The 72,089-nt window shown below is 36.8% G+C and overlaps 2 protein-coding genes across 4 annotated transcripts in view; both read left to right on the plus strand.

Moving 5' to 3' along the window:
• Window positions 1-4,282: 4,282 nt before the first annotated feature.
• Window positions 4,283-44,623, plus strand: rp1l1b (rp1 like 1b). The gene is made up of 5 exons (XM_067382915.1): window positions 4,283-4,348; window positions 17,640-17,801; window positions 21,238-21,771; window positions 30,656-30,833; window positions 32,333-44,623. The coding sequence occupies exons 1-5, from the start codon at window positions 4,283-4,285 to the stop codon at window positions 43,633-43,635; spliced, it is 12,243 nt and encodes a 4,080-aa protein (XP_067239016.1). The 3' UTR covers window positions 43,636-44,623.
• Window positions 44,624-62,431: 17,808 nt separating this feature from the next.
• The window catches only part of blk (BLK proto-oncogene, Src family tyrosine kinase), a 15,345-nt gene continuing 5,687 nt past the window's right edge, over window positions 62,432-72,089 (plus strand). The window contains exons 1-12 of one of the 3 annotated variants that reach the window (XM_067384866.1): window positions 62,432-62,640; window positions 63,291-63,332; window positions 63,496-63,581; window positions 63,672-63,765; window positions 63,944-63,980; window positions 64,232-64,325; window positions 64,648-64,746; window positions 65,933-66,036; window positions 67,621-67,770; window positions 68,110-68,262; window positions 69,961-70,140; window positions 70,229-70,305. In XM_067384866.1, coding sequence (XP_067240967.1) covers window positions 63,673-63,765; window positions 63,944-63,980; window positions 64,232-64,325; window positions 64,648-64,746; window positions 65,933-66,036; window positions 67,621-67,770; window positions 68,110-68,262; window positions 69,961-70,140; window positions 70,229-70,305 — 987 coding nt within the window. In that variant the 5' untranslated portion in view covers window positions 62,432-62,640; window positions 63,291-63,332; window positions 63,496-63,581; window position 63,672. The remainder of the gene's footprint in view (window positions 62,641-63,290; window positions 63,333-63,495; window positions 63,582-63,671; window positions 63,766-63,943; window positions 63,981-64,231; window positions 64,326-64,647; window positions 64,747-65,932; window positions 66,037-67,620; window positions 67,771-68,109; window positions 68,263-69,960; window positions 70,141-70,228; window positions 70,306-72,089) is intronic. The other 2 variants (XM_067384868.1, XM_067384865.1) reach the window with 2 other exon arrangements.

The following is a 72,089-nucleotide window of genomic DNA, read 5'->3' on the forward strand; positions in this document are numbered from 1 at the left end:
AAGACATAATAGGCCCTTTTAGGTGAGTGTGTTTATTTTTTCAGCTAAAAAAAAGCGATAACATTTAGTTTCGCGATCCGCTACACGTTGGATAAAGTAGCTTTACATTTCAGCATATTATCTAGTATTTTAATTATATTTCACTAGACACATTACCATCAGTAAAAATAAATGTAGGTGTTTAGATGGGTGCTGTTATCAGCATGATATCCTATAATTTAATTATTTCACCGGACACAATAACTGCATTACAAATAAGAGGTGTTCTTAAATGCAGTGACCATGAACAAGTAAAAAGCCTTTAGTTTTTTCACCAACGCTTCTCATAAACACCACAGCCCATTGTGGAGACTGCTGACTTTCAGGAAACCAGGGCAAACAATCAACTCATCTGCTACAATCTTTTCCTGTGTGAAACTTGAATAATTCTCCATGCAACATACTAAGAATACACTGCACTCAATGTCACCCACAGATTGGCCTCTATTTCCATGTTCCTTAAATAGGCCAGAGTGTTGGCTAGCTCAATACAGTGCCTGAGAATTACATTAATGTGCAGAATGTTTTTGTTATGTGTAAAATGAGGTCATGCATTCTTTATTCAATTTAAAAATGAGAACAAACAACTTCTAACTTCAACAATTTCACGTTTGAATCTGCATCTGTGTCACTACAAATTTATGCCTCAAAGGTGTGGTTTAAGTTTTAAAAAATTTCCCCTTTTTAATGGGTTCTTGTTTTTTCTCTCTGATTGCTCCCTGGATCAGCTCCATTCTCAGGTCAGTTCTGTGGAACGTGGATGTCAGGTAGTCTCAACTGTTTCCTGTTTCCCCAGCAGTGACGTCACATCGCTGGGCAAATATGCAAGAGAGAAGTCCAGCACGCGCCATCTTCCTTACAGCGGGTATGTGATGGTGTGACGGCCTCGCTGAGCACATCTGGGTAAAGTATTAAGTGTCCTGAGGGAGTGGAGGTCATGCATATTGACGCCCCTGTCGGAGACACACTGGCTCGAGCTCTGACCATAAGCCCGACTGGGTGTGTGGACAAAACCAACCTGATAACGTCAGCCCATATGCTAAAATGAGTTAGACGGCACATACTGTACACTGTAAATGGCGAGGGTTTTTAAGATTCAACAATAGAATACTGTGATTTTTTATTTGAAACTAATGCAAGCAGATGCATTAAATTGTTCTGGGCAAAATGCATCTTCATTTATTTATGGCAGTATAGCACTCATACAGTAACAGTAATGAGATGACTGTAATGCAGACACAGATAATCATTGAGATTCTACAGCACAGTTAATTTCCTGCTATTGTTTACTGTGAAGTCACACTATACAGTCAAGTTAAATCGCATTAAATTATAGTACTACTGTAAAAATACTGCGAGTATGGCAACTAGACTATACTATAAACCCACACTACACAATTTTTATTTTTTTTGCATTGTTGGGCTGGTCTGGAGCTTTGTTTCATGATAAAATATAGCACTTTTGGGCATCCCCGCAAGAACAAGATGTGTGGTGCAGAATGAACAATATAATGACTTTTAATAAACAACAAGAACGATAATCACTACACACGTTAAACATAACTTTAATGCACACTGAGGATGGCAATCAAAGAGACAGGGAATAGGTGTGCACTAATTAGAAACCATGGAAACAAACTAAAACAAAACCGTAACAAAACAAGACATGAACGTGACAATATCATAGGAGAGACATCACAATGTAAAAATACTTCATGGATGTCTATGTCTGCTTCAGAGTAAAAAAGAAAACAGGTAAATATGAGATATATGTAAAACATATAAATATATAGTATATTATATTCAAATATTAATAATATATTTTCTCCATATAGTGGACTTCACTGGGGTTCAACGGGTTGAAGGTCCAAATGTCAGTTTCAGTGCAGCTTCAAAGAGCTCTACATGATCCCAGACGAGGAATAAGAGTCTGATCTAGTGAAACAATCAATCATTTTATAAAATAAAATAAAATTGATATACTTTTTAACTACAAATGCTCATCTTGCACTGTTCTGTGATGTGCCACGCATTACGTAATCACGTTGGAAAGGTCAAGTACCATGGTAGGGCAAAAAACTCCATTTTCTCCTCCAACTTCAAAATTGTCAGACATTGTTGTTTTACCCTTTTTTTGTAAAGGTCATTGACTTATTTAGACTTGCATGTTTGCTTTATAAACACTGGATCGGTACTTCCGCCTACGTCACGCGTGACCTTTCCAACATGATTACATAATGCGTGGCGCATCACAGAGCAGTGCAAGACGAGCATTTGTGGTTAAAAAGTATATAATGTTTATTTTATTTTATAAAATGACAGATGGTTTCTCTAGATAAGACTCTTATTCCTCGTCTGGGATCATGTAGAGCTCTTTGAAGCTGCACTGAAACTGGTTGAACCCCAGTGAAGTCCACTATATGGAGAAAAATCCTGGAATGTTTTCCTCAAAAACCTTCATTTTGACTGCAGAAAGAAAGACATAAACATCTTAGATGACATGGGGGTGAGTAAATTATCAGGAAATTTTAATTCTGGAGTCAACTAATCCTTTAAGGCATAGTTATGAAAAATAAAGTCGTAATTGTGAGATATAGTCACAATTATGAGACATATTTGAAACTGTGAGATATAAAGTAAAAATAGTTTGATATAACTGCTGCTTTCACTCAAAAAAAAAAAAAAATGATGCTTTAAACTAACTCAATTCAATTATGGACAGTGGTTCCACACAACCAACAGTTTCTAATAACATTAAAGGTTTATTTTTAATTCATGCAAAATACTGGTGTTGTGACAACACAACTGACTGAGGAAGAATCTATGTAAAATAGTTTTGTCCAACAAACTCAATTCAATCATGGACAGTGGTTCCACATGACTGAAACGAGTACAACCCAATAGAATCAACCATGTTCATCTTACTAGAATCAATGCTGTTCATTTAAGTTGAATGAATGGTTTTAGTTTAACTTAAATAAATGGTTTTCAGTCCTGTGATTTTCATAACTTCACCACAATGTTAACCCGCAAAACCACTAACATACCAGAAACTTTTAAATACAAACATAATAGAACATTAAACATTAAAAAGTCATTTTCTCATCTTGCTAAAAAATGCTTAAAATCACACTTTATTTCAACAGTTACTCTCCCAATTCAGCCCTTTTGCAAAGCATGATGGGAATTGAAAGACCTGTTTGATTGGTCAGTTGCTGTTGTGAGATATAAAGTCAATTACGAGATATAAATTAATACACTCAAAAAAAAAATTGTTGAATGAACATGATTTAATCATATGCATCAAGTAAACTTGGATTGCTTTGAATATTTTATATGAACATAATATACATTTGTAGTTTAAACATTATCTTATTATGTCAGTGTAACTTATTTGCAACTAGTTGAATCAAAATGTTTTTATTGTGTTTCTGTGGTAATGCACATTAATTTAACAAAACTTGCCTTGTTACACCAAATAGATTATGTCTTGCTCATGTATGGCTATGGTAACTATCTTTTTGTTTCAATTAAATTTTAATTTAAATTGATTTATACAAATAATGATGTTCTAAGTTGATCATAGATCCATTGCCACTAATAAAGCTATAGCTTGCTGTCAAATAAGTCACAATTATGAGAAATTAAGTTACATTTTGAAGCCCAAACCATCCTCCTGAATTCAAATCAACGGTTGATGTCCCATACAACTTTTCTGAAAACAACTGTAAAGTTATAGGATGAACAATGACAGTGACCCTGTGATTTTTGAGAACTATTGTCGTATGACAACAGTTTATACCTAATCTATATCACTGCAAGCCTTCCAAACAGATCAGGACTCTGTGTCTGTCAATATGGTCACTGCACATACCAGCGTGTGGATTGAGAAGAATAATAACCTGCTTACTATTCATATTTGGCATCCATTACTGGTGGCTGGGGATTATAGGTCTAGCTGTTCTCCTGCATTCCTGCTCATTGTAGTAGAACAACAGACTCGGCAAGCAGATGTGGTGCAGGCGTGGTGCAAGGCCAGCTAAAGAATGGACCAGACCCGGCCCAGGGCCCTGTGCCATGTGGTGGAGCCAGCGCATGGATACAGATGGGAACCCCTGGAAAACTTGAGGGATGCAGCAAGCGGCCAACGGCCACCCACCTGTACCTGCGTGTGAATACGCCAGCCCTGTCGAGTCCAGCACCTGTTTACCGCAGATACTGAAAGGTGCCATTAACTGAGAAAATGAGGCTGGAGTTCCACTGCCAACCATGGGAGAGGGAATACAGCTCCTCATTTTCCTTCTCCGAGGTAAGCGATTCCAATATCAACATTTATGCCTTGTCTCCTCCCGCTCAGCATTGTCAGGATACTTTCGCCATGCATACTAATTGTGAAATGTAATGTTTTAAATATGAAACAAACGCACCTCTATGTCACAGAAATATTTCCCAAGTCATTAAACTGTTCGAAAAGGTGAAACTTATTCTCACCTAGGCTGTGTTTATTTGTTCAATAATACAGTAAAACAGGAATATTGTGAAAATATTATTACAAAGTGTTTTCTATTTTATTTTAAAATGTAATTTATTGATGTTATGGTGAGGCTGAATCGTTACTCCAGTCTTCAGTGTCACATGATCCTTCAGAAATCATTGCTGATTTACTGCTCAAGAAACATTTATTCTTGTTATCAAAGTTGTGCTGCTTAATATTTTTATGAAAACCGTGATAAATTTTTTCATTAATTGATAGAAAGTTGAAAAGTTTTTATTTTACACAGATAATTTGTAGCATTATAAATGTTTTTTACTGTAACTTTTGATCTATTTAATACATTTTCCAGACTTTTAGAAAAAAATTCAAAACAATTTGACCTTGGAAGTACTTCTTAACTTTTTGTATAAAAATAAAAATCTAAATATCAAAATTAAAGATTTTAACATCAATAACACTAATGACAAAACAATTAAGGTACAAGCATTCTTTTTAAATTGTTTATATTATTAATATAAATGTCATATGATGTAGTGTATCAAGTGCCAAGTGACTTAATATTTTTACCGGCAATGAAACTGTTTTTGCAAAAACAGGCCATTATAAAAGCCAGAATTACAAAATTCAGAATTGTCTATTCTAATTTCATTACTACAGCTAAACCTATAGCCTAAATAATATAAATTAAAATATTAAAGACAAATAAACAGTCAGTAATTAAATAAAAACAAATAATCAAATTACAAACAAAAGCACAAATAAATACAATATAACAAAGATACACATGAAATAGTATTTTCAGGTACAGAAATTTAGTAAAGTAAGAAAATGTAAAATAACACTGCAGTCTTCACTGTATAGATTAAACTTCCATAATTAATCCTTCATAAAGTTACAAAAGTTATTCAGTCAAGAGCAGTGAGTGATTTTTCTTTTTGTTGTTCGATTAACATTAAAAACACAGACAGCAGCAGGAATATTAGGCTGCTGTCACTTTAAGAGCGAATGCACAGATCTAATATACTGATACTGTCACACATGCATTTACTTTCTCAACTGTTTACATTCACTTAAAATAAATCTGATTATATTTACTTGGATACTCTGTATATTTTTTTTTTTACATATTTTTGTGTGAATTTGTCTGCTTAAGTGCAAGAATACGTGAAAGAGAGCTCAGTTTAGTATTCGCACTAACAAAATGAGCGCCCTTTTGCGTCTTCTTGCACCTGAATATTTCAATTGTCAAGGCTTAAACTGGCCTGTCAACTGTCCCAAGCATCGTTCACATTCATGCATTGTTAGAATTCATAAAAATGTTACAGACGAGTGACACCGTTTCATATACTCGCCAACACAGATTTCTACTCGCATATGGCGATTGGCGAGTGTTAATTTTAGATCCTGAGTGTACCAAATGAAGGGGTCAAGTGGTTTTTCATGAATTTGACAAATTTAAATTATTTTTTTAAATGTGCAAAACGATATAAATTCAAACTATTTCATATCATTTGAAAAACTGTTGTGTTATAAAATTAAAGGGATAGTTCACCCAAAAATGAAAATGTGATGTTTATCTGCTTACCCCCAGGGCATCCAAGATGAAGGTGACTTTGTTTCTTCAGTCGAACACAAATGATGATTTTTAACTCCACCCGTTGCCGTCTGTTAGTCAAATAATGCGTGTCAATGGGAACTTCGTCTATAAGAGTCAAAAAAACACGACAGGCAAATCCAAATTAAACCCTGCGGCTCATGACGACACATTGATGTCCTAAGACACGAAACGATCGGTTTGTCCGAGAAACTGAACAGTATTTATATCATTTTTTACCTCTAATAAACCACACTATGTCCAACGGCATCCGGTGCGTGAGCATTTGTGCAAGCGCCGGAAGTGATCTCTCGCGTATATACGTCACTCATTGTTTACACAGTGCACAAACATTGTAGGTACGACGGCTAATCAAAATGGTACTTACTTGCACTTATCCGGATTGTTCAAACTGACTTAAAACTAAAAGATTACGTTCTCTCGCGCGAACTCATTCGGGAGTGGTGACTTTCCACGTATTCCCAACTTCTGAGCCTGCTCACCTGAAGTTATGGTTGATTGCTCTTCGGCTGGAAATATTAGCACACTCATTAACGTACTAAAGTTGTTGAGGGTCTGCAGCGATCATTTTTCCCCTGATGATTTTACATCACAGGAGAGGATCACGTACAACTTTAACCATCCGCTGTGCCTATGGTTTTTCCACATCCAACTGAGGTATGTGAACAAGATCTTTGTATGTGTCCTTTTTATTTGTAAAGCTGCCCTTAGGAAAAGTAACAAAATAAAATGAAGTTTTGATGTAATAAAACCATGTTTTTTAGTAGTTAACTTCCATTTGTTTAACAACTGTTGTACTACAGGCACCATGTTTAAACCATGCCAGAGCGCATACACACCTCACGCACCGGATGCTCAACACAGTTGGACATAGTGGTGTTTTAGAGGTAAAAAATGATATAAATACTGTTCGGTTTCTCGCACAAACCGATCGTTTCGTGTCTTAGGACATCAATGTGTCGTCACGAGCCGCAGGGTTTAATTTGGATTTGTCTGTGCATGTTTTTTTTACTCTTATTGATAGAGTTCCTATTGACACGCATTATACAGCTGCAACGGTTGGAGTTAAAAATCATCATTTGTGTTCTACTGAAGAAACAAAGTCATCTACATCTTGGATGCGCTGGGGGTAAGCAGATAAACATCACATTTTCATTTTTGGGTGAACTATCCCTTTAAGCATTTTAAATCTTTTTATGACTAAAAAGTCAAAGCACAGGTTCGTCACTGCACTGTAACCCATAATGCATCCTGAGAAAACACAAAGCTATAAGAATAGTTTCAGCAGTTTACATGACATCTGTGCCAGGATCTTCCACACCTGTGACCCACAATCCCCATAAGGATCTGACATGTACTGTAGGTGTAATCAGTGTCCCAGAGTCAGATATATAGTCAGATCTTGATTCTGTGAACATCCTACCAGGGTCAGCGTGAGTAGGCTGCAAACTCTACAGGCTTGTTTTTGTAAAGCACAGGAGCTCCCAGGAGTGTCATAACTCTTAACCCCAATGTGGAGGAGGATGTTCCTATTGTGCTTCCTAATTGCAATGTGGATCTTTCATTTAGTCTGTGTAAAAAGTCACGTCATTTCCTGTCCTGCCGCTGGCAGGAGTTTTGGTGACAGCCCAACACTCTGGAATTTTTTGTTCCAATGATCTATGACCTATATGAACCGCAAAAACGCATTAAGCCGTTTATTTAATATTGGTATGAATGATGAAATACAAAAGAGCAACACTCAAGGTTTCTCAGTCTCTGAGAATGAAATGTCAGCATTGCTTCTGTGTTTGTAAATATTTATTAGGTTTGACAGCTCATAGAGAGACAAAAAGAAACCTCTCGAGGAGTTTAGCACAGCATGATGCTTGTGATCAATCATAGCCGACCACTAACATCTTGTTTGAAGTCCCTAACTATTGTGTCTATGTTTACTCAACCAATTTCCTGAAAGCACAGTAATGATTATGATGAGAGATGTTATAATCCGTTTCGTCCTGTTACGTCTGCCGCAGACTTTATACCTGCTTTCTAGACAAATCACATGAGCAAGAAAGTGCTCAGCTCAAGCGTTTTGCCTGTGACGACAATAAAAGCACATAGCACCTCTGAACCCTCCTGCATAACAACAGCTATACCAAAAACCATTGCGTTTATCCTCAAATATGTTGTTCTGACAAAAGAGAATTTCCGATGCCTTGATCCCATGTGTTTACAGTGTGACAACAGGGGGAGGATCAGTAGCAGCTGACCTTGGCCACCGCACAAAGTCATATCATTTCCCCTCATGTGCGCAAACATTTTAGAGTGATGTTGTTTATGAGTTTGCAAGGCATCTTTTCCTGGTGGATAGTCAGATCTGTTTCCTTAAGACTTCACTTCAAATGAAAATCATGGAAATGAGTCATAGTGCCCTTAAAGCGGGACAGTTGTCTTGACAGGTGCATAACAGGATGTTCGCTAAAGTGATCATATGCTAGAAGCAAAGATGCTGATTTTATAGATATGTTCAGGGCTTGACATTATCACCAGCCAAACGCGGGTGTATTTCAGCAGTGGCGTGTAACGCAGTCAGTGAATTTTATATACAATTTTCAATTGTAGTCTTTTAAAAAGGCCTCTAAAATAATAAACTAAGTGCATTTTTTGACACATATCAGTACTAAAATATCTGAAACACTTCCAATACTCATTTTCCTCAGAATAGACACACAATACCAGCTGCTCTTTCTCTCTCTCTCATCTCTCTGATAGCGAGTCGACACACAAACCCTCCTCCTCTCACTCACTCGTTTCATTTGCTCCAGATGAATATTGTTGGTGTTACAGGGCTTGAATTTCAGCATCAGATTGTGCATATTGCACATAATTTTACTCATTGCTGCAGATTTTGTTCTCACACCCATATTGTGCCACATAAAGTCGCCTCTCAGTCCTAAATTGAGTTCTTTTTCACCACTTAAACAGTCAAATACACACAAAATAATGTCAAAATGCCGGTCTTGGTGAGTATTCACGTAAACACAGTCAGTTTGTTTTAAGTGAACATAAACAGTTGAGAAAGAAAACGCATGTGTAACAGTATAATGGATCTGTGCGTCAGGTCTTAAAGTGACAGCAGCCTAATAAACCTGCTGCCAAATTATGAGATAATATAAAAAATATCTAAATGGCACGATGTATCGATGTCAAGATTGTGGTCAGTGATGCTGTGTGGCTAGGAACTTTGGAAAACCACAAAAGTTCATGTCAAGCCCTGGATAAATAATAATAATAATATAACAGATCAGTGGTTAAATCCCTTTTAGCGCGTTGGATGATTGACAGGTGAGTAGGCAGTCCGTTGAAGTTGTCCAGGACACGTGACGATAGCGTTTACACTGTTTCTAACTCAACGAAAACAAACCAGACACTGGTAAAACAGCTATAATAATATATTTAAATATTGCTTGCAAACTTTTGAACGGCGGTCAGTTGAGAAAGATGATTTTGCCGCTGTCATAAGATGTAGTTTCAACATGTGCCAGCAGGGGCAAACTAGGCAATGCTAACCAGCAAAATTTTGAGCCCTTGTTGGTGTAAATGATGTCAAAGAGTCATGTGACATGTTAATACATGTACTGCAGGTAAAGATGTGCTCTTAAGCAGGTCGGTGTGAATGCAACCTTGCATATGTGTCAGAATTAATTCAGCTGCTTATTAATGCAAGAGAGGTTGATTATGGAAAAACAGTGAAATTAGCATTTGATAAAGTGTCTCATGTTCACACAGCCTTTTTTTTGTGATGCTCACATTTCTCTTTGCCCTCCTCCTCCTTTTTTTTCTCTTGCTTTTCATCTTTGTCTCTCTCTTGTTTTCTTTTAAAAACACACCAACTATTGTTGTACCTTATGAGATGTATTGCTTTTTCTTTCAGAATATAAGTTTAGGATATCAGATTTTCAGTTGGCAAACATATTACAGATATATATTAAATTAATATAAGTTATGGTATGATGCATTGACTAAATGACTATACAAATTTGTGTAAATTGCATTTAGAAGGTTTTGGATGTGTGTGTTAAATGTACAGTGATGGGAGGGGTCAGTTTGGGTTTATTGTGGTGTTTGTTTGGATTGATGCCCCTAGTGGCTGATATTGCTTCAGTAAGTACTGTATTACAAATGTGTTTTAAAGGGCATTTACAGTTTATAATTTTTTTCAGGGGGTCTTCTAAAATTTTACATGATTTAATGTTAAAAAAAACATTATTACTTTTTTTTATAATTTTTTTTTTTTTATAATAATTTACATGGTTTTAGCACCTGTTTTTTTCTCTCTGTCTGAATGCTTTGTTTTAGTTTTTTCTTCCTGTCCTTATATTACTACATTTGTCTGTATCCTGCAGATGGGCATCATGCAGATGAGGTGATGTTACTACGTCACAGGAATAATGGCAGGACTACAAACCGGGGATTTCAGGCAAGTGTTTTCTGTTGGAGAGATTCACCTTTGGCATAGACATTGTGTTTTATTACTTTGCAGAGTGTTTAGATGCACAAGCAGCTGTGTTACACACTAGATTTAAGGTTTGAAGGGTCAAATCAAAAAAGCATAAGATCCCCTTTAATGCACGTCACTTTTGGCGCACACTGATTATACAGTTGTGGCCAGAATTATTAGACCCCTTCATAAATATGATCAAAGATGACTCTAAAAATAAATCTGCATTGTTTATCCTTTTGATCTTTAATTTATAAAATTAGCAAAAATCTAACCTTTCATTGAAGGAAAAGAATTGAAAGTGGGGAGGAAATAACATTAAGAAATAAATGTTTTTCTCCAAAACACGTTGCCCACAATTATTAGCACCCTTTTATTCAATTCTTTTTGCAACCTCCTTTTGCCAAGATAACAGCTCTGAGTCGTCTTCTATAACGCCTGATGAGTTTGGAGAACACCTGAGGAGAGATCAGAGACAATTCCTCCATACAGAATCTCTCCAGATCCTTCAGATTCCAGCTCCATGCTGGTGCTTCTTCTCTTCAGTTCACTCCACTCATTTTCTTCAGGGTTCAGGTCAAGAGACTGGCACGGTCATGGCAGAAGCTTCATTTTGTGCTCAGTGTCACATTTTTGTGCTGGTTTTGATGTTTGTTTTGGATCATTGTCCCGACGGATGATCCAACCACAGCCCATTATAAGATTTCTAGCAAAAGCTAGAAGTCAGGTCAGGTTTTGATTTTTTTATCTGTTGGTATTTGGTAGACTCCATGATACCATGTATCTGAACAAGATGTCCAGGACCTCCAGCACAAAAACAGGCCCACAACATTAAAGATCCAGCAGTTTATTTGACCGTGGGCATGGGGCACTTTTTATCCATGTGTGCACCAAACCCATCTGGTGGGTTTGCTGCCAAAAAGCTCTTATTTTAGTTTCATCTGACCATAGAAGCTTGTCCCGTTTGAAGTTCCAGTCTTGTCTGAAAACTGAATATGCTGGAGATTGTTTCTGGATGAGAGCAGAGGATTTTTCTTGAAAACCTCCCGAACAGCTTGTGGGGATGTAGGTGCTTTTGATACATTTTTTTAGGCTTTCTGAGATTCAAGACTCAACTAATCTCTGCAATTCTCCAGCTGTGATCCTTAGAGAGTCTTTAGCCACTCAAACTCTCCTCCTCACTTTACATTAGGACGATTTAGACACACGTCCTCTTCCAGGCAGATTTGTAACATCTTTAGTTGATAGGAACTTCTCAATTATTGCCCTGATGGTGGAAATGGGGATTTTCAATGCTTCAGCTATTTTCTTACAGCCACTTTCTATTTTGTGAAGCTCAACAATCTTTTGCTGCATATCAGAACTATATTCTTTGTTTTTTCTCATTGTGATGAACGATTAAGGGAATTTGGCCTTTGTGTTTCCTCATGTTTATACTCCTGTGGAACAGGAAGTCATGGCTGGCCAATTTCATGTTCATGATCACCCTGGTGAGCTAAAATTTTTTAAATATGAATAGCAATATACTTCAGAGATATTTTACTCATAAAAAATTCTAGGGGTGCTAATAATTGTGGGCAACGTGTTTTGGAGAAAAACATTTATTTCTTATAGTTCAATTCTTTTCCTTCAATGAAAGGTTAGATTTTTGCTAATTTTATGATTTAAAGATCAAAGGGATAAACAATGCAGATTTATTTTTAGAGTCATCTTTGATCATATTTATGAAGGAGTCTAATAATTCTGGCCACAACTGTATGGAAAGAACTGTAAAAATTATACAGAAAAAAGTGTTTAGTTAAAATGAAATGATAGTGACAGATCTTTTCTCCCGTATTGTGATGAGAAGTGTGTCGTTTCATCAAAAAATAATGTTGTATTTTGATAAGTTTGAGGTCAAAAAAAGAAAAAGAGAAACATAGGCCTACATTGATGAATCGTTCAAAATAAAATTAATAACATGCATTAAAAAAAACGACTTTTGTGCTGTCATGTGTTATTGCATACACAAAAAAAAAAAGTAAAAAAATGAGTTCATCCAAAAATTTAAATTCTGTCTTCATTTACTTACCAAATTTTAAAGATTGTGACTGACGGATGGTTGCTCCTTTCAATGCAATATCAAAACAGCATCAAAAATTATACAAATCATAAAAGTAGTCTGAATAATTTGCTGATAATAAATGTTTTTTGAGCATTAAATCAGCATATTAGAATGATTTCTGAAGGATCATGTGACACTGAAGACTGGTGTAATGATGCTGAAAATTCAGCTTTGATCATATAAATAAATAAATAAATTAAAATTTAAAATACATTCAATATTCATATTTTCATATTTTAAATTGTAATAATATTTCACAATATTTCTGTTTTTACTGTATGTTTGATTACATAAATGCAGCCTTGGTGAGCTTTTACTTTCAAAAACATTCAAAATTGTAATGTTTCCAAACTTTTTGGTACTATATACACTTGCATATTTTTTTTCTTGCATACGTTTTCTGAAGCCATACTACATATCTGAAATTTATTTTGTAATTACAGTAATCTGTGTTTGCTTTAAGAATTTCATATTGTCTTTCAAGAATAGCATTTTACTCATAAATAAAAAATAAATAAAAAATAAAAATTAAGTCATATATACAAGGTGTAGTCTAAAACACAGCTTGAACAGCTGCAGCTTGAATCAAAGCAGGTTCTGCAGTAATCAGGCCTGACATGTCAGTGCAGGAGGCCGGAGTTAAGCCGAGGTGTCAGAACTCACGTGTGAGCCGGAAAGAAGAAGAAATGCCAATGAGCATTTTATTATCACGGCTAGATTCAGTTACGGCATAGTACCCTCATATACAGTATTCTTGTTCAGAAGATAATGACTTTTTAACAACCATAATATTTTGTTGAATAACAACTGATTGTTTATATTAGTTTCCATCTTTTCTATCCAGAAATCACGAAAGGATATTTAGGTTTCCTTGGAATTCTTGCAGTGCTTTGCAGTCTGGCTCCACGGTTTTAAAACATCTTTAGGGAGGTTCCTTAACTCAGGAAAGACCCAGAGGGAGGAGGCAGGGGTGTGAACTCTACAGGGGTCTTACGGCACATGACTCAGGAGAAAAACAATCTCATGTCCCTACTCACCCATCCGCTCCGCCAAGCTTCTTATGACACACTGACAGATGGCAAGACACACTTGAGTTGCTGCATTCGCAGGAAGGCTCTCTTGGATGAATAAGCATTTTATCCTTGCAATTTCCAGAAAGTATGTGGTAACAGGGGTTTGGGATAGGCTATCTTTACAAGGTGCTGTTTCTGATAAGAGTGACTAGCGAGTACTTAACTTTTTTGTGTGTTTACTCCATCATTCAGCAGAAAGCTGTTTCCTAATGCTTTGGATATACTGATTCCCAAAAGTCGTATAGCCTGAGTTCAGGATATATATAAGCATACAAGCAACCATCGAAGTATTTTTACTTAGAGAGAAAAGTTGAGTCACACATTTTTATAAAATTTGTCTTGATTCAACCATCATTGATGGTTAAATCTCATGCCAGTTGGCTTTGACTCAGCACAGCTCAACAGATTTTGAGTCAGATTCTTGACTGGATGTACAGTAGATGATCAATTGAATTTGCATTGCTGGCAGAGCCTCATGAAAATAATTCTGGTTTGGATCAGAACTGATGCCGGAGGACTGCGATGTGATATGCATTGTTCTAATTACTGCTAAATAAGAGCCATTAATCCATTTGCATCTGGGCCACCCATCAAGTTAATTGGATCATCTTAGATACCCTCCTGAGCTCTGTTCTTAGTGATGAGGTACTGTAGATGTCACTTGCAAGACTCACTTACATGATATGATTTTTTTATGCAAAGAGCATAGTAATCTAGCTTGCTGACAGTGAGATGTACCAGAGTTTATATGCACTCTACCTGTCACAACAGGAAACCAGCAGGAAAGACAGGAAATGATGAACTAAAATCAGTCCATCAAAACTAAACTGAAACTAAAACTGAATGTGACATTACTGTTCAAAAGTTTGGGGCCTGAAAGAAATGAAAACTTTTATTCAGCAAGGATGCATTAAATTTATCAAACTGACAATACAATACAATACTTCAAATAAATACTGTTCTTTTGAACTTTCTATTAACTACAGAAAAAATACATCACAGTATCCCCCAAAAATACTGAGAAATTAATTAAGCCTTTTTTTTTTTTAAGATTTACACATTTCAAATTGATTTAAAGGGATAGTTCACCCAAAAATGAAAATTTGATGTTTATCTGCTTACCCCCAGTGCATCCAAGATGTAGGTGACTTTGTTTCTTCAGTCGAACGCAAATTATGATTTTTAACTGCAACCGTTGCCGTCTGTCAGTCAAATCATTGCAGTGGATGGGAACTTCAACTATAAAAGTAAATAAAACTTGCTTAGACAAATCCAAATTAAAACCTGCGGCTCGTGACGACACATTAATGTCCTAAGAGACAAAACGATCGGTTTGTGTGAGAAACCGAACGTTATTTATATCATTTTTACCTCTAATACACCACTATGTCCAACTTCATTCAGCTTCCTGTTAGTGAGGTCAAAAAACGCGTTCTGAAGAAGGAAGTGATGTCTCGCCCATATACTTGAATGAGCGCGAGACATCACTGCCGCTGTCAGAGCGCGATCAGACCTCACTAGCCGGAAGCTGAACGAAGTTGGACATAGTGGTGTATTAGAGGTAAAAAATTATATAAATAATGTTCGGTTTCTCAAACAAACCGATCGTTTCGTGTCTTAGGACATCAATGTGCCGTCACGAGCTGCAGGGTTTAATTTGGATTTGTCTATGGAAGTTTTTTCGACTCTTATTGTTCAAGTTCCCAATCACTGCTATTATTTGACTGACAGACGGCAACGGTTGCAGTTAAAAATCATAATTTGCGTTCGACTGAAGAAAAAAAGTCATCTACATCTTGGATGCACTGGGGGTAAGCAAATAAACATCAAATTTTCATTTTTGGGTGAACTATCCCTTTAATAAACCTTACATATTATTCATATTATGAATTAAGAATTTTAAATGAGTAAAAAAACTAGAGCTTAATAAAACATTTTGTATACATTTTAATGGAACATGGGAATTGACCATTTAGTTTATGCGATTCGTATTCATAAATTTAAACATTTACATTTTTTTAATTTATGAAGATCTAGTTTTGTTTTTACTTATTTAAAATTCCTAATTCGTAATATATAAGGATTATTCAGTTTAATTTGTTGGAATTTTACTATTAATTGAAATGCTTAAATCTTAAACAAGCTAAAAAAAAATAGTGTGTAGAATGATTTCTGAAGGATCATGTGACTGAAGACTGGAGTTGCCATCAAAGGAATAAAACAGTTATTTAATTTAAATTGTAATTTTTGAACAGTTGTGTAAGTTATTACCCAGTATTAGAGACTTTTTAATTTATCGATATCGATTGATGTTAGATATTTAATTGTTCATCTTCATGTCCCCTATTTAGAATACCTTAGATTACCATTCATACTTAAAAAAAATAGCATCAACTTTCAATAAGAGCCATTTATCAGTTATGAGCAAATAATTATCAGCTTATCCTTTGTCTAAAAAGTTAATATTAGGGGTGTAACGGTACACAAACATGACGGTTCGTTGCATACCTCGTTATTGAAGTCACGGTTCGGTACAGCGGGGGTTGCTATTAAGATTTTAGATATGTGCAATTTAGATTTTTTTTAGTGTTAATTATTATAAGGCAGGTTTTGCATTAACTTCCAAATCTAATTATAAAATTATTTTTCAATTATTTTTCTACTCCAATTCATTTTTGAAATATGATCATTTACACAGTTAATGTCATAACTTGTTTTCATGCCAAATGTATTTAAACATATTAAATAATTAAGATTCATTAAATATAATGAATATATAAGCTAATATAGTGTATATATTTAGTGAAATGCCCCTCTAGAGTTCATTATCTAGTGAAATAACATGCTGTGGACACTGAATGACTTGCCTGAGGTAAATGTAATGCTATGTGAGTTTTTATTCTCAAGCTGTTTTATTGATGTCTTTCCATGGTTAAGCCACCGGTTGAGAGAATACATTTAAACATATATATGCATAAATCTGTTCTTCTTCTTCTGTGCTTTTTCCTGTTGTGGCAGTTAGCAAACCGCGTTGCATTACCTAGCGCGCCCCCTCCTGGATTGGAGTGTGGATCACCTGTGATTGACTGTATGCACTGAACAAATACATTGTGATGACCCTGAATCTCTTTCTGATCCTTTTGGGCTGAGTGTGGGAGTTTTTGATTAGAGTTCCTTGTTTTAATTGATAATTAGTTGGAGTATATGTTGTGTATTATTTGGGGTAGGCACTCTCTGTGGGAAGGTTTCTCTCAGGAGTGACTCTTGCAATATGTAAGAACTTGTTGACTCATGTAGTTAAAGATTTAGTTGTAATTATAATCATTATTTCTTTATTTTCTCTAGACTTCTGTTTATTATCATTACTGATTGTTGTTGTATTAGCTTAATTCATTAAAACAATTTGCATTGATTAGACTTTGTTGTCTGATCACTCTTTTACGTTGTGACTTTAAACGAGCGGGTCTTAACATAAAATTGGGGGCTCGTCCGGGATTTGAACCCATTACACTCCTAGTTAATATATATTTAATTAACAACTAAATGGATTACATGATGTCTTCTGAACTGGAAGACTCCCACCTTCAACAGAACCTCCGTGTATGACACACTAAGGCTGCTTAAGCTTTATTTATGTGTTCAGTGGATCCTGCAAATATGTAACCATGTCCTAAATCAACTATCAGTGTCCTCAAGAGTCTTTTACTTACAATGTGCTAAGTTTGTCTGTTCTTTTATGCAATAGCCAAGTTCTAGTCATGTGTCCAAAGCCTCAGCAGATTTGGATGCAGTCTCAGGGTGATTAAGAAGGCTTTCCGTTCTATCCTTAGCTTCCCAAGGACCGATTAGCAGATAGGCCCCCGGTGGGACAGGCGCTACTCAGCTGGCAGTTCACAGCAGCTCCTGCTCCTCCTCAGCTCGAGTGTGGAAACTCAGAGGATGCTTTGCTGAGCTCTTGGTTTCTCAACATTGTGATCATGGTTCTTATGATGGTGAGTGTTTTGCAGTGCTTCGTAAGGGACGGTTGAAGACTTTCCCAGTTCATTTGGATCGCAGTTAGTTGAGGATGTAATGCTTTCACACTCGTCACCTTGACCTTATTGGTTTAGAAAATCTTTATGGGGAAAGTAAAGAATCTCTACCATTTCTGTGCTTCAGTCTGTGTTTTTGATGGACTTGGTGTTCAATAGGTGATTACAAGAATATCAAAACAGGTGCATTATATAGTAGTGAAGAATGAGGAGCACCGGTGCAGTTATCTAGGATGCATTATAGGATTGTGCCAGTCAGAATTCAAAGCTTTTGCCTGCATTTGCAGAGATCTGTGCGTATATACGTCCTTAACTCAAGTTTGTTTAACATCTTTTTCATATGGTGTTTTGAGCTTACAGATCATCTGCAGCATCACTGGAATTTACTTGTTTTGGGTAACATAATTGACATCATATGATTTATATTATTTGTTTACATTCTCTTTCCTTCAAATGTTCTCATCAAAAGCAGATATTGGAACAGACCTCTGGGCAATTTTATTTGCACATCTTTTTTTTCCAGAAAGATAGATGCAGATTCAGTTTTCCTGGATCCACAGTTTGAGTCATTAAACCTTGAGGTGAAATCAGATGTGTCAGTGATACTTTAAATGTCACCTATTAAGTTTTTTTTTGTGCTATACTGTGATTGGTCATTACCCAGCAAACAATAGCTGTCATTTCACCGTCTTGGTTAACTATTGACCCGATATAGTCTGGCTATGACTAATCAACAAGCCGAAATTACCTTGAATTTGGTTTCATTTTTGTGTTTCAGATGTATGATATCCCATCATGTAAGCAAAGTCAACAGTGATTACAAGGTGTTTGGTTTCATTTCTTAATTTCCTTATTCATTACATTTCTCAGACAGCCTAAATTTTGCCTTGTTTTAGATGTCAGAAATGCAAAATTGCTTGCCATTTTCTACTATATATACATATGCAATTTTTTCTCCACTGTGTCCAGCAGAGTCAACAACTGTTCAAAAGTTTGTGGTCAATCATGTCTTTTTTAAAGAAGTCACCAGTGCTGCATTTATTCTACCAAAATACAATAGTCTGAAATATTATAATAATTTAAAATAACTGCTTTCTATTTTAATACAATGTAATTTTTAAAATGTAATTTATTTCTGTGATCAAAGCTGAATTTTCAGCATTATTACTCCAGTCTTCAGTGTCACATGATCCTTCAGAAATCATTCTGATATGCTGATTTGCTGCTCAAGAAACATTTCCTATTATCATTGATGATATTTTGTGACATTATAAATGTCTTTACTGTCACTTTTGATCAATTTAATGCATCATTGCCGAATTAAATGATTGAAGTTTTTCAAACTTTTAAGCGGTAGTGTATATTACAGATTATTACGTGCTTCTGTAAGACTTAAAGAGTCTGGTTTGGTCCTGTTATGCAGTAAAACTCAGGCTGTATCAGTTCCCTGTTATTGTTCTGATAGTGTAAGTGGAAAAAGAGAGCTGGAACTGAGGATTTGTGCCCCCTTTTTTCCCCAATTTATTTCCAGAGAAAACATGTATATGTGGATCAGAATATAAAGCAGTGTATTCACTGATCTGACATGCTGTTAGGAAATCCAAATTGTGTTAATAGTTTTGTGTTAGATTTTACTGATTTAGAGTTCTACCTTTTCTTTGAACAAATCGACATGCCTGTCCATTTCTCGCTTTCCATCTTTGCTTTCTTAAATCACATAGCTTGCTAATTTTTAATTTTCACATTTGTGCTTGAATCAAAAATAACAATAGGCTTCTACTGCAGCTTCATCCTGTCACATGTTGCTTCCACTTTTTCCCTGCACTTGTAGATAAGCTCTTTAGTCTAATTCAGGCGAAGTCTGCTCTTTTTATCCCTGCTTAGTCTCTGATATCTGTCCATCATTTGTGTGTCTTGAGCTCAGTAATGCTCCCTCAGCTGTGGAGTGTGCCAGGCTCAAATGTGCTGTCATGATGTGCCAGTGGGATTCCTGCAGATGTACCGGTTTAGGGTCACATGTTAAATCTGGATATTTTTTTTAGCTTTGGTTCAACATCAACACCACACATACTTTCAGTTTCAGTAGTTGCTTGTGTAAAGAAACTTGATTCTGTAAGAAAGTGACTGAGAAAAGATTTTAATGATCTGGATCTGGAGATTCTGGTAGAAAAGGTGGGAGAAAGGTAGGTTAAGATATAAATAATTCAAATTTAAATGTAAAGTATCAGTTGGTAATCTAAAAAAACACTCTCATGACAATATAAATGCTTAGTGTTGTGTTTGGATCACTTAGCAGAGAATTTTTAAATCCTGTTAAGAACAGGATCGAGTTGAAAGCATTCAGTCTTTTTGTTTAAGCTTCTGAGTTTATCCTCTTGTTTAAGCTTGTTAGTTTAAACTAGTTTGCAATGATATTAAATTCTATGTTTCTTATAGTCTGCAATGTGTGCATTCAAGTGCAAGCATACAGTGTGTACCATATATATATATATATATATATATATATATATATATATATATATATATATATATATATATATATATATATATATATATATATATATATACAGTACCGGTCAAAGGTTTATTTTTAATGTTTTTGAAAGAAGTCTCTTCTGTACACCAAGCCTGCATTTATTTGATCAAAAATACAGAAAAAAAACAGTAATATTGTGAAATATTATAACAATTTAAAATAAGGGCTTTCTATTTTAATATCTTTTAAATGATAATTTATTTATGTGATGCAAAGCTGATTTTTTTTAAGCAGCCATTCCAGTCTTCAGTGTCACATGATCCTTCAGAAATCATTCTAATACGCTGATATGATGCACTATTTTTGCATTACAAATTATAATTTTAGCCTAAAATTTGAGTGATAATTGAATAAAATTCTCATGATTTTCACAAAGTATTAAAGCACAGGTTTGTGTCAAACCTTATGATCATGTGATCTTTAATGGAAGCAAGAACATCTTATTTTTGACAAGTTTGCATAGCTATTAAGGAAATCACATAGAAATAGTGCAGAATCTTACATATTTGTTTTTCATTTAACATCATAACATTTGTTATTTACATTTTTTTAAATAATAAAACTGGAAAACTGCCCCTTTCCAGGTTTAAATTCCAGAAACTGCCCACATTCTTACAAAAGTATGTTTCATTGCAATTTGCTTTATAGACCCAAACAATTCAATTGCATTTATGCCTAAAGTTCTCTAATATCAATTGTTGTCATAATGAGCTTGACACAAACTGACTTGAAATCCTCTGTTGGTGATGATATCCCGTGCATGTGTTTTTGTCTTTTTCAGAGCGGAAGGAGAGGATGAGTGAGTGTGGTAGCTCTGCTATGTTCTCCTGTGGTTCCTTTATCCTCTGATTCAACCTCCAGTCATCCGACATCTGCCACAGGCCTTTGGATGAAGTTAAAATGGCCTCCCACAAGCAAAGCTTTCAATGCTTTGACACCCTCACGGACGACCCGTCTCTCAAGCCCACTTTCCCTCATGGCCACTGCTCCTCAACATCCTTCAGAGGCTCCTCCGGCTCGACTAGACTGGAACCACTGGAGGATCGTGGATGTTATCTGTGTGCCGATCATCAGCAGGCCAAGACGATGGCCTCGGAGGCCCCGGGAGCTTACTCCAACCCGTGGTATCATTTTCAGACGCATCCGCACGCTCGGCAGTGTACAAACAGGAGGCCCATTAGAGCTGAGGAAGCTCCTGGACAGAGTGAAGATCACCACCACCACCATCACAGACACTCCAGGAAGATTGTGCTTGTGAAGAACAGCGACCCGTCTGTGCGGAGGACCATCGTGCTGCACCGCAGGAGCCTGCACAGTCTGGCGCTCTTCATGGACGAGGTCTCTGAGCTCATGCACTGTCTCATCAGGAAGCTCTACACACTGCAAGGCCACAAGGTGAGTCCCTTCTGGAAATAATATAACAAACTTTCAAAAGTTCGGGGTCAGTAGATTTTGCAAGGTTGCATTAAATTGATCAAGAGTGACATAAAGACATTTATAATGTTGAAAAGGTTTATATTTCAAATAAATGCTGTGGTTTTGAACCTTCTATTTAGCAAAGAATTCTGAAAATAAAAATGTATCATGGTTTCCACAAAAGGCAGCACAACTGTTTCAACATTGATAATAATCAGAAATGTTTCTTGAGCAGCAAATCATCATGATTTCTGAAGGATCATGTGACACTGAAGACTGATGCTGAAAATTCAGCTTTGATCACAGGAATAAAGTACACTTTACTATATATTCAAATTTTAATAATATTTCACAATATTACTGTTTTGATCAAATAAACTCAGCATTGGTGAGCAGAAGAAACTTCATTAAAATCTTACAGACCCCAAACTTTTGAACAGTACTGATGTTTATAATGTAAGTAATCAACAACATTTTAAACACAAAATATTTCACTTATAAATCAAAATCACCTATGTGGGAATTATACTCACATCCAGTATTAGCAGTTTTATACTGCTGTACTGTAGATTTCAGGAAACAAATATATTATTACATTTAATATTATTAACTTAAAGGATTAGTTCAGTTCAGAATGAAATTTTCCTGATAATTCACTCACCTCCATGTCATCTAAGATGTTTGTGTCTTTCTTTCTTCAGTTGAAAAGAAATGAAGGTTTTTGAGGAAAACATTCCAGGATTTTTCTCCATATAGTGGACTTCACTGGGGTTCAACAGGTTGAAGGTCCAAATGTCAGTTTCAGTGCAGCTTCAAAGAGCTCTACATGATCCCAGACGAGGAATAAGAGTCTTATCTAGAGAAACCATCACTAATTTTCTAAAAAAAAAAAAAAAATATATTATATACTTTTTACACAAATGCTCGTCTTGCACTGCTCCGAGATGCTCCATGCATTACGTAATCAAGTTGGAAAGGTCATGTGTGATGTAGGCAGAAGTAACACAGTAGGGCGAAAAAATCATTTTCTACTCCATCCTCAAAATCATCCGACATTGTTGCTTTTTTTTTTTTAAGGTCATTTGACTTAGTCTTTGCACGTTCGCTTTGTAAACACTGGATCGGTACTTCCGCCTACGTCACACGTGATCTTTCCGACATGATTACGTAATGCGTGGCGCATCTCAGAGCAGTGCAAGATGACCATTTGTGGTTAAAAAGTATATAAATTAGATTTTTTTTTTTTGAAAATGGCTGATGGTTTCTCTAGATTAGACTCTTATCCCTCGTCTGGGATCATGTAGAGCTCTTTGAAGCTGCACTGAAACTGACATTTGGACCTTCAACCTGTTGAACCCCAGTGAAGTCCACTATATGGAGAAAAATCCTGGAATGTTTTACTTAGAAACCTTCATTTCTTTTCGACTGAAGAAAGAAAGACATGAACATCTTGGATGACACGAGGGTGAGTAAATGATCAGGAAAATTGAATTCTGAACTGAACCAATGTAAATGAGTTAAATGTATGTCTGTAGGGCCTATTGTATAAAACCTTCAAACTTCTAGACTTTTCAAGAGTTTTCTGAAAAACAGCAAACTTCTTTAAGCATTCAGACAAGACTTTGTCAAGCTTTGGCTTTTCTTTTGAAGTCAAATGTAACGAGGTTAGTAGATATGGGAAGAAGGAGGCGGGAACCGGCGAACATTCAACCAAACTTTAATATAAAATAAACAAACAAAACGAAAGTAATGCCGGCAGACCCTCGCGGACGTCTGCCGGCCACACAAACATAACAAAACATAAAATAAAGTCCAGGCCTGGTCCTCTCTCGTCTTTCATTGTAGTCGCTCCTCCTTTTATGCCTCCGGAGCTCCTCCGTGAGAGACTCGAGGCCGGCACGCCTCGCAGGTGACGCTCATTATCACTCGCGTCACCGGCCTCACGCCGTTCCCTCACGGCTCTCGCCCGCCCTGCTCGTCACATACCCCCAACGCCCCTCGCAGGCCGGGGGGTACCTCCGAGACTGCGCTCTCCTCCCCCGCGGGGCCTGTCTCGGCGGCCGCAGCACCTGGGGGTAAGGACAGACGAGACGAGAGAAAGGAGACGGAAGCAAGGGGAGCGACAGGACGAGAGAGGGGAGAGAGGAAAAAGAAAAAAAAAAATTCTTGGTCCGGTTCCCCGACACACTGCCGCTTGGTCCTCAGCCTGCCGAGAGGCTCTTCTTCGCGGTGCCATGCGGTGGCACTGGACGCTCGGTGGACGGCCCGATCCTCGACCGCCTCCTGGCGGCCGGCGATGGCTCCTCCGACTGAGGGCAGCCGGCAGCGAGTCCCCCGTTCCCTGCTCCTCCCCTTTATGGCGGACGGCAGCAGGCTCCGGCCCACGGCGAACGGCGGCGACTCCTCCGCTCCCTCTTGGACGGCAGCCACCCCACCTCGTCCCAGGGGCACGGCCTCGAGCTCTCCGTCCCACCTTTCACTGGGCTCCAGTACCACCGCTTCGGGCAGCCTCTCGCGGTCTTCACTCCCGCGCTGCCCGAACTCCGCAGCACCGCGATCCCCCTCAGCAGCGAGGGCTCTCCGACAGCATGTCCCTCCTTCCTCCCGGGTTTCGGCACCAATGTGACGAGGTTAGTAGATATGGGAAGAAGGAGGCGGGAACCGGCGAACATTCAACCAAACTTTAATATAAAATAAACAAACAAAACGAAAGTAATGCCGGCAGACCCTCGCGGACGTCTGCCGGCCACACAAACATAACAAAACATAAAATAAAGTCCAGGCCTGGTCCTCTCTCGTCTTTCATTGTAGTCGCTCCTCCTTTTATGCCTCCGGAGCTCCTCCGTGAGAGACTCGAGGCCGGCACGCCTCGCAGGTGACGCTCATTATCACTCGCGTCACCGGCCTCACGCCGTTCCCTCACGGCTCTCGCCCGCCCTGCTCGTCACATCAAAATTTACACTTATTGCAGTTATATAAATTATTGTCTTGTTTGTAAGCTCAATTCAAATTCACTTCATTCTCAGATCAGTTCTGAGGGGTATGCAGACCTTTAATTCACTTTCTAGTTCAGGTCAATTCAATGGTGTGTTGCACATTGTGCAGATCATTTGCTTTTACATTTTCATGTCATTTCCCTTGCACATAAAAACACAATTAGATTAACATACTTTTAAGGGAGGAAGTTAAAAAGTGTAGTTATGTTTTATTTCACATAGAACAGCAAAATAAAATCCATGTCCATGAAGCCCCTGCTTACATTTATCAGGTTTGCTTATTAGTTGTGTAATGAGAGTTGTAGTGTTAATTATAGCACACAATTATGTGAGATGATAAAATGCCTCATATTGTAAATAAAGTACATGTAGCTATTTACATTTAATGCAAATTGACCTAAATGATGTAAGATCAGCTGTTAGTTTGCAGGAGAAGCAAATGTGCTAAGGACACAGAGGCCTCTAGTGGTGGAAACTGGAACATTTCTATCAAGCTCTGATACAAATATTAACAGGCTCTGGAGCAGATAAGCTAGCAAATGTTTTATCAATCTTCAAGCTCCCATTTTAGTTAAACACAGGTTTACAGGAAGCTAAGTATGTGAGCGACGCCACATCTGACAACTGGAAAGTCCCAAAGGTGTGGGACCTCTGATTTTAGGCTCTTAAATTTGATTTTTGTGCATAAGTTATTCAAGTCCACCAAAGAAAGTGACACCTCCACAGATTGAGTTGTGTGATTTATGAAGTGCTCATAATGCTGAGAACAAGATTAGTTGAGCAGATCAGTCAGCGTAGAGTTCATTTTAGTCACTATCACTCCCACTTGCGCTTAAGGGCAAATGCCACAGACCACGGAAGAGGAAAAAATAAAGAATTACAGTCTGCAGGTGGTTTGGGTAGATAAGAAGTGGACAGGGTGGCCCGGGCAGTGGAAGAAATAGCCCCTCTGGGACTGAGCTATGGCAACCCTGATAAAAGGTGAGAGGCTAGGAGTTTATACAGCCCCGAAAGCAACCAGAGGCTGTCCCATCAAATCAAGACATGTCTCTCTCTGTTCGCACGCAACGGTACGGGACGGTATGCCACGGCGCTAATGGTGGCATCATGCGCAGAGAAAGTGCTGTTCCTTTAAAAGGGGAACACTTCTTGGCTTGGAGTTCACAGAATGTCTGGAGTCGATCCAGGCATTTCCTGCCCATCAGAGCTGGACTCGCGGGTCGCTGCTGACTCTGGTCAGCGCTGCTGGTCCTCTGTGGGTCTAGAGCAGGCACATCCTATTAGCACTGCCACAGGCATGTACTTCCCATAGAAAACATGCTGTAAAATGGCACACACCCCTCCACAGGGGCCTGACTGATACATGGACAACATTACGAATGGCATCGAGACAATGCCAGAAATAGCTCGACAAGCAATGGAGTAAAGGTTTATCTGTCACCGTCTGAGAGTTGAACATGTAAGAGAACGAGAACAGAATCCAGCAGGACCGTTGGGTGTTTTGGTAGATATAAAGTTTTGCGCTTAAACGGATAGTTCACCCAAAAATGAAAATGAACCTATGATTTACTCGCACTCAAGCCAACCCTCAGTGTATATGACTATCTTCTTTCAGCCAGACACAATCAGAGTTATATTAAAAAATATTCTGGCTCTTTATAATAGGAATGAATGAGGCTCAAGATTTTGAAGTCCAAAAAAGTGCATCCATCCATCATAAAAGTAATCCATAAGACTCCAGGGGGGTAATAAAGGCCTTCTGAAGTGAAGCAATGTTTTTGTTTTGTTTTTGTAAGAAAAATATCCATATTTATACTTTTAGGGCTATCATAAATAACGCGTTAATTTTGATTAATTAATCTGAGAAAAATAACACGCTTAAAAAAAATAACGCAGATTAATCCATTCCGTATTGACCTTTGAACCTGGAGCCGTTCTCGTGCGCGCAAGCTCTTTCAAAGTAAGCACCGTCTCTCTCTACCTCACACATAATAATCTAAATCAACTGACATGATGCTAAAAGTTCGTAAGACCGAATCCATGTTTCACGAGGCGCATTCGGAGAATGTTTTTCCTGAATAACTGTTGGGTGTGATTAAAGCTCAAAAGAACGTCACCTCATCTTCTCTGACAGGTGTCCTGCATGTGCAGCTGACATAAACCACACTTTCAGTAAACAAAAAGACAATCCTATCCAGTGGTGAAGTGTTTTCTGTGTTGACAAATCTTTTGCGATGTCCTAATAACAGTCGCAATTCGCACGCAACGCATCAACGTCCGCTAACGTCCGATTCACGACCTAATGACTCATTTGAACAGATTCATTTTAATGAATCATGACAACAACTGATCTGTCCACACGGTCTATAATGAATCATTTACTCGAACAACTCTGAAATGAGAACATAAGTGTGCTTACCCCATTTAGCAAGAGTGGTTAGTAAAATTAGCCTTAATAATCCACATTATTTTCAGGTTATTTAAATGTCAATGTGTAGTACATTATGCCTACCTATAAAATCAGTTAGTTTAGACTGTAGTGAGGTGAAACCAGAACAAAGAAAGTTGTTGTTAGCTAGGTGCATGCAATTGTATATGGTAGAAAATTATATTATTAGTTCATATAAAATGCTACTTTTTAATACTTTTCAGGTTTAGCAAAAAAAACATCTTCTCTTACAAAGCTATAAAACCACTTTTTTTTTCTTTTTTTTTTGCAAAAAGGGTAAGAAAGAATTACAGTGAGAGTGACGGGTGCTTTATTGTCAGTATCGGGCTCGCAGATCACGTGGGTAGGGCACTTTTTACTGTTTGTGTGGATGACCATGTCTGTCACCACCGAAGACCATTTTTGACCCAGGAAAAACACTGCATTGATTCATTTGAATTGAAATATTTAATACTTTCACAGCAAAAATTATGCGATTAATTTAGATTAATTAATCACAGAGTATGTAATTAATTAGACTGAAATTTTTAATCGATTGACAGCCCTAATAACTTTATAAACTAAAATAACTGGCAACTGTTCGCAAGTCTAGTTCTGGCAGAAGAGTGACCGATGACCCGACGTATTGACGAATGCGGAAACACAGAGGGTAGAGCAAAACAACAGAATTAGAAGTCTAAAATGAGAATTTTTAAAGAAAAATGTGGGAGGAACTTAAGTTTTTTGCCCAGCCCTATTTGTTTGAACCGCAAGATGCATCTGCTCTCACCTAAACTTACGCTACATCCTACGCCATACGCCAGAACTCGACTCCCTCATGAACGCGCGGAAGCTAGTTATTTTAGTTTATAAAGTTACGGATATGGATATTTTTCTTACAAAAACCCATTGCTTCACTTCAGAAGGCCTTTATTAACTCTATGGATTACTTTTATGAGGAATGGATGCACTTTTTTGGGCTTCAAAATCTTGATTACTATTCACTCCCATTATAAAGCTTAGAAGATTTTTTAATATAACTCTGATTGTGTTTGACTGAGAGAAGAAAATCATATGCACCTAGGATGGTTTGAAGGTGAGTAAATTTTCATTTTTGGGTGAACTATCCCTTTAAGTTGCTGGACAAGACAAATGCAAAAACATCACTGGCTTATTTTAGTATACTGTTTGGGTTCCAGATTGCAAACAAAATGATTTTAATAATTATAATTATTTAAAATGTCATTTACAATCTTGTCTCTATCAATGAAAACTGTATGTGTCAATATGTAGTTTCATCAGATATGTCTTATGGAGTGACATTAGTTCTAAAAACATCTTTACAGTAAGGGACAATGTTTCCTGTCATGTAAATGACTCTGATGAGGTGATTCTTTTGGTGTTTTAGTCAAAAACATTCACAAATCAGTGGTTTGAATCTGACTCTGTGACTAAGGCTGCAGACAATCGATCAGATGAGGGTGTCTCTGGAGACAAGAAGTGAAGCTAAAATTGTATTCGGACATTCACGTTTCATACTTTCCTACCTTAGGAGGCATCCTCCGAAGGGAGCATTTTTAAGCTTTTGGATGCAGCCTGAGTCAGAATTAGTGACTCACTGAATAGTGAATCATTTATGTTAGATTCCAAATGAACCAGCAACAATTACTAGTAATACAAAATATTCTCAACACTTTTTTTCAAACAGGCAGTAATATTCTTACACTCTAAAAAATGCTGGGTTAAAAACAACCCAGGGTTGAAAATGGACAAACCCAGCAATTGGGTTGTTTTGACCCAGCTGTTGGGTTAAATGTTTGCCCAACTGGCTTGGTAGTTTTATTTAACTCAATTATTATTTAAAAATTAAAGTATTGCTTGCTTAAAATGAACCCAAAGTATGTTGGAAATTAATATTTATTAATATGTTTAATGAATAATAATTAAACAAACATTTATTAAATTTCTTATTAATAAATGTTCACTTTTTTATTATTATTGTTGCCTCTAGTAATTATGTGTCTGATTTTTAATTTCCAACATATTTTGGATTCATTTTAAGACAGTCATATAGTCATTTTTAAACAACAGTTGAGTTAAATCAAACTACCCAGCATGTTGAGCAAACATTTAACCCAATTGCTGGGTTTGTCCATTTTCAGCCCACCATTTTCTAGAGTGAACAAAACATAACAAGACATTTACTTTGCACAAATACGGTCAGCATCACTAAAGTGATCATCAAATTGATGATAACTGATGGCTATCTTTCTTGAACTGGATATACACATTTGCATTCTGCATACAGACTGTTTGTAACATAACAGAATTACATAAATTATTATTTGTTTGTTTTTATTCTTTATTTTTTGTGTACCATTTAAGATTGCATTCTCTTGATTGCCTTCTCATCTTTGATGCGCTGTTTTTAAACATCTTTGAATAAATCTTTCCTGCTGTTCTTGTTAGATATGATCAGGATATTCCTTTACTTATATTTTTGCACAGCAGTGATGCACCAGCATCCAGAGAATAACTATTAATCTTGCTCAAATCAGAGCTATTTTGAACCAGCAGAAGCAGGTCAATGCCATGAAAACATACAGTTTGAGATACTCGCATCCTCAACAGTTCCAATTAATTATCTTCAAATCCACTGCAAAATTGAACAGTTTTGAAGATCTAAAACTGCAGAGCATGCAGATTTAGCTTAAAGTTAGTATTGTGTAAAAGAGTGATGTGTGATGTTGATGTGTGTACTTTTTCTCTATTTATACACATGCATTCTGATTTCATGAGTTTTAAACCTAGTTCAACATCATGTTGTTGCATTACTACAATTAAAAAGGTTATTTGGACAAGCACCACAGTATTCCTTTTCCAAAAAAAGGGGAAAAAATATCTTAAACTGTCTTAACATAACAATAATTCTTTCTTTTTTAACATCCCCTATATTTGAGATTTCAACTGTAATGAATTGACCTCAGATGAACCTTTTGATACTGATTTGCTGATTTTTTATTTTTTTAAAGAAATATTGAAGTAGCCACAATAGTTTTTTAATTAAGGATGAAGCCTTTTTGATTGGCCTATGACCTATTTGTTTGTACGCTTGTTATTTGTGCTGACCCATGGGTACTGACTCGTGCACCGAAAACACCCTGCCTAATAGATCACACACATTTTCAGATCACTGTTTTCATGATTAAAAATTAGTGTGGGAAAATGTATACACCAGATGGTTTGACTTCCCATGGTCATTAACCTTTAATTGGTATGGCTTTAATCCATCATAGCACATTTCCTCTTCAGAACTTGGCAGTTGTTAAAATCCCTGCTGATTTAATTTCAGCCAGATATTGCTGATCTCAATCAATTTGAGTCCATCATGTAGTAATCAGTCAGCAGCACAGTCTCTCTAACGTTGCATGTTTTTCAGATTGACAGTGTGCACAGTCTCCTGCAGTGCCCGAGCATTCTGGTCTGTGTCGGACGTGAGCCTTTTCACCCACTGCTTTTGGACAGCTTCAGGAAGAACTCTTACGACAAACTTCCGAGGCTGAACGTAAAGTCACGCTCTAGTGTCTGCAGTGATGAAAAGGAGGCCAAGAAAAATGGTAGGTCACTCTGCAAAAAGACGTTTTCTTTATCATTAATCATTAGTTTTTCTATTACTTCACAGTAAAAAATATCTAAACATCCTTAAAACAACATACATTTACTTGAAGAAAAATTGTGTAAACATAAGAATCATATTGTAAAATATTATTAAAATTTAAAATAATGTTTTTCTATTTTATTATACTTTAAAATATAATTTATTTCTATGATGTAAAGGTTAATTTTCAGTATTATTACTTAATAACTTTACTACATTACTTAAAGGGTTAGTTCACCCAAAAATGAAAATAATGTCATTTATTAATCACCCTCATGTCGTTCCACACCCGTAAGACCTTCGTTAATCTTCAGAACACAAATTAAGATATTTTTGAAATCCGATGGCTCAGTGAGGCCTTCATAGCCAGCAATGACATTTCCTCTCTCACGATCCAGTAATGTACTAAAAACATATTTAAATCAGTTCATGTGAGTACAGTGGTTCAATATTAATATTATAAAGTGACGAGAATATTTTTGGTGTGCCAAAAAAAACAAAATAACAACTTATTTAGTGATGGCCGATTTCAAAACACTGCTTCAGGAAGCTTTGGAGCGTTATGAATGTTTTGAGTCGAATCGATGATTCGGATCGCATGTCAAACCGCCAAACTGCTGAAATCACGTGACTTTGGCGTTCCGAACTGCTGATTCGACACACTGAATCATAATGCTCTGAAGCTTCCTGAAGCAGTGTTTTGAAATCGGTCATCACTAAATGAGTCGTTATTTAGTTTTTTTGGCGCACCAAAAATATTCCCGTCGCTTTATAATATTAATATTGAACCACTGTGCTCACATGAACTGATTTAAATATGATTTTAGTACATTAATGGATCTTGAGAGAGGAAATGTCATTGCTGGCTATGGAGGCCTCACTGAGCCATCGGATTTCAACTACAATATCTTAATTTGTGTTCTGAAGATTAACGAAGGTCTTACGTGTGTGGAACGGCATGAGAGTGAGTAATATTTTTGGGTGAACTAACCCTTTAAGACTTAATAATAAAGAAAAAATGATGATGAGGTTATAATTAATTTGGATAGACACTTTAGACATTTTACTAAGTAACTTGTCAACTACATGTCACCTAACTCTCATTAGATTATTAGTAGACTGTTAGGTTAGGGTTACTAGAATAAGTTGACATGTATTTGCAGTCACTTATAGTCAGTAGAATGTCTGTTGGGGAACATCAAAATAAAGTGTTAGCAGATATTAAGCAGACAGCCTACTTATACTATAATGACTGCTAGTTGACATGTAGTTGCAAAGTTACTTGTAGTTAGTAGAATGTCTAAAGTGGACCATCGTTACCAATGATTATGAAAAGAATTATTTTTTTTTTTTGCAATTTTGCATTTGTGCCCCTTTTTACGTTCATTACATTATAACTTCATATTGTTTAATATTTATTCTTATACTTATTTACTGTGGTTACTTTCTTACTTGTAGTCAACTTTGGACTAGAAACCAAGAGAAGCGTCATCCACCCAAGGTGCGATTCAAGCAACAGATCAGCAAGACTGTCCATCTCATCTGAAAAGTTGTTTCCAAATGGACTTAACTCACTACCTCCTGGGCACAGAGGCGACTGTCCTCATACAAGAGAAAACATGATGGATGATGACATTGAAAAGCGAGTTCTGGTCAACCAAGATGGAAGCCTGTCAATGGAGATGAAAGTGCGCTTTCGGCTATTGCACAACGAGACATTGCACTGGTCCACAGAAGTCAAGAAGTCAAAGAGCTCTTTTAATGATTCCCATATCGTACCTGATGATGCTTGTTCACTCTCTCATGGCAGTGCAGAGAGCTGCTCAGAGGCCGACTCTCTCTCTGCTGCTGAAGCAGAGACTAACAGCACCAAATGTTACCAAAGACATTTCGAAGAACCACATTGTCAGCACTGCTGCGCTCACTGCCAAGAGTACGACATCTGGAAGAATCCTGTACCTCCCAGTCAAAAATCTGTAAGACGCATCAGATCCTCAAGCTCAAGTGCATCCTCACGGAGAATAGTGTGCAAAAAGGCATCTACTGACAGCATGCGCACTATGTCCAGTGAAGAGTACACGGAGCATGTAGTGGAAAAGGCAACTTGCATTCAACAGACCATCGGGCAGCAGGGCGACACCATGATTGAACAGTGTACCATCAACCATTGCTGCAGTCGAAGTGAAGTGCGCTCAGTGTCCCCTAAAACAAAGAGCACAAGTGCTATAGAAGACAAGTGTGAGAACACTCACGCATCTGATAATGACGAGAACAGGCCTGATGTCATATCCTCTAACCTCCTCAAAGATCAATTAAGTGTTCAGATCACTCAGCCAGAAGAGGAAGATGAGAGGTCTGTATCCGTCGTGAGCTGTTCTTCCCAAATTTTAGCATCACTGAAGGAGGATCAAGATGATGAAGATGTCGACCTCCCTCTGAGTATCTCGAGAGCATCCCGTGGCCAACAGGAAGATGCTGAACCAAACCCATGTTCTGTTACACCCTGTAAATCTCCAGTGCGTTTATCACCAAGGCCACCAAGCAAAGCTTCATCTTCAAGACAGTCTAAGACGTCCAGAAAGATTGCCAGTCCAGAAGTAGGTGATGAAGAAGTCTCAAAGGACGTAGTGACTCCAGGGGCCTCTGAATCAAATGATCAACTAGAAGACATTGATGTGCAAGATACTGAAACAGAAGAAAGGGCACTAAGTGCAATGTCAGCCAAATCGAAAATGTCTACAAAGTCCGAGTTATCGGCCCCTTATGAAAATGCTCCAGAAGTAAATGATGAAATAATAGAGGAGCGATCCTCAAGTGCTCTCTCCATAAAATCCAATATCTCTGGAAAATCAAATAAAACAAATGTTTCAGAAGTACTTGAACAGCTTGGAAGAGCACACAGTGCCATGTCAACAAAGTCTAATAGATCTGACAAATCAAGAAAAACTGAAATCTCTGTGGAACAAAATTCTGAAGTAAGAACATCAAGTGCCATGTCTGTTAAATCAAATACATCTGTGAGATCCAGACTGTCAGAAAATTGTTTTGATGAGCTTGATATTTCACAGGACAGTGTTGAGGAGAGGCCTGTAAGTGCTGTGTCATCCAAATCAAATATTTCAGCTAAATCTAGTCAGTTTCAAGAGCCACAGTCTGCACCTGATTGGGCATCTGAGGAGAGAATAGAAGAGAAAGCATCAAGTGTTAAATCTGGCACATCAAACAAGTCTGGGATTGAAGAGCTGACAAATGATAATCAAACAGAGGAGAGAGTTCACAGCTCCATTTCGATGAAATCAAAGATTTCTGCTAGATCTGAAATGTCAATTGATCTGAGCGAGCTTGAGGATCATGAGCAAGACAGAGCTCCCAGTAGCATTTCTATTATATCAAATGTTTCACAAAAATCTAAGTCTGACATTTCAGAAGTAGCTTCTCATCAAGAAGGAGGGGAATGTTTAAATTCACTGAGTACTTCTGAAGCTGAAGCAGCTACTCAAGTGGAGTTACCAGGGGAAAGATCGCCAAGCTCTGTGTCATCAGTATCAAATATCTCTAAAAGATCCAGAACATCCAAAATTTCAGAGGCAGACCAAGGTGAAATACAGGAAAAAGAGGATGTTCAGGAAAGAGCATCAAGCACTATTTCTGTAAAGTCTACTTCATCTGCACGAGCGAGGAAATCCAAGACAACACCAACACCAGGATTAGGAGAAGAAATGAAGGAACGATCTCCTAGTGTCATGTCAATCAAATCAAATGCCTCATTGAAATCAAATAAGTCCAAGTTGGAGAAGGAGGAGACAGAAAACAGAGCCTCCAGTGCTTTGTCTGTCAAATCTGAAGTTTCCACATTGTCAAAAAAATCTAATCTGTCAAATGGAGAGCAACTGGAGGAAAGAGCATCAAGTGCAATATCAGTTAAATCAAATGTTTCTGTAAGATCTAAAGGGTCCAAAATGTCAGAAGTGGCAGGAGATGATGATGGATTATCTGAAGATTATGCAGCATCACATTACTCTGAAACATCTAATGAATGCAGAACAGAACCTGAAGAAACCTGCAAAAGCACAGAAAAATCACCAGACATAGAGGAAAGAGCACCAAGTGCATTGTCTGCAAAATCCAATAGCTCTTCTAAATCCAAGAAATCCAAAGTATCTGATATGGCAGCAGATATTGTGGCTGAAAATAGAGATGATTTGAGATCTGCAAGTGTGCTGTCCTCTAAATCTAACATATCTGCAAGATCTGTGAAAACAACGGCCTCAGAAACAAGAGATGAAATGGAAGAATCCAATCAGTCTGATGGAGTTGAAGTTGCAGAGGAACGGGCTCTGAGTGCCATGTCATCTAAATCCAATGCTTCTGAAAGACTGAAAAAGTCTAATAATTTAAATGTGCCATCTGCTTTGCCTCGAGGAGCAGAACATCAAACAGAGGAACGATCTCAGAGTGCGCTGTCAGCAAGATCGAGCATTTCAACGAGATCCAATAAGTCCAGAATTTCAGATGTTTTAACTGATGAGCTTGTTGATGCAAAAGACCAAGAAGAAGAGAGAGCTTCAAGTGCTTTGTCTGCAAAGTCAAACATTTCTGCAAAGTCAAAAAAGTCAAATGCTTCTGCAACAGATGTCAATACTGATAACGAGGAAAAAGAGGACAGAGTGCCAAGTGCTATGTCAGGAAGATCTGATATTTCTACCAACACCAGTATCTCTGCAAAATCCAAAGCATCAAAAGTTGCAGAAATACATGCAGAAGAGCCTGATGCAAAAGACCAAGAAGAGAGAGCTTCAAGTGCTTTGTCTGCAAAGTCAAACGTTTCTGCAAAGGCAAAAAAGTCAAATGCTGCTGCAACAGATGTTAATACTGATAACGAGGAAAAAGGGGACAGAGTGCCAAGTGCTATGTCAGGAAGATCTGATATTTCTTCCAAAACCAGTGTTTCTTCAAAATCCAAAGCATCAAAAGTTGCAGAAATACACGCAGAAGAGCCTGATGCAAAAGACCAAGAAGAAGAGAGAGCTTCAAGTGCTTTGTCTGCAAAGTCAAACATTTCTGCAAAGTCAAAAAAGTCAAATGCTGCTGCAACAGATGTCAGTATTGATAACGAGGAAAAAGGGGACCGAGTGCCAAGTGCTATGTCGGGAAGATCTGATATTTCTACCAAAACCAGTATCTCTGCAAAATCCAAAGCATCAAAAGTTGCGGAAATATACGCAGAAGAGCCTGATGCAAAAGACCAAGAAGAAGAGAGATATGATGATGAAGAGCCTGATGATGAAGAAAGTGAAGTGAAAGCACCAAGTGTTACTAAATCCAGAAATTCAGTAAGATCCAATAAGTCAAAGCATACAGAGGAACAAGGTAGACCTCCAAGTGCCATTTCAATAATGTCTGAAGCCATACCTGATGAAAATGAGATCTCAAATGAGGGAGAAATCCAAGAAAGGGCTCCAAGTGCAGTGTCTGCAAAATCGAAATCTTCTGTAAGATCCAGAACATCGAAAATTTCAGAAAGAGATGAACCAGATAAGAGGGCACCAAGTTCGAGGTCATTGAAATCTGATGTCTCTGGAAGATCTGGTCTAGAAGACCCTGTTAATGAAGATATACAAAAGGAAGCGAGAACAGAAAGTGCTTTGTCCTCTATTTCTAATCTTTCTGCAAGATCAAACAAGTCAGAAGATTCTGAGCTAATTAAAAATATACAGCAGAGAGCACCAAGTTCAGCATCAGCTATGTCTAAAACATCTGCAAGATCTAAGAGGTCAAATATTTCAGGAGTTACTCCTAAAGAAACTGGTAACACAGATACAGGAGATGTTCGATCATCAAGTGCAATGTCTGCAAAATCTTGTGCATCTGAGAAATCAAAACATTCAGAAAGAACAGCTAAGGAGGATGAAGAAGCAAATAAAGTGGTAGAAAGAACAACAAGCTCTTTGTCAGTAAAGTCAACTCCATCTACAACTGCCACTGTTAAATCAAGTGTTGTGCCTACCAAATCAAATGCTTCTGCAAAGTCCCTCCTCTCAGAAGCTGAAGAGCCTGACAGAAGATCGCCAAGTGTGGTGTCTAATGCATCTGCAGAGTCTGAAGTATCTAAAGCAGGTGTGGATAAAAAAGCAAACAGATCACCAAGCAAATTGTCAGTTAAGTCAAACGTATCTACAAGATCCAGGAAGTCTAAGGTTTCTGAGGGTCAGGTTGATGCAGCCACAAACATTGTAGATATGGAATTGAATAGAGGTGAGAGTCCTGTGTCTGATCGATCAAAAGTATCTCAAGGGGAGAACTCAAATAAATATTCTTGTGGTGCAATAAACAAGTCATCAAGTCAAATGGCATCATCTGAAAAAGACTCTGAACATGAAGAATTACCTGCAAGTCCTCTCTCTAAAAAGTCAGCAAAGTCCAAAATCAGCTCAATTTGTTCCGCCTCTGAAAGAGTTTTAACACCAACAAGTACCTCAGTATCTATTGGGATAGTTGAAGACCATGAAACTGATGATGTTGAGGGAATAGATGAAGGCGCTGTTTCAATGAACTCAAGAGCATCTGCTTCATCGAAGACTGAAATATGTGATAGATCTGACCAGTGTTTATCAAAATCTCCAGTTCAAATGACAAGTGAAACAACACAGACCCCAGAGGAAAGACCTAAAAGTTTTGCATCATCTAAGTCAAATGTCTCTAGTAAATCTAAGTCCACATGCTCTCATTGCAGCTCTACATTTCCTAGAGAAACAATCCAGGACAGAGATGATGTTGCAAGCAATAAATCCTCAAAAACAAAGCATTTAAATACTTCATCGGATAGTCAACCATCTGCCACTGGTTCAGTGAGGCAGAGCTCTCCAAATGAAGAGATACGTCCATCTAGCAAAGCTTCTGGTATGTCTGTACACACTGAAAACACAGGTCAAGAGAAAACTGAAAGTCCAGATGTTACCCATAAATCTCAAAGTGTCTGTTCAAAATGCAGTTCTACAAAACAGAAAATACTAATTTCAAGTGCCTCACCAATCTCAGACTCTGAGAAATCTAAAACTAAAGAGGGAGATACTGCAGAAATGACTGAAAGACCAAAGAGTAATTTATCCAGTTCATCATCTCATTTGAAAGTAAATAGTCAAAAGAATGATCTTAAAACTACGCCCAGGTGTCATTCTGCGACTTTATCTGTTACCTCAGGAAACCAACTCAGTCCTATCCCACCAAAATCTCCCAAAAAATCCAAAAAACCTGTTATTTTACTCGCCGGCTCCAATGATAGCATGTTATCACAGACCGTTCCTGCTCCAGACCCAAGAGAAGAACATACTTACCATTTGAATACAGCAGCAGAAAAAGCTCAATCATGTAAGTCTGATACAAATGTCAGTGACATTAAGAGTGAAAAAAGTAGCAAATGTAGGAAAAGGATTGGTAGTGACTCTTCTTGCCACAAGATGGATGAAGACATATCTGAGCTGAGTCCTTCCTGCCTGCCAAATGCCTCTCCAACTGAGGTGGTAAATGAATGGCTGAGGAAAATCCCATCAGACACTGCCTTGTGTGATTTAGGCGATGAATTCCATGACAACTTTGATTCAATAGAGCCACACTGCACATCACATGTGCCTTCTGGAAAAGAAAATGAGCAGGAAACTTTGCGACATGATGTGACCAAGCTTGAAACACAACATGAGATGGAAGATGCTCATGTGATGAAGGCAGAGGGAGCTATTGACAAAAAATCTCCTGAAGTTGCTGAGGGTGATCACTCTCAGAGGGGGGACGAACCGAAGATGTTTAATTCCTCAGTTCTGGTTATGAAAGTCTTGCTAAGCCCCAAACTCGACAGATGCAACAGCTTACCAGAGGTGTCTTCTGTATATGGACGTAAGCTCAGTACATCTGCGCAAGGTCTTCTGGATTGTTTGGCAAATCTTCAGTTGTTAGACTTTGGTTCTAGTGATGAAGATGGTAACAAAGAAAAATACCAGGAGCTCATGAGCATGCTTAAGTCTCTTTGGCTTTGTGACCCAAAAGACAGCGAGAAGATATCTGAGGAAAGAAGTAAGCATCTGGACAAGGAACTCAAAGCCAGGTCATCCTCAGGGGTAGATGTTAACAGTGGCTCAACAGGTTCTGGGAAAAGTAGTGTCAATGAAGGCACCCAAGTCCAAATCAATACAGAATGTGAAGGCCTGGATACCCTGACAAAGGTACAGGAAGTTGATGAAACAGTGGAAGAGGAAGTTTCAGAAACACCAGTATCAAAATATGATTCAGCCACTCCAGATATAGCCAGTCAAGATCAGTGGACACCAGAAACAAAGGACACTGTTGAAGAGAAGCTAAAAGATGATGTCCAAGGCTCTGACGAGACTATCAGGAATAATGATAGTCCAAGGGAACTCAATGAAACACCTCTTTCAAACAAGAGTTCTGGGAATAATAAGGAAACTGAATCAGACCGTCAAGAGGACACAAGTTCAAGCAGTGCACCAACACAACAAAAAGGTCAACTATCAAAAAGGCTTTCTCAAGACCCTGATCCTATATGGGTTCTGAATTTATTGAACAAATTAGAAAAGCAATTTATGACACATTATGTTGATGCAATGGCTGAGTTCAAAGTCCAATGGAATCTGGATGACAATGAGCAGCTTGACTCCATGATAAGTGAATTGAAAGAAGAAGTCCGCAAACGAATACAATCGAGTATAGACAGGGAACTAAGGAAAATTCAAGGCAGAGCTGGAAAACCAAGACCACCAAAAGAGACAATGTCACGTGAATCTAGCGTTCAAACAGAGCAAAGGCGGAGACGCCTGAAAGTGATGCGTAACCAATCAATTGATCCACAACCTGCTAAAAGTGATGATGATTACACAATGACAGGGACTGATTTCAGTGATCAACGTAGCGATGATGATTATTGTCCTTGTGACACATGCTTGAAAAAGAAAATGGCATCCAAACATGTGTTACCTGTGGAAATGCTGAATTCCGCCCCTGTGATGATGGACTTTGATTTGAGAAAGATTCTCCAGATGAAGAAATCATCTCCCACCAATGAAAACATCACGGAGATTGCCAGTGAATCTATACCCAGTAAGATGGAGGGAGAAAATGTGGGGCTTGAGGCTGTCAAAGAGGAGGATGAGAAAGAGGGGGGGAAACTAGAAAGTGAGGAGGGTGATGAGGAAGACAATGCCTCCAGCACTTACGTAGAAGATGGTTCTATGAAACAATCAAATATATCCAAACATTTAAGGAAAGCTGTGGATGAATTTGGGGAAATGTCTGATGACACATTGACAGCACAACATAAGGAAGCAGATCAAGATGAAGATCAAGAGGAGAATGATGAGACTGATTCTGATTTAATGACTGTTAAAGAAAGTGCAAGCAGTTCTAAGATTAATGATGAATTAGATAAAGATGAATGTGAATTTGATGATATAATGCAGGCTGAAACAAAAAAGGAAGAAGCAACTGAAGAATACACTGAGGAAGAATCAGAAGAGCCGGACGAAACAGCTTATGATGAAACTGCAGAAGAAGAGCAAACTGCGAAAAGAGAATCTGTTGAGGAGGGTGAGACCACTGGCGAAGAGACTGTAGAGAACGGGCAGACTGCTGAAGCACTAGCAGCTGGTGAGGATGACATAGCTGGTAATGAAACTGCAGAAGAAGGTGAGACAGCTGAGGATGAAACAGTAGAAGAGGCCAAAACAGCTGAAGATGAAACTTTAGAAGATGGACAAACTCCAGGAGCAGAAACTGCTAGAGAATATAAAATAACTGAAGGTGAAACTGGAGAAGAAGGTGAGACAGTTAATGATGACACTGCAGAGGAGGATGAGACTGCTGAAAATGAAACTGCAGAAGAGGATGAGACTGCTGAAAATGAAACTGCAGAAGATGGACAAACTGCAGAAGAGGATAAGACTGCTGAAGATGAAACTGCAGAAGAGGATGAGACTGCTGAAGATGAAACTGCAGAAGATGGACAAACTGCAGAAGTTGAAACTGGAGAAGAAGGTGAGACAGTTAATGATGACACTGCAGAAGAGGATGAGACTGCAGAAGATGAAACTGCAGAAGATGGACAAACTGCAGAAGATGAAACTGCAGAAGAGGATAAGACTGCTGAAGATGAAACTGCAGAAGATGAAACTGGAGAAGAGGATGAGACTGCTGAAAATGAAACTGCAAAAGATGGACAAACTGCAGAACAGGATGAGACTGCTGAAAATGAAACTGCAGAAGATGGACAAACTGCAGAAGTTGAAACTGGAGAAGAGGATAAGACTGCTGAAAATGAAACTGCAAAAGATGGACAAACTGCAGAACAGGATGAGACTGCTGAAAATGAAACTGGAGAAGAGGATGAGACTGCTGAAAATGAAACTGCAGAAGATGGACAAACTGCAGAAGATGAAACTGCAGAAGAGGATGAGACTGCTGAAAATGAAACTGCAGAAGATGGACAAACTGCAGAAGATGAAACCGCAGAAGAGGATGAGGTGGTTGAAAATGAAACTGCAGAAGAGGATGAGGTGGTTGAAAATGAAACTGCTGAAGATGAAACTGGAGAAGAAGGTGAGACAGTTAATGACAACACTGCAGAAGAGGATGAGGTGGTTGAAAACGAAACTGCAGAAGATGGACAAGCTGCTGAAGATGAAACTGGAGAAGAAGGTGAAACAGTTAATGATGACACTGTAGAAGAACATGAAATGGCTAAAAATGAAACTGCTGAAGATGAAACTGGAGAAGAAGGTGAGACAGTTAATGACAACACTGCAGAAGAGGATGAGGTGGTTGAAAACGAAACTGCAGAAGATGGACAAGCTGCTGAAGATGAAACTGGAGAAGAAGGTGAAACAGTTAATGATGACACTGTAGAAGAACATGAGATGGCTAAAAACGAATCTGCTGAAGATGAAACTGGTGAAGATGAAACTGCAGAAGAGGATGAGACTGCGGAAAATGAAACTGCAGAAGATGGACGAACTGCTGAAGATGAAACTGGAGAAGAAGGTGAAACAGTTAATGATGACACTGTAGAAGAACATGAGATGGCTAAAAACGAATCTGCTGAAGATGAAACTGGTGAAGATGAAACTGCAGAAGAGGATGAGACTGCGGAAAATGAAACTGCAGAAGAGGATGAGACTGCGGAAAATGAAACTGCAGAAGATGGACAAACTGCTGAAGATGAAACTGGAGAAGAAGGTGAGACAGTTAACAATGACACTGCAGAAGAGCATGAGACTGCTGAAAATGAAACTGCAGAAGATGAACAAAGTGCTGAAAATGAAACTGGAGAAGAATGTGAGACAGTTAACAATGACACTGCAGAAGAGCATGAGACTGCTGAAAATGAATCTGTAAGACAAACTTCAGAAGAAGAAACTGGAGAAGAGGTTGAGACAGTAAATGACAATGCTGCAGAAGAGCATGAGGCACCTGAAAATGAAGCTGCAGAAGATGAAGCTGCAGAAGACGGTGAAACAGCTGAAGATAAAACTTCAGAAGATGGACAAACTACTGAAGCAGAAACTGCTGGAGAGGATGAGACACCTGCTAATAATGAATCTGTAGAAGATGGAGAGAATGCTGAAGCTGTGGAAAATGGCAATACAGGTGATGATGAAACTGCAGAAGAAGGTGAGACAGCTAATGATGACACTGTAAACGAGTGTGAGATAGCTGAGAATGAATCTGTAGAAGGTGGACAGACTGCTGAATCTGAAACTGCAGGAGATAATGATACAGGTGATAAGGATGCAGCAGATGAAGGGACCACTGAAGCCGAGATGTCTGAAGAGAAATCTAATGTTGAAGATGGCGCCACAGCAGAAGACAAGAATGCTGAGGTAGAACTGGAAGAGCAAAAGCAAACACCTGATCATGAGAGAACTGGAGAAGAGACAGACAAAAGTCAATCAGATGCTGAGGAAGACAAGGAATCTGTCAGTTGTGAAGCAGCAGAGGAGGGAGGCATTCTTTCTAACCTTGAAGACACAGAGTGTCTTGATGTTGTGACTAATCTTGAGGTGGTTGAGGATGAAACATCTCCTAAGAACAATGGTGATGTTGTTCTAGATAGTGTTGATGATGAATGTGAAGATGATGATGTGGAGATTATTGCAAATAAAGGTGTTCTTGTGGCCAACAATGGTGAATCAGCTGAAGCTGGTGATGAAGCTGAGGATGATACCGAGCCAGATATGGAGACAGATGAAGGGGAACATAATGGCAGTGCTGCAGCTTTACAGCCTGTGTTACAGCCTAAACAAACAGATGACGAACCAGATGGGGAAACTTCATTTAATGTTTTGGTAAAGCACAACTCAGACTCTGAGGATGGGGCTGATGCTGATGGAGAAGACTCTGAAACAGAGGAACACAACCAAGTTGTGGATTTGATTTCTGAATCAGAGGGCAAACCACAGAAGGATGAGAGTGACGATGCAGGAGAAAAAGACGAGGTCGAAGAGTTGAATACAAAGGAGAAGGGCAAACTCTCAGATATTACAGAGGATACATCAGAAGAAGAGGAGGGCCAGACAAATGAGACTAATGATGATTCAAAGGACAATGAATGGGAATCATCTGAAAATGCCTTGCAAAAGCAGATGACAAAGTCATCCCTGGAATCTCAGCCAGGTTCCTTTGAAGAAGTTCATGAGGAACTTACAAAAAATCAGAAAGGTTCAAATCATCTGAAAGCCAACTGGCAAAATCATTCCTAAACATCAGAGAAAAGAACCAAAGATGCTTTTGAGCATGTAAAAATGGTTCCAGAGAGGTTATTTCTCTATTATACTTAGACCTTATAAAGTCTTTAAACCTAAATTGAGTTTTTTTTTTTTCTTATAGGCCCTTTAGATTATATATTTAATGCAATATTTATATATAAAAAATGTATGCACTTTACTTATGATTCCATTGTATATGCAGATTATATATGCAAATGCACATAATTACTGCTCAGGTACTGTAAAAAGGGAACTGGTGAAACTTGAACAGCAGAGGAAGCTCTTCTAGCTTGATGGTAAGAAAATGGTTTAGAATTTTATTAAATTTATGTCAAAACAACATATTTAATTGCAGTTATTTATTTGAAACTCTTGGTTGTAAGCCTTAGCCATGCATGGGGAATAAATGACTGCTGATTTAGGTTTATATATATCATATATGTGTGTGCTGCTATACAAATGTATTAAAATATCCCTTTATTTAAATACGCTGTAAATGGACAATCATATATCATGGTGACATGTAAGGGAAATCAGGGAGTATGAGTGCATGAGAATGAATGTGTATGGAATTGACAGTGTTTAATATGGCTTCATATTTGATTCTGAATGTTTCTTTCATTTTAGTAATGTGGATAAATTATCTCATTTACTTGTAGGTTACTTGTGGGAGATCATTATAAAAGGTAAAAGAAAAACATTTTTATCCCTGCTAAATCACATAACAGAAGTCACCATTGGGCTTAGTCAGATTATGCATAGTATTACTTACTTTTAAGTGCACTAAATGCAGATGTACAGGATTGACATTACCACACCAAAAATCACACATATTGTGTATTATAAGGATTGAGGTGCACACATTAAGACATGCCTTAGATGTTTTGCCACAATATGTAATGGATTGTACATCTAAAGGATTATATGGTCATGTTTTGTTCATACAAAACTTTAAAGTGAAGTGATGCACATGCAATGTGGTTCCTTCATTGCAGTTTATTTTCTGCTGGCCAAATGGTAATGGTTAACTTAAATATGATCAATTCCTTGTGACTTGAATGTACTAAATTCCAGCTTGAAATAAAAATATTTAAGCTTAAATGGTCTTTTTGTTTTTATATTTTTTTGGGGGGGGCTTGAGAAAATAATCAAAAAGCCTGAAAAAGTCATGTAACTTTTCTTGGGAGTGCCTTTCACCATTTTAAATATGACTTATTTGCTAAAATGCATCATTTTGGTTTTTAAAATTAGTTATCTAAAAACAATATTACTACATTTACTGTAGGTCGGGCTTTTGTTAATTCGCTGTGTTGAAAAGTAGTAATCTCTGATATATCATCTGCATGTTACTGTCTGTTTAAAGAGAAGCTTATTTAGTGTGACTAAAATTTAAATATGTCTGTTGTATAATTATTTAGTTTTGTTAACCTTCAAATGACAGAAGATTGTTGAAGATGTGTGGCTAATTTGTCAAACAAAAAGGATGATTTCTAAAAAAACACTTTCCAGTTTTAGAAGGTCTAAATCTCTAGGATGTACTTTTCATGTCTACATATAGAATCATTCCAGAGGGAATTTGCTTAATTGAATTACAGGGTCATTGTTATTTAAGTCACTGTGTGGCTGAAGCATTAAGCACTAATGACCCTGTAGAGATGTCAGCCATGCTTACTCTTTAGACCTACCTATCCTGAAAGATTCTGTAAGATATTGAAATAGACTTTACTCTTGACTCTATTGTAATTGTTCAAATTTCCAAAGATTAGCATTCTCCCCTTAAAGTGATCAGGCAGACCAAAACGTAAGTCATAGAGACTTGAAACTTTGAGGGTTGGTAATACTCACACCATCTATAACGTCAGCACGGCTCACCCCGATCGGCCTGACTGAGGCACTACAGTGGCCAAAACTGCGAAAATACTCATAACTGCTAAAGCGTTAGGCATAGGCTCAAGTGTCTTATATCACATGAATCCTTGGCTCAAGATTTGATTGGCGCAAAATTGTTGGGTATTTTTTAGGAAAAACTTACTTTTGCAAAACTAGTCCTAGGTTTTTGGCCCGGTCAGAACCAAACCAATGCAGCAAGAATCTCTGGAGTCTGACTGTCAATAATTATCAAAAAATGTTGAAATTTCGATTCAGTCTCTAAGGGGCACCAAAACGTTAGAAGTGGGCGAAGCCGCTTTTTCTATAATGGCTATAACTTGTGAACACAATGAGATATTTTCACCAAAATTGGCACACATATGTAAGAGCTCACTGTGTGGTTACGTGAAAGAGGATGTGGCGACTAGCCCCTTGATGGCGCTATAACATGGAAATAACCTAAAAATGGCTATAAATACTCCACCCCAAGTTTGATTTGACTTGAAAATTGGCATGTAGTGTCTTTGAGGATATTCGCGTATCTCAGAAAATGTAGCCGAAGGTGGCCAATGAAGTTTGAGCAGCTATCAGACAAAGTTAACGGAGGCTGATGTGCATAAAGGATTGTACATCAAGATATTTTTTGCACAGGCCCGTGACATTCATACCACATGGTAGAACTCCTCATTCTGAGCAACTTTGCCTTTAAGACCACTTCTGTCCATCAAATCGTTCATTAAATATTGGGGATTATTTAATAACCCTAAGTTTTTGGCTCAACCTTGATTAAAAACACTGTGGCACAATTCTCAGGACTCTCTAGGTCAATAATTATCAAAGCAATGTTGAACTTTAGCCTTTGGAAAGCTAAAGCAGGATCAGTTAGAAAATAGGCATGGCCAAGTCTACTAAGTCTACAAAAGTCTGTCATTCCTAAATGAAACTCAGAACTTTACATCATTTGGTGAGCACATGGGCACACGACTAAAGAAGCATGCAACCTTTTATGGAGATTAGCTCATAGGTGGGGCTATAACTAAAAAGCTAAAAGCTATGCTAAAAAGCTTTAAAAAACATATTTTCCTCTGTAAATTGCCTGTATTGGCTGTAAATGGTTAAAGAAAACATAATACCTTTTTACACATGTGCTAAAGCCCCCATAATTGCTGCTCGCAGCTATATTTAGTATGCTAATCTTAGTATTCACTTAAAATAATTTTTATTCCCGTAAAATGCATGTGCTATGACAGAGATCTGCCACTCTATTACTCTTCGGTAAATCTGCTGTCCACTCACATTACAAATGCCCTGTTGCTTTGGTCACTGTGTCTTTCAGAAGTTTTGAATAAGAGGAAAATTATTTCAAGGGAGCTGACTTTGTCTCTGAACCTTCAATAGATCATACCATGACATTCATGACACAATAAAAAATGCCCCCTGAAAATATTGAAGGTGAAAATCAGCAAACTATTAATAACCTGACCCACCTCATCCATCAACCACCTAGTTAAGAGTCAATTCCCAGCCAGTGAGACATCTGAAACAACCTGCATTTTGTTTTTCCATCCTAACTTTGCTGTGTTTTTAACAGGCCGGCCAGTTCACCGAACAGGGGCAGAGCCTAAGGATTGCACGACAACTCAATTACTCAAGTTAACACCCCCTAAAATGGCGTCACCTTTCCAATCCATTAGTCTAAAATTGATATTTGCAGACTAAATGGTTTGTATATTCTGGGACTTTTAATTACTGTCTCTTTCTGACAGGGTAAGTGTGTGGCTGCTTATTTGAAAGCATCCTAAGAGACTTCATTCCCTGCCTTTGCAGTGCTGGAGTCATAGGTATACAGCCCCATTGGACAAGTCTGATGGATGGTCCTCTCTTGTTGAGTTTCCATCCTCTGCTTCCGGAGGGAATGTGACATAAATAATTGGTGTCACTCCCATCGACCGAGTGCCACACTCGAAGGCGGGGCTGAAGCAGCCGACAAAACACAGCTGTCTAATCTCGTAAGTTCTCACAATGTCCTAGAGTGACTTCCATCTCTATACACAGAGAGACACAATGAGCATGTTTGCATCATGTAAAGACGGCCAGTGGAAGATTATACATAATTAAGTTTGCATGCCAGTACGCAGGGAATACAGAACTGATTCTGGGGTTATTGCTTTTTAACTTTATTTGTAATAGTACTGTAATCATTTGAAAGCTAGTCAAATGGTGAAACAGGAACTGCTTTATTAGCTTTCAGTCTTAAAAGTGTGCAACCAACACTGAGGGAAAAAAACAAAAAACATAAGTCTGGGAATTATATCAGGGGACAGACTCTCGTGACTATCGCTGCGTCCGAAATTGAATACTTCTCTACTATATAGTACACAAAAAAACAGTATGCGAACAGAGAAATGTGTCTGAATTCATAGTATTCGGAAAACAGTAAAAGTACCCAGATGACTTACTACTTAAGGTTGAGATCCTGAAGTGCGTAAACGATGGATACTTTACTATCCCATGAGGCCACGGGAGAGGATTTGTGAATGGAGTTGAAGGGATGTAACTGACGCTGGTAGGTCATGTGACGGTAACAACATGGCGGATGTAGTACGTCTGAAATCACAGATACAACACGCATTCATACTATATAAAACATACTTCAATGGTCGTGATGTAAATTTAAATTCAAATGTAGTACCTACTCAACAGTGCACGATTTTGGACTCAGCATATGTCTGAAGGTCAATAAGTCTATTAAAATATCAGATATTTTGAGCTTTTTAAGGCAAGGTGGGTTCAGGTTGTAAATTCAAGGTGTGAAGAAAATGTAATCTTTTGTTGAAAACCTTCTTTACAACCATATGAAACCAACAGAAATTCAAGAAGCACATTTCACACTGCACTTAAAGGGATAGTTCCCCCAAAAATGAAAATTTGATGTTTATCTGCTTACCATCCAAGATGTAGGTGACATTTTTTCTTCAGTCGATCACAAATGATGATTTTTAACTGCAACCGCTGCCCTCTGTCATTCAAATAATAGCAGTGATTGGGAACTTCATCTATAAGGGTGAATAAACCTTGCTTAGACAAATCCAAATGAAACCCTGCGGCTCGTGACGACACATTAATGTCCTAAGACACGAAACGATCGGTTTGTGAGAGAAACCGAAAAGTATTTATATCATTTTTTACCTCTAATACACCACTATGTCCACTCCGTTCATGACTCCTTTAGTGATGTCTGATCGCACTCTGTCAACAGCAGTGATGTCTGACACTCATTGAAGTATATGCGCGAGACATCACTGCCGTTGACAGAGCGCGATCAGTGATCAGTGAGCGGTTTCGTGTCTTAGGACATTAATGTGTCGTCACGAGCCGCAGGGTTCCATTTGGATTTGTCTAAGCAAGGTTTATTCACTCTTATAGATGAAGTTCCCATCTACTGCAATTATTTGAATGACAGAGGGCAGCGGTTGCAGTTAAAAATCATCATTTGTGATCGACTGAAGAAAAAAAGTCCTCTACATCTTGGATGCACTGGGGGTAAGCAGATAAACATTGAATTTTCATTTTTGGGTGAACTATCCCTTTAACCCTGTGTTACTGTCATTCTAAACATTGCTCTTAACCCCAGGTAAAGGAGTGTATCACACTTGTAATCCAGAAGCAGGGTTAGCACCACTTTTATCCGGGGTTATGAAACTGCTTTTGCAGTGTTAACTCCACGTTAGGGCTTTTCACACTTGAAATAGTTAATCCTGGGTCATTCTAATCCCCAGGCTAAATGGAATCCTGGGTTATCTTGCTTGCATGTTTCATACTGCACACAATTTATCTGGGGTTAACAATTAATCCTGGGTATTCATAAGCTGACATTTCACATTTGCATTTTATTTAAAAAGTGATTACAGATCAATGTGTCCCTCTAGAAGTCAAGCGTACAGTGATGCAGAAGCTCACTGCTTCTCACAGGGATCAAATCTGCTATATTACCACAAAATCACCAGTTAATTAAACAAAAAAGAAAAGCATTTCCTGAAGGCTAATAGAAAGCCGAATGAGGAATAGGTGGAGTTACTTTGAGGTGAATTTGATTCCCCTTTTCATGATTCAGAACACATTCAGTAGTCCACCTGTGCGACACATCAGATCATTAAACACTTTTAGGGTGTTATTAAGAGACTGTAGGGCCTGAACTTGAGAGTGGATGCCCAAACATGGCTGTAAATGTGGATAAATAAGAAGACTTGCTGGAGGAAGCACCTGCTCCCTGACAGGGGGGCTATTTCCACCCTCAACACTGGGATATACAGACATCTATTCCGGAGGATAATGCAAGGGGTTTTTCCCTGTTTTTCCCTGTTTACCTTTGAGTGTTATGCCTGTAGCCAGCTGCAAAGACCTGCTTAGTGTGACACACTCTCATGCTTCCAGATGTTCCAGGAAAAACAAGTGTGCCAGCCTGTCGGTCAGGAGAAGAGACATTTTTAAGCTGTGTGCCAGGACTTCCTGTCTCACACATACACAGGTGGATGTCTATTACAAGTGTAGAGGACACTTGTCTGAGCACCAGGCATTCAGACCCATTGTTCACAAAATAATCTAAAATCACTTATTATTATCATTACAAATAAGATTATTTTACAAGTGTAATTTAAGTCTTTCTCTTCAAATGTTTTAATATCTATATTTTTAATGGTTGATTCTGTAAATATTATCCTAATGTGGAATTTATATACAATAGTACACAGTCAATAAGTCATGATGTATGTTTTTACATTAACTCATCAAAATAAAGTCATACAAGCTTCAAATCAATTTTTAAAGTCAGTTATATTTAACGTAAGTTTAAATGTACAGCCAGTTTTATTGTACTTAAAAATAAGTTGAAATGGGTGAACATTATATACAGTACAGTCCAAAAGTTAAGATTTTTAATGTTTTTAAAAGAAGTTTCATCTGCTCACCAAGGCTACATTTATTTAATTAAAAATACAGTAAAAACAGTAATATTGTGAAATATTATTACAATTTAAAATAACTGTTTTCTATTTGAATATATTTCTTAAAGTAATTTATTCCTGTGATCAAAGCTGAATTTTCAGCATCATTACTCCAGTCTTCAGTGTCACATGATCCTTCATAAATCATTCCAATATGCTGATCTGCTGCTCAAGAAACATTTAATGTGCACAGATGTAGGATTATTTCAGGATTATTTGATGAATAGAAAGTTCAAAAGAACAGTGTTTATCTGAAATCTAATCTTTTGTAACATTATAAATGTCTTTACTGCCACTTTTGATTGATTTAATGCATCCTTGCTGAATAAAAGTATTCATTTCTTTAATTTCTTTTCAAAAAAATAAAAATAAAAATTCTTACTGACCCCAAACTTTTGAACGGTAGTGTATAATGCTACAGAAGCTTTGTATTTCAGATAAATGCTGTTCTTTTGAACTTTCTATTCATCAAGTTATCCTGAAAAAAAAGTACACAACTGTTTTCAACATTGAAAATAATCATAACTTTTTCTTGAGCAGCAGATCATCATATCAGAATGATTTCTGAAAGATCGTGTGACACTGAAGACTGGAGTAACGATGCTGAAAATTCAGCTTTGATCACAGGAATAAATTACTTTGTCAAATATATTTAAATAGTACACAGTTATTTTAAATTGTAATAATATTTCACAATTTTACTGTTTTTTACTGTATTTTTAATTAAATAAATGTAGCCTTGGTGAGCTATTTTTATATACTCTCTCCATTTGTTTCAGAGTAACAGGTATCAGCTATAAACATACAACACATTACTGAAATTAATATTAACACACATTAACTAAATTCTGAACAATCTGGTTTCTTAGCATTTTCTTTCCACAAAGCCCAAATGCAGTGCATTTTCCTGCCCTCTTTTGATTGACATGATATATTGGCCCTGAATATCAGCTATTTATAAACTACGACCGATACCGATTATTGGCTGATATATCGGTGCATCTCTAATATATACACTTTTCACAATCACAATTTTTGCTTTTTAAGAATAATAATAACAAACACTGACTGTTATTTTTTCTCCTGAACATAGTTTGAACTTGATATGTAATGTAATGATATAAATAAAATGAAAAATAATATTAATTTATAAGGTCAAAAGGTCAGAAAGATCAAACCATTATTATTATTGTAAATGTCACAGCACTGGGTTGAACAGAAAGTGAGAAACAAATCCTGAAAAACATCAGAAAATGCTGATATATCATTTTCAAAAGCTAAATTTCAGTAGATATTTGTATTCCAAAGACTATAAATATTATACATACATATTGCCCAGTGAAAAACAAAATAAGTTTTATTTTAAAATTACACACTAAAGTTAACTCTTCAAATAATATGTGAAGTATCTGATTGTCTATGAATTACAAGTAGTAATTCTTGGGAACACAAACAGGACACAAATCTGAGAATGAGCCAATCATTGATCATTGTATCAGTCCTGGCATGTCTTTTTACAGTAGGATATGGCTCCAGTGCCAAGGACATGTCTTTTCAGACCACCAACTCCTGACAAAAACCGATTCCACAGAGGAAGTACCATGTATAAAGCAGTCCTGGAAGCCAGGGCTAAACAACAGGCCCTTGAGAGCATTGTTCAGTTCAGTGTTATTGTAACTGATGTGTCCATGGTCTCATTTAATAAAGGACGAATAAATGAGTGAGCCCCTGTCCGGCTTGATGTGTGAGAGGGGCAGAGGAGTTTTCCCACACGGTGAGAGGAAGAGAGAAAATGTTCTCACAGTACGCCGCTTTCCCCTCTTCCACTGAGGAAGCACCCTACAAGGCTGTGAATGGGGGCTTCTCTCTCTTTTGTCCTCAGGTGCTGCTTGATTGGCACGGTTGGGACTGGGTGCACGCGAACTGTGAGAGAGAGAGAGCAGACTCTCACTTCAATCTACTGTAGGACTACCTGTTGTTTTAAGAGTTCATAGTCGAGATGCACGGTCTGAGTTACAGCAGTTTTCACTTAGATGTGTTTGAAGACTGAAGTCACACAGGGATGTTTTCACTTTATCTAACAATGAGACAAATGTGTTTTTCTCAAGCAACGATTTTGATTTAAAAACAGTTCAAAACCCTCTTAAATTAGGGAGAGTTAAGTGTGTGTGAATTAGTCTGTGCGTCTCTCAACAGCGTTTGGCAGCAGTGTCTCTACTAACAGCGAAATTGTAAGTTTATCTGCTTCAAGAACAGCGCTGTCATTACCGCACTAGTGAGAAATGTCATGTAGCTTTTATGTTGCTAAATTATTTTGCTGATAAAATCGCCAGAACAGCGCTGACAGCACATTTCTGTGTGCGTTTGAGTGGGAGAAAAAGAGTATGTGATTTCCGTATAATAACGTAATTTTGTGGCAAAAACGTGAAAATAATTTGTCGTTTTTATCCTATTGTTAACTAGATTTATTTTCTTGGTCGGTGTCGACGTGGGTTTTGGTTCTTTTGCTGTTTTCGGCTGTAAGGACCTTTGAAATAACTCAAATCATTTGGCGAAGTGATATGGAACTGTAATGCGGTCAAGACCAGCCTGGAACTACTTTAGCTGTGTGTTTCCCTGAACATAATTGCCTTAGAACAGCTTAGAACGTTCATCAACCAATCAGATTCAAGCATTCAAAAGCCCTGTAGTATATAATAAAGCAATAAGCCCCAGGAAGCCATGGGCTGTGTCCAAAATCGAAATTGATTCCATGATTTACTACTATACGTTGTATGTCATGTCATTGTGTACTACGTCGCGTAAGTTAACACTTTTTGGCCGTCCGTCGAATGCTTATGGCTGTCGCGCCGGAAGCCCATTATTTTACTTTATAAAATTTTAAATAAGGCTACTTGTCTTACACAAATGCATCAATTTGCTTCAGAAGGCCTTTATTAACCCCTATGGAGTCATATGGATTAATTTTTTATGGATGAATGCATTGTTTTCTGTCTTCAGAATTTGGGGAACCATATGCAACCATTATAAACTTTGGAAGACTAAGGATATTTTTAAATATATCTCCGACTGTGTTCATCTGAAAGAAAATATACACCTAGGATGGCTTTAAGGTGAGTAAACCATGGAATAGTTTTACTTTTTGGGTGAACTATCCCTTTATAGGGCACTATTTGAGGGGACAGCCATTTGTAGTGGTGTCCAAAACTAATTTGGATGTTATCAAGTGTACTCATTCAATCCCACAATGCATCTGATGTACACTCATCAGCTAGAGAATACCCATAATGCACTGTGACGGTGGTGCTGAATAAATTCCCGTTGTTGCATTCGAAATCGAATTCTACTCTACTATATATGAGAAAAACAGTATGCGAACAGATTAGTATGTCCAAATTCATTCGAAAAACAGAAGGCGAAAAGAACCCGGATGACTAACTATTTTCGGCGAGATTCTGAAGGAGTGCATACGATGGACACTTTACTATCCCATGAGGCCACAAGAGAGGATTTGTGAATGGAGTTGAAGTAACGTAACTGACGCTGGCAGGTCACGTGACAGCAACAACATAGCGGATGTAGTACGTCCGAATTCATTCATACTACACGCATTCATACTTTATAGAATGTACTTTTTCAGCGGTCATGAAGTAAATTTAAATTCAAATGTAGTACTGTACCTCCTAAACAGTAAGTGATTTTGAACGCAGTCTATGGGTTCTATCGAAGTCAGTGGGTTTTTTGAATGGGTTTTTGTTAAATCGCCTGAAATAAGGTCTATGGTTAACAAAGCCTCTAAATACTTTCACGTTTTGATCTATGACATAAAACACACCAGTTATAACCCACTTGTGATTTTTTTAAACTTTTACTGTGTCTTAAAATCGGCAGTTGCTAACAAATTGCTAAAAGGGACTACTTCCTTTGGCGGGGACTTTAGACGTCATCATGACAAACAGGACATTTGGACAGCATTTCTCATGAAAAAGTGGATAAGTATTCATACACAGCGCAGATCATAATCAGTGAGCATGTTTTTAAATAGAGTTATTTGCTAAATAAAGTTTGAGGACGCTTGGTTGTGGTGACGTTGATCCGCGACCATGGTGTGCTGTAGTCCGTTTATAGCCTACTGTTAGCCTTTTATATCTGACCACTTTATTTAGGCTTCAAAATCTATAAATGTTGTGTTAACTTGTAAAGATTATCTTGATAGGAGTGTCATAACCCTTTGTTAAACACAGAGCTTATTTTCTGCGATTTTCCAAAAGTCTATGGGAAAAATGAATAGGCTTTCAGTCGAGGGAACTTTCTTTTACTGTCTATGGAGGGAACCCGTGCGCCGCTAACTTCCGGGTTGGCCTACAAAAACACGTCATCCCTGGAGCACTCTATGAGGCAAGTGTATAAATTCCTTTTTAATTGATTTTTTTAATGGTTTAATTAAGGTTTGTACATAGTTTCCATGACAGAGATCAAAATAACAATTTTCATACTGTCGCTGCCAGTTACACTTCAAATGATTATTAACGATTCTATTTTAGGAACGTTAACGCAGTGAAGCGCGTTTAAAATAATGAATGTTTGTGCTTAAACAAGGTAATGTTTATGTGCTTTATTTAACGTTGTCATTTAGTGCTCGCCTCGCAGTATTAAAACCAACATATTCACGTTAGATTAAACAAATGGAAAAAATAACGTTCAAACTGAGAACAAACCATAGACTGTAAAAAAAGATGGACGACGCGACGTCGCTTCCTTCCATTGTATTGAACTGAAGCCAAAATGGGCTGATGAATGGGCGCTGACACGTTACGCAATACGTCAAAAAAAAAAGTTTGGAGCCTGGGCATGCGCAGAAGGAATCGTCAGTTGAGCCGGAGGCGGAGTCGCGATATCAAACTTCCGCCCAGACGACTGCGTCATCATTCATGTATTTTAAATAGACTATAAAAATTATACACAATTTAAAAGTCTACCTATAAAATAATAGGCTATTCTGTTTCTATAGCAATAATATTTTTGAAACAGCAAATTCAGTAGATAAAATCAATATAATATGCCACTAGAATCAACTCTAAATCGTCAGAAACGGTCTTGCCATTTTAAATCAAGTTCAACTAACGTTACAGGAGATCGATTGCTGTAATTAGGTGTGTTATCTTAACTAATAACATTTATTAATTAGCTTATAACGCCCACATTTGATGTTACAGAAAAAAAGTTCAATGATCCGTCAGATCCTGTAGGTCGGTTAGTACAGTTTACTGCTGAACAACTCATTTTGTTGGTGTTAATGACAAAGAAATCGAAAATTAACAGTTAGTTAATACATCTTCAATCTCTCCTCGAAGCTCCGACAGTCCTAGACAACCTGTCAATCAACTTCGAATCATGACGACACGCCCCGTTTTTATAGAATCAAATTGCTAGCTAAAATCTAAATCATCACAAAAACGAACAATTGAATATATATCAGTGTGATAACAACTACCTTAAATGACCAAAACCATCTTTCAGAAAGTTTTATTTGAAGCAGAATTTATTTTTAAGTTTTCACTGAAGTCTCATTCGACTGCATTGAGAGGGCGGGGTTTATGACCTGTACTGCATCCAGCCTCCAGGGGGCGATCAAAGAGCCCGTGGCTTCACTTTTCAGAACGTATGAGACACACCCGGAACAAACGTGTATTCTGACAAGGATTGCTTTAGTAACGCAGTATGATTTTTTAATATTGTAAATTGTGTAATTTTTGTGAATTTGATTATGTATCCATTTCCTAGCGAGTGCTGTCAAGATTAAAGGGTTAGTTCACCCAAAAATGAAAATTCTGTCATTAATTACTCACCCTCATGTCGTTCCACACCCGTAAAAACTTCAGAACACAAATTAAGATGTTTTGTTGAAATCCGATGCCTCAGTGAGGCCTTCATGGGGAGCAATGACATTTCCTCTCTCAAGATCCATTAATGTACTAAAATCAGTTCATGTGAGTACAGTGGTTCAATATTAATATTATAAAGCTACGAGAATATTTTGGGTGCGCAAAAAACAAAACAAAATAACGACTTAAATAGTGATGGCCGGTATCAAAACACTGCTTCAGGAAGATTCGGAGCGTTATGAATCAGTGTATCGAATCAGCTGTTCGGATCGCCAAAGTCACGGGATTTCAGCAGTTTGGCGGTTTGAAACGCGATCCGAATCATGATTCGACACACTGAATCATAACGCTCCAAATCTCCATGAAGCAAATCGGCCATCACTAAGCCGTTATTTAGTTTTTTTGGTGCACCAAAAATATTCTTGTCGCTTTATAATATTAATATTGAACCACTGTGTCTTTTGATCGATTTTGTCGCATCGCGTCTGGTGTGGACAGACAAAATGCTTGTTGCTGGAATCTTATAGCATAACGCCTGGTTAGGACTCTGTGTATCCATTATATAAATTTGTCAACCGGTAGAGATTTTGGACTATCTTCTCTATCACGGTTACGCTCACGTAACGTTGCTGTGCTGCGCGGTCATGGAAGCATTTGCTTGCGATTTTAACCCGTTGAAGCGCAGTAAGCAGCGAAAGACGCTATTTCGCTATATCTGAGCGCTGTCAGAAGAGAGCTGTCCTTTTGGCCGCCTAATTGGGTTTAAACGGTTAAGTAAACATACTTATGTGTCTAAAAAGGACAGTCTTTGCAAGTAAACAGACACTTATCTATTAAGTAAAAAGAAAACGCACACGAGTATTTAAATCCATGAGGTCAGTCTTAAAGTGACAGCATCTAAATATATTGTCTTAATCGAACAACAAAAAAGAGAAGATCTCTCACTGCTCTTTTGTAACTTTAATAAAAATAAATGTACATTTAATTTACAAGGTGAAGACTATGCAGTGTCAATTATACATTTGATTACTGAACAATTGATGTATTTCTAAAATCTAGTGCATGACCTTTTTCATTTGTGTCTTTGTTCTATTATAGTTTGTTTACTAATATGCTTGTAATTAGTTTCTTTGCTCTTTCTTTATGTCTTCAGTAAACTTGATAATTTATTTATTTTTTATACTTAGCTGTATTAGTTTTTTGTGATATTGAAAATTGTGGCAATGATTATGAAATTTTATGGTATCAAAAATTTTGATATAAAAACCTAATTTAAAGCAAACATAACTATATTGTCATGATATATATATATATATATATATATATATATATATATATATATATATATATATATATATATATATATATATATATATAATATTGTTATTGTTAAATATATTGACTCATATCATGATTATCGAAGATTCACCAGAGTGGAAAGTGTGACAACTAGCCCCCGTTTCACATACATGTATATTCACACACACATAACACAATAAGATGGTGCAGCAGGAATTTTGCAGGGTTAGCACATTATGGTGAATATGGGCAGGGCACGGAGGTTCTCTCTCTCTCCGCTCCTTCGTTTCCACTGTTATTCAGGTTATACTGCTGGACAGGATGTAGTGTCTGGGGACCTGGGTTGTGGGGACGCAGTATCCGCAATCTCTGGGAAAACTAGAGTGGGAAAAAGATGAATGTTACCAGGACACCCTCAACAAAGTCCCATCACACACCTGCAGCGCATGTCAGAGCGGCTCGAGGACTCCACATCACACACACAGGTGGTCCGCAAAAAACATGGCCACAGAGTGACATTGTTACTCTCCATTTATGTGCAATCAAAGAGTGATTCTGACAGGAAAACAGGAACTGAGAGGAAACAACTTTGAAGTGATTTAAAGTTTACTGTACTTCCTTGTTATCATTGTTTATGGAGTTCTCGTATTAATATGATAGATGTCTTCCTGATTATATGGGAAAACCAGAGTTTACTTTGGATAAAATGATTAATCAACAACCTATTGTTTGATGTTTATGATCGTTCATTTCCTGTGTTACTCAGAATTCTACAAATGATCAAGTGGAATGATCTCATATTCTCGACATTGTCATATAACAGAGAATTTCACACATAGAAAGTGTTTCTGACGTCTTTGACATGCACTACAAATTCTTTCAAATCAAATTTCCAGCAGAATTAAAAAAAAAATCAAAACAACAATCATAATTAAGATCAAATGTAAAGATGAAAAAGATCTAAAGATCTGGAAATTAAAAAGAAAATAAATGTTAAACCTTTCCGCTTACTTAAAAAATAGCTAAATTAACATTATGTTGGGTTTTGATATTCAAGTAGTGTGTTTAATAAGATAATTTATTAAGATTGTATTAAGCAATCATGAAAATATGAGGATTACTTTTTAAAATTTATATATAAAAAAATGGGGTTAATTAAAAGTGTAAAAATAACAATCTAATTATATAATAATCTAATTATAGTTATATAATAATTCACTGAAGTCTCAGGGAACACTCATTCTCCGGTGTTAACTGCACATTGATTTTCATTTCCAATATGTTTAAGGAATATTGTCTAAAAAAAAAAAAATCTTTGCTGCTCTCTAGTGGGCGTTTTGTAATGGACACAATTTTGCCAGTTCTAACACAGGCCTACTCATGTTATATCCGCTTTTCTCTAGAGGGACTGTGAAGAACAGATTCATAATTAGCCTGTCATGAAGCTTGTCAAGTGACAGAAACAGAACAGGAATAGACTAAATAGCCTATATGAAATGCATTTACAGAAGAATTATAGTTGAAGAAATTAAGTTATGACATTATCAACATATGGAATACAATTTAATACATAATATACTATAAACTCTCTATTTGTCTCTCTATACATACATATATAGGGCCTATACAAATGTATTCCGATTAGAGCGAAACATTTGTTATATTTGCACACTAGAATACAAGATATGCACAACTCTACGATTAATAAGATAATACAACTCTACGATTGACTTTCCTTGTTTTCAGCAGGCTTGGTTCTGGAAGTAGCCTATCATAGATTAAATGTTATCTTAATTTTCTCCATAGGGTAAAAAAATTACCCATCAATAAGAAGTTCTAAGTTTATTTTCATTCTGTTTTTTTATTTTATTTTAAGAGACTCAAATCTTGTTTACTTTTACACATTCAAATCTACCGTGTTGACTCTATCAGCACAGGAGAATCTCATATGCACTTATGTAAACAAAACATTCCCACCGTATTTAAATGGGCGGAAGTCGAGGTTAGTCGACCTTAAATCCCATCGGTTGTGGCCTAATTCAGATGGATTGGGGAGATTTTGAGCATTGCAATCATCAACTCCAGTCAAGTAAAGATTACTGCTGCTCATGCATAGTTCAAACTTACAGTAGGCCTTACAGTTTTACCTGCCCTGCCAATATTTCCCTGACCCAAAACTCATATAGGTTTATAATTTGCAATAAATGGCTAAGTAAGGAATAACTGACTCCAGGCCGTTGAATTATTAGAAAGTAATGCACACCCGAGGTGGTAATGCGGCCATGACGCAAATTATTATTCAACGGCCCGGAGTCAATTATTCCGCTTACACTACGGTTTCAAGACACTATTCAGATGTTGTATTTCAAGACATTTGTCAGGTTTTTGTCCTTAAAACACTCTTGTGTGTAGGACTAATTTCTTACGCATCTCATCCCACGCCTCCGTTGCTCATTCCAAAACGTCATTTCAGAACTAGTAATGGAGACTTGAGCTATTCATGGCATACTAATACAATTATTAAAGCAGTTATGTGTGTGTGTGTGTGAGAGAGAGAGAGAGAGAACAAGTATTAGCCTACCTGAGTCTGTGCGTCTGTCAACAGTGTTCAGCAGTCGTGTCTCTACTAATAGCAAAACTATGAACGTGGCCTAAGTTTATCTACCTCAAGAACCGCACAGTTATTACCTCACTGGTGAGAAATGTCATGTAGCTTATAAGTTCTTAAACTATTTTTCTGATTAATTCGTCAGCGTTGCTTAATTTTCTGATTAATTCATCAGTGAAATATGCAAAGGTAATATAATATAATGTATAGTGTTATAGATGCCACTTTATAATAAGTGGCCTTAACTACTATGCACTTACATAAAAAAATAAGTACAGTGTACTTATTGGGTTCATATTGAATTGCAAAACACTTTTGCTGCTTTTGAGGTGGGATACAGGTAAGGTTAGGGAAAGCTTTGGTGGTATGGGTAGGTTTAAGGGTAGGGTTAAGGTGTAAGGAATGGGTCAACAGTGTAATTATAAATGTAATTACAGAAATTAATTACAGATGTAATTATATGCAGGTGTTTTTCAAATTAAGTACAATGTAAAAACATGTTTGTACACAATAGGTGCATTGTATCAAATGATTAAATAAATGTAAGTATATAGTAGTTAAGGCCACTTAATGTAAAGTGGGACCGTGTTATAAATGTACATGCATTTAAAAAAAAAAAAAAAATTGAAAATATAAAAAACTTTGCAGTTTCATTTTTAAAAAAAAAAAAATGCATTTACATTAATAACACTATACATTGTATTATATTACCTTTGCATCAAATTAAAAACTAGTTAATGCTGCTGTGAGGGTGTTTCTAATACAGCGGATATGGGAGTGACGGTAAAAATGACATCTTTCTCTCTTCTGACTGCCATTATCAATCGCTCTCTATTTTTTCCTCTTTTTGAAAGTTGTCAAAACACTTGTGAATTTTTTCTTGTGCAAAATGGAAACACACAAAAAATATATTTCTCATTCACCGCTATAAAAGTTAACCCAACTATGAAGACTTCCGCTTCTGAGAAACCTGTTAATGTGAAAAGGGTCAGCTGCAGCAAAGCATTTACAACACATGATTTCAGTTCAAACCTCAGTGTTATATTTTATTGTGTTAGTGTTAATAATCTTTAATAATATATGCAGGAGAAAACAATCACTAAATTCTACACAATTAAAAAGTATTTTATTTTACTTGCTGTAATTTATCTTATTTATTATTATATATTTTATTACATTTCAGAGTAACTTGTATAAATTATCTTGTATAGTTACAGAGATTGTGAGAAGACATGATGAGCTGTTCCAGGTGTCTCAATCCAAAGTCAAATCATTATTATTTTTCATGCATATTGCACACATCATTGCAATAACAAATAAGTCATTCTCTGTGTTCCAAAAGTTTTAAGCAATTTAAGGTAATTTTGATGTTTGGTATTTGGGTGAGGGACATTCTCATTCTAAAAAGCAAAATTCTGTCTAGTAAACATGAATTTGATCAAAGTTCAGGAGTGCATTATCATATAAATGAGCTCAAAGACTAAGAGACTAAAAGAGTCTTTAAGACTTAACAGGATTGGAACTACAAAAACATGTGATTTGTTAACACATACAATCCAAACTTTGAGTTATATGATAGAACTGCAGAGTAAATGAATGTGCAAAAGGTAGAGATCAGATTAACTGAAGTTTAACTGAAGAAAACCACAGTGCCTGAAAGGGAAGCACTGTCTGTTTGGGGCTAGTCAACAACATCCTGTGACAACACTGCTGCTGCTGCCGACAGCTCGGTCTCCTGTATCGTTCAATATTTACACTTACATCTGGTTTAGCAACTTTTTTTTAACATTATGATCCATGCATATTATTATAAACACTTTCCAAATTAATTTAAATGATTTCAAAGAAAGTTTCATTTCTTGAGACGCATTTACATACTCGGAAATGTTATTTCTGTATTTCTAAGTAATGCTCAGGCTTCCTTATTCGCCAACAGCATAGCATAACATTCATCTCATGAATTTGTCTGAGTGAAACATTTACTAAAAATGAGGATGTTAAATCATGCCGTTGTCTACAGCTTCAGTGTCTGACATCACATGCTCATCATATGCATGCTAAGGCATTTGCAGTTTGTGAATTAAGCACTGACAGAGGAAAGGGAGGGAGGGTACGCTAAATAAACACAACTACTGATCTCTGTTTATCTCGTCCAACTAATGTGGTCTCTCAGGGCACATGACGGGCTTCGAATGTGTGTGTGTGAGATGGTCTGACTGAACACATGTCTTTGTGTGTGTCTGAAAGATAGAAGTACTCTTGATTTAGTTCAGAAAGTAAGAATCTGCTGAAATTGGATTATTGAATATATATAGGCCACACAAAATGTGAGTACGTAAGTTTTTTATATTTTACATTTAGATGTGCTTTGACTATATAGCAGTAACATTTGGCAGTTTTTCCTTTATAACTAAAAATATTTTCATATTTTGACATTAATTCACAATTATTTTCATGATTTGTTATCATAACATTTTTTTCTTTTGTCAAATCAACTTAATGTATTAGATATTTAGACATTTAATGTAGTTCAGATAACATCATATTTGGAGTTTGTAAATTAAACCAATTGCCTTCATTGTATTAACTACAATTTTTAATTTCAATGAACTCAAAATTTTAACTTTTTTTTTTAAGTTAAACCAACAATTCTTTTTTTCAGTGTAGATACATAATACCTGATGATGCTTTGACTGTGTCTAAATGGAAATACACTCCAAAAAATGTAATGCATGTTTGGATCAAATATGGACAAACCCAGCCTTTGGTTTCAATGTTTAAATTATATTTTTAAACCTAACGGTTAAGTTTGTCCATATTCGATATCATACCCAGCATTTTTTGGAGTGCAATTAGTTAAAACGAAAAATGACAATATGATAACATCATATTGTATTAAAATTGTTTTCCTTGATTTAGTTTAACTACCAAGCTGATAAACATGGTAAACACACCCCAAAAAATCTTGTTTATTTTCCCCACTAGTGAATATTTTCATCCAATGGAATCTGTTTTCATATCACAAGGGTAAGGAGTCACTCTTTATGTTATATTTCATATGTGTGATTGGTTTTAAGATTTGCACATCATGTGATCTATTTATACCAATGGAAACATTACTGATTAGGCTTTTAACCACCAAACTGTGCTGATATCATTATAAGTTTGAAATGTTTTGGTCTTGTATCAGCTCCCAGTATGAGGACCGTTCTGAAATTCTTCTGGACTATTACTGACCGAGTCGAGAACAGCGGAGACTGACAGCGGTGAATATAGGTGCGATTGCAATGAACAAATAGATTAGTTTGTATGAAATAAAGGTCAGTGAACACTGATTAAGAAGATTATTACATTTCATTTTTTAAGGATGGGTTGTGCTTGTAGTGGCCCGAAACATCGCAAAGACTCAAAGAGCAAAGGCCATGGACATCATAATTCATCAAACTCTAACGCATCTCATGTAAGTATTTGAGCTTCACTGTGAAAAACAAGATCATTTTCTGTTTGTTGATGAGAGCTGATGCTCTCTGTGTTATATTGCTTGAATATTATGCTCATTCAAATGTAGACATTTCTAATATGTTATCTTTTTTAAAGGATCTTAGTCAATATGCAAATTTTTATACTTTTATTTACAGTTGTCAAGAGATCACAGGAAGCAAAGCAGCAGTCAAGGTAATTCATATGAATTTGGCCATCAGGAGAAGGTTTGTTTTTGAGCACTAATTATGCGTTGATCAAAAATCATAGTCCTGCTGGGTGCAGATCTTGTGTTCAAACTAAAACAAATAAAACCTTAAAGAAAATAAAAGGCTAGAAACTCTCATAACATGTTATGGTTATGCCAAAGAGGGAAATGTTACAGATGGAAGAGATTTATTATGTGTTTGAATTGCATATTTGAACAGATTTTACTTTCTTTTCAGACGAAGACATTGTTATTGCTCAATATGACTTCCAGCCTGCGAGTGATCATGATCTTCAATTCAAAAAAGGGGACAGACTCAAGGTTATTAAGGAGTGAGTACATTTTTTTTTTTTTTTTTGTAAAATTAAAATAAATACAGTGTGTTATATTAGGAGAAGATCTCCACTTGTAAAGAATTGGGTATTTAATCACAGTGCTTAAAATCAGTTAGAACTTTGTGAAAAAGTGTGAATGCATAGTGGGCAAATCCGTCAATCCGTTTTGCTCCCATTTTTTCTCACGTATTAATTTTAGTTTAAATTGATAAATGCTAAACATCAGCTACATAATATATAAACACACACAAATAAGACAAAAGAAAACTTTAAAGAACCAAATGATTAGATTAACTAACATGTCCCGTGTTTTCGTCAGGACTGGTGAATGGTGGTTGGCGAAGTCTTTGGACACAGGATATGAGGGATATATTCCAAGTTCATACGTGGCAAGAGCACAAACGTTGGAGGTGGAGAGGTAGGAAAAGATATAATTACTATCTAAAAATGCTGGGTTGAAAATGGACAAACCCAACTTTTGTTTAAAAAGACTATATGGAAAGCTTAAAATGAACCCAAAATAGGTTGTAAATTAAAAATCAGACACATAATTACTAGAGGCAACAATAACAATCAAAAGACAAACATTTATTAATAAGCAATTTAATAAATATTTATTGTTTAATGATTATGCATTAAACTTATTAATAAATGTCAATTTCCAACATACTTTAAGCAAGCAATAGTCATTTTTAAACAATAGTAGAGTTAAATAAAACTACCCAACAGGTTCGACAAATATTTAGCCCAACCGCTGGGTTTGTTCATTTTCAACCCAACTTGGGTTGTTTTTAACCCAGCATTTTTGTAATATGCATATATTTAAGCAATATCACATGGCTAACGTTCTGGCAAGGTTTTCGCAAAAGTTATGAACAAAAATTCTTCCGGTAAATTATACAGAAGGTTCGGTCAAAGTTATCTGGTCTTTAATAAAAGCATTATTTAAAAATCATTCATGGAACTTTTATCGTCTGCACTCTAAAAAATGCTGGGTTAAATATGGACAAACCCAGGGATTGGGTTGTTTTCACCCAGCCATTTTTTTCAACCAATTTTGGATTTATTTTTTTAGCCAGCAATATAGTAATATAGTAAAAGGCATGTTTTTGCTCACCCACAAATAGGTGAAATTTGTGGGGTATTTTAAGCTGAAACTTGACCAGATGAGAGACTTATATCACATCTTGTGAAAGAGGGCATAAAAGGTGCCTTTTAACCCAACCTGCTGGGTTTGTCCATATTTAACCCAACTTGGATTGTTTTTAACCCAGCATTTTTTAGAGTGTAATATTTTTTAAATGTTAAAACTTGTTTCAGAAAAGTAACGTTCCCATAATATCCGCAAAATTATAAAATGGAATGTTCCCTTAACATTCGTACAATCCAGAAAAAGTTTTTAAAACATTTTAAAAAACAAGAACACACACACATTTTGATAGCTTGATGTGAAAGTTGGCAAAATGTTCTCATTTTTGTCAGCTGGGAGGAGCCAGATCCAATCCACTGTTTCTAATAATATCAGCATTCTTGGCTTGTCACATTTGCTTTGCAAACTGAATCTGTGAAGAATGATATAATGAATGCTCTGTTTTCTGTTCCAGATGGTTTTTCAAGGGCATGAGTCGCAGAGACACAGAGCGTCTTCTGTTGGCGCCAGGAAACAAACCTGGTTCATTTCTTGTGAGAGAAAGTGAAACAACCAAAGGTCAGATGCTAGCAACTCTCACTGTCCCTTTAATATGTTTCATGTAATCACTGAATATAATTACATCAGCATTTCACTTAGGGCGCTTAACAACATTTCAACCAATTCCACTGCTTCAGTATATCACTATTAACCTCTCTAGCCACAATGTAGAGCGTCAAGAACTGCGGATGGCATTAGAAAAGAAAAACCAAAGAAAAGTTGTTGGTAATATACTATTACTGTATTTTCAGTTTTTGTTTTGCCTCAGTCAAGTCAAATTAAATGAATATTTGAAGATCCACAGCCTGAAAACTGATAAAGTGTGCAAACCTGAACTTTTGCAGCTCTTTTTGAAGATCACATCATGCAGAGAGCTGAAAGAGCAAATGAATGCCAGACTATCTACTGAGATCTGCACGTGCTTTTGATCTGAGAATGAGAGGAGATATTAATAGCCTTTATTATTTTATCTGTGTACATGTAGAGCAAGGGGAAGCGCAGAAACGTTTAAGACCTTCCTGAGTAAACCTTGTAATGCTTCATTTGGTGTGATCCATAAGCATGTGTTAAGTTTGTTTTTATATATACTGTATATACTATTGATAAAAAGTTTGGATGAATCTTTTTTGGAAGGATTTTGTAATGCTTTTTAAAGAAGTTTTAAATATGTGATAAAAAAAGTACAGTAAAAATTGCAATATTGTGAAATATTATTACAATTTGAAATAACTATTTTCAATGTGAATATATAGTAAAGTGTAATGTATTCCTGAATTTTCAGCATCATTACTCCAGTCTTCAGTGTCACATGATCCTTCAGAAATCATTCTGATATGCTGATTTGCTGCTCAAGAAACATTTATCATTATTATCAATATTGAAAACAGTTTAATATATGTTTTTAATGCTTAATATTTGTATGGAAACTGATACATTTTTTTCAGCATTTATTACAGCACTTAACTTTTTAAACTTTATAAATGTCTTTAATGACATTTTTGATCAATTTAATGCATGTTTGCTAAATAAAAGTTTTGAACAGTAAGGCACTGTACTAAAAGACATACAGAAAATACATTAAAAACATCTATTAATTGTTTTTAAAATATATAAGTTGTTTTTTTAAACTGCTGTAAGCAATGTCAGCCATTTTACTTTCTTCAGCCCTCCAAAAACCTGATGTGAGAAATCACAAGCATTCAGAATGGCTCTTAAAGGCTTCTCTGATTAGGGTGTCAGGTGTCTGGATCAGCATGTTTTCCTGAACAACATTCCTGTCTGAAAATAATTTTGTCCTACTCCTAAACCTAACCCATAACTAATCCATAAAATCAGAGTGAAATGACAGGTGAATAACACCTAACCCTGGTTGTAAGCCTAGACTTGACATAAACTGTAAACTTGTCCCTCAAATCTGATTGGTTGATTGGATTGTTGATCCAGGAACATGTTGTACTTGATGAAATCATGTGTGCCCTGTCAGATCATGGGGACATTTTATGCTTACTATTTCAGCACCTCAAAGTAGATTTGATCTGGTTGTGATGGTTGATAATGATCAGCCGTGTAATCTGACTGCCGTCTCTGAATGATCCTCTGCAGGTGCTTTCTCTCTGTCTGTAAGAGACTCCACTCCAGAGCAAAGCGATGTGGTCAAGCACTATAAGATCCGAGCCCTCGATAACGGTGGCTTTTACATCTCTCCCTCAACGACCTTTACTTCTCTTCAGGATCTAGTGAAGTATTACTCCAGTAAGTACTGCTGCTGCACCACGGACCCTGTCTGTTTCCTCCACTGTATGCGTCCTGTGGTTGTAGCTGTGAAAACGAGACAAACAGTTGCTTCAACCACCAGATAAATAGGTCAGCTTCGGTCTCGGTTCGTATTCCGCACCCTCGCCCCCATTTTGGTTTGTTGTGTCTTTTTATAGAACTGTTTGCAAGTAACTAAAGTCTTTTTTCCACATTTTGGTTTGGGCACATCTCGTGCTTTTCTCCAGACAAAACCAGTAAGCATGCTTTCATTTCTGTCAGTTAGTTTTTGACTCTTCATTCTTGCTCTTTTCCCAAACTTCTGTATTGTATCTATAGGAACGGCAGATGGTTTGTGCCAGAGGCTGGGAAGTCCCTGTAAATCCACCACCCCTCAGAGACCCTGGGCTCAAGATGAGTGGGAGATTCCCAGAGACACTCTGAAGATGGTCAGTAAACTTGGTGCTGGCCAGTTTGGAGAAGTGTGGATGGGTAAGAAGCAGAAGAAAGTTCAGTTTGTTGCCTTTGGGTAAAAAAAAAAAATCCTTATTCTTCCCTTTGCAAGCACATATGGTCTTTTATGATCAGATGCAGTCACTCTGGGCTGAATTTTATATATAATATATACATTTTTCAATTATAGTCTTTTAAAAAGGCATCTGAAATGATATATTAAGTGCAAAAATATTGATTTTTCGGAGTGGGATTACGCATATTGCACATAATTTGACTCATTCCCACAGATGTTGTGCTCACACCCAAAGTGCGCACACATACTATAAAGTCGCCTCTCAGTACGAAATTGAGTTATTTTTTGCTATTTATTGATTATTACAGTCAAACACACACAAAATAATGTCAAAATGCTGGTCTTGGCGAGTCTTCATGTAAACACAGTGATGTTTTAAGTGAACGTAAACAGTTGAGAAAGAAAACAGTACAACAGTACAATGGATCTGTGTGCAGGGTTGCCAGATTTTTACAACAAAACCCTCCCAATTGCTACTCAAAACTAGCACAATCGCGGTTCCCCTGGTAAAATTTGCATTCCAAGAGGCCATACATCACATTATTGGGGTGGCTTCAACATACGGACATGAAAAACAACCCACGGCAACACTGTTAAAGTAGCCCATTTCCGTGGGAAAACCACAGACTTGGCAACACTGTCTTAAAGTGACAGCAGCCTAATAAACCTGCTGCCAAATTATGAGATAATGTTAAAAATATCTGAATGGTAGTTTTTCCCCATGATATCAATGTCAAACTTGTGGCCAGTGGAAATGTTGAGTGGCTAGAAATTTTGGAAAACCACTAGACACAGTAAGTAAAAGAGTTAATGTCAAGCCCTGGATAAGACGATGATTAAACTGATAATTATGATTAAACCAATGCAAGTTTGGTCACACTACACCCTGGTGGTCATTTAAAAAAAAAAAAAAAAAAACTGGCATGGCACAAAATTTGGAGTTCTAGAGCACTAATTCTAAAATATGTAGAGTTGTATTATTTTGATTTAAAAGTTCATTAAGATGGAATCTAAAGTAGGAGCCAGTTCTGTTTAGTCTTAAGTCTTTATGGAAGTCAATGTTGCAGGAAGCAAGTTAATCAGGCACTAAATTTAATCAAAAATTTAATTTACAAAAAATGAAAATATCCTGGTATTCTCCTAACTTCAGAGTAAAATTGTAATTATACTGCCCTTGATGGGCATGTGTGTCATGTGGCTTTGTGTGATACTGTCATATTTTAGCCACACGAATGATAAATTGTTTGCACCTCACTTGGGGCTTTGACCACCAGAGTCAACATTAATCAGAAGACTCAGAAACCTCTGGCCTGATTTCCTCTACTGTATCTGTGCTTCTGCAAATCTTCACAACCTGTATTTCTCTCTTAATCTTTCTTATACCTTTATTTGAGAAGAATGGACATAATATTTGTTTTCATACAATATAGCTTTTTGATTTTTTGTTTTTATTGTTATATCTTGTTTTATAGATGTTTACATAATTATACTGTTTTTTTTTTTACAGCATATCTGATAATGAATTATTGATTCTAGGCCCTTTCTCAAGAATCTAACCATATATCTATTGCATATGTCATGAAAATTGTGTTCATTGAGCTGCTGTATATCGATGTGGTTTATTTAATAAACCTGCGTTTGCCTGTGGCTCTTAATTGTAGGTTATTACAAAAACAGCCAGAAAGTGGCCATCAAGACTTTGAAGGAAGGCACCATGGAGCCAGAGGCCTTCCTACAGGAGGCCAATCTGATGAAGCAGCTCAAGCACGACAGACTGGTGAAACTATACGCCGTCGTCACCAAAGAGCCCATCCTGATCGTCACAGAGTACATGGCTAATGGTTAGTATTAACATAACATAACCATTTTTTACAAATGAAATTATGTTGTGACTGTGCAAACCATACATCCGTTCTTTTCTTATTCAAGGAAGCTTGTTAGACTTTCTGAAGACAGATGATGGACATAAATTAAAACTTCCCAAGCTGATTGATATGGGTGCTCAAGTAAGAATATTTGCAGTTTTATGATTTCTCTTGATTGACTTCATTGCTTATAGTAGCAATTAAGGGTAACACTTTAGTTTAGGGTTCAATTCTCACTATTAACTAGTTTTTTATTATCATGCATATTACTGGATATTGGCTGTTTATTAGTTCTTATAAAGCAGATATTAATGCATTATTCTGCTTATGATCATATTCCACAATCCATAATCCTACCAATACCTAAACTTAACAACTACCTTACTAACTATTAATAAGCAGTAATTAGGAGTTTATCGAGGCAAAAGTTGGAGTTAATAGTGAGAATTGGACCCTAATCTAAAGTGTGACCAAAATAATTAATATTTCTTTTGCAAAAGTGATGTCCGGTCTGGGAAAACTGACATCACCCTTTATCCAAATATTATAAACAATTTTATGAGCCTATTGCATAGTTGTGCTCGGAGTCAATTGTTTAATTTGTGATAATAACGCAGTGAAATACGCCGATTTATGCGGATCTTATTTTTGACCAGCCATACAAAGAAATTATGAATACATGCAAAAGCAAGATAGAAGAACCAATGAAATATTAATAACTGAATATGTTGTAGTCAATGTATGCTTTTTTTGCATTGTAAAATAAAACCTGCAGCTGCAGTTTGCCTGTTTTCCCAAATAATTTGTTCAGTTTAGTGTTTTGTTCCTCCCTCATATTTAAAAAAAGAAAATAAATTATATATATATCCGCTCCTGACTTTTGTAGATTTGTAGCTTTATGGAACAGGATACATGCTAACGCAGTGCATGTAAACGTGCGCACCTACTGTACACAGATTTCAACTTCTGTAACTATTTTAAGAACTGTTTTGCACTCTCAGGGACACAAAAAGGAAACGGTCTTTGGTTCTGAAAACTCATGGTCTGAACATTTTTAGATCTGAATACTCCTAACAACCACCACAAATTTAGATTAATATCTTCCGGGCAGGATATTACGTACGTTTTTCCATCGACCTGAAGCCCCTGCCATGCATGACTGTGATCTTGCTCTTCATGCAAAAGCAACTTCCTGTTAGAGACCACTTTGTTGATGCTGTCAGTTTTTCATGGTCTGCATTGCCAATGATATATAAATGAAAATGCTTTATGTATGTGTTCGAAAAGTGAAGCCACATTAAGGTTAATTTTGAGTTCTTCTAGAACTTCTAGAATTTTAATCTGAAGTAGACCTAAAAATCCAATGTAGATAAATTTGTCCCTGTTACACAACTTACATGTGCATACTATAGTAAAAACATTATATTATGAATTATTACAATCAACTAAACCTAAACCAAACCCTAACTATATACTATATACTAAATAATGAACTAATTTGTTAATTTTACTTGTTTTTTAATAATTTATATCCTGTTCTTGCCATGAAATCGCCTTTTTATGCTGATATGGCATGAAACAACCAAATGAATAAATGAATAAATAAAATATATTGGGGTTTATTTTAATAATACCATAGACAATAAAACCTTATTGTAGTTTTTGCTTTTAAAGTAAAGTTATTAAATCAGTATTTAATTGTGTAAGAAACTCCTTTTGGTAAGAAGCTTTGGTTTCACAAATGAATTTCTAAAAATTATATATATATATATATATATATATATATATATATATATATATATATATATATATATATATATATATATATATATATATACAGGAACCACTAAGATTTTTAATGTTTTTCAAAGACGTTTCGTCTGCTCACCAAGGCTACATTTATTTAATTAAAAATACAGTAAAAA

Source organism: Chanodichthys erythropterus, chromosome 4 (genome assembly GCF_024489055.1).
Source record: "Chanodichthys erythropterus isolate Z2021 chromosome 4, ASM2448905v1, whole genome shotgun sequence".
NCBI classification, from domain to species: Eukaryota; Metazoa; Chordata; class Actinopteri; order Cypriniformes; family Xenocyprididae; genus Chanodichthys; species Chanodichthys erythropterus.

Excerpts from the sequence above, each read along its gene's own strand:
- rp1l1b (XM_067382915.1), top strand. The coding sequence starts at position 4,283 with ATGAGGCTGGAGTTCCACTGCCAACCATGGGAGAGGGAATACAGCTCC. Across the intron at positions 4,349-17,639 it reads CCTCATTTTCCTTCTCCGAG|CTTCCCAAGGACCGATTAGC; the intron begins GTAAGCGATTCC and ends TTCTATCCTTAG. Across the intron at positions 30,834-32,332 it reads AAAGGAGGCCAAGAAAAATG|TCAACTTTGGACTAGAAACC; the intron begins GTAGGTCACTCT and ends TCTTACTTGTAG.